Raw genomic sequence first — 53,807 nt, forward strand, 5'->3', positions numbered from 1 at the left:
GCTCCCAATCATACTCAGTCTAGAGCATCTACCTTCGTTTCCCTGTAACCTCTCCCATTTCTTGTCCAAAAAAGTATTCCTATCCTTCATCTTCCCCTTCCCCTCCTTCCATCAGTTTCACCTTCCATGAATTTTCTTCTCAGCAGGCGATTTCGGCGTAATATATGCCCCAACCAAAAGGTCCTTCTCTTTTTTGATTTATCTCGGTAGTTTTATTCCTTCTCCTATTCTCATCAGCACTTCCTCATTTATCCATCCACTTCACCTTAAGCAATATTCTCCATTAAAATATTTCAAAACTTTTCAAGTACTGTTCACCTTTCGTTTTAACCGTCAATATTTCGTTGTTGTAAGAGACCTCATGCCAAACAAAACGTTTAGCAATGCTCTTTCCTAGTTGTGTTGTAATTGTACATTCTGTCGAAATAATTATATATTGAGAGCAAGTATAATATCCGACAGGGCAATCAATGTACTAGTAAGGATGAGATAATTTTGCACCGCTCTGAGAGGACAGAGTGTCCACCAACTTTTTCATCTTTCCCATTTCTAGGCTCGTGAATAACTGCCTACTGACTTTTGTACATGACAGTACACCAAATGAAGGCAGGATAATAACAATATACCATGGCAGACCAATACAGGTGTAGGATAACTAAGAATTCTGTTTGAAAGAATGGACGGAAGATTAAGCTGTACTATATTCAGACTTCAACCCGAATTTCACAGATTTGAACCCTGGGCTCTCTCTTTTCCACGGCTATACGACCTCTGACAACTCCCTTAAAATGCAAAATTGGAATATAAAGTTGCTTGATGACAATAATGAAAGAAATACAAAGGTTACTTGTGCACTCAGTGACGTGGTGGTATCGTGAATAGATCGTTCGGTTGTTGACCTAAGGTTGCGTAGGAATATCGTGAATTTGGGCATCCCCAGAAACACACAAATCTTGGGATTAAATGTGCACCAAAGCTTCCGAAACGGGGAAGGGCAAAAGTTCTGCCATCTCAAATGACTGATTTTTTACATGCAATAGGATTAGGTCTCTGGAGAGGTGCTGGCAGAAATAAAGATTTATTAGATGAGTATTGGGGAAATGTGACGAGAGGGTTAAAGAGAATTGCTATCTTTCGTTAGTTAGGCCTATTTTAGAACATGCTGCTCGTATATCATGGGATACCTCAGTAATTTGGATTATTTGAAGATTAAATCGCGTGCATCGTATCGGAGCAAGATTTGTAAAACGTTGCAATGATAAACGGAGTAGCGTATCTGGATTATTAGAGGAACTAGGCTGGGAATCACTCACGGAGCGAATTTAAAATTACAGATTAAACCTCTTGCATAAATTGGACGGAGGTATCTTTAGTGATGATGTTGAAAATGTATTATTACCCCCATCTTGCTTCGGCAGTGCCTATCTTGAATATGAGGTTAGAGAGATCAAGTGTGAAACCAAAAGATATAAGATTTAATTTTTTACCATGAACGATAACACATAAGAAAAACTGTCAGCGACCCTGTTTGGGGGAAAAATGTAAATTTTTAAATACCAAGTAACCTATATTTGTTTTATCTTACCCATATTTTCAAATTTCCTTTTTACTATCACCTCGTCTTGCATTCATGCAGAAAAACTTTGCAATTTGATATCGTAGTTAATTTTACCGCCATTATTGGAAGTATTTTACATTTTTCTTGATAACTATGGAATATCCAGGAAGCAACTAAATATGAAATTAAATTTGTAATCACCTCCTGCCACAACCCTATTGGTGGCTGGAAGGATACCGTGCATGTGTGGATTAGAATTGCACCGTCGTAAAAAAACTAGCACTTTTGCTTTGGTATTTGGTTTATGTTATAGCATTACCTGAATTATGCTTCGATTCGATTTCCATTTTCCTAGGAATAATTGCATCTAGTTGTCTGTGTAGAAGGAGTTTTGCCGCATTTTTAAAGCGCAATCTCGCCTCACATTCCTCGTAAATAAGAGGTCCGTATCCACCTTGAGGCCTGCTCGTGGTCTTAGCACACTGGCTTCCCATGGACCTGATGTTCGACCGAAAACGACACCGAGTACTGGTGAAAGAAGAACATTTTACACACTATCGGAGCGAATCTGATATATGTTCTTGAATTTGTCTGGTCGTCCAGGACAAAGCTTGGGTTTGCCCCTTCGATACGGAGATCTAGGAGTAGTCTCAACAATGGAAGTAACCCAAGTCACTACCTCCGAAGACGACATGGACGCGGACCGTGATGTGATCTTGATATGTGGTCCTGATCAAGATGAAAATACATGTGTATGTTCTTCGCCAAAGGTTCGCCAAGCTGGAACACCACTAGGAGAAGTCTATCACGCTCCAGGGCTGTGACGTAGGAGTAGAGTTTGCCTCCCCTCCCCCACCCCCTTCCAATCTCTCCCTCTTACCCTCCTCATCTCTTGCCCAAGAATCGGGGCACTTGGTTGCATAAAGCATCGCAGATCTCAGTGTAAATTACGTTTCCTGAATAGCTCAAGTGGTTGAGAGCATCCGCCCGGCAAGTGGAAAGATCCGGTGTTCGAATCCCGGTTTAGGAAATATTTCTACACTCGTGATTTTCCTGATTCCGCCTTCCCCACCTCTACTGTGTTCGTCTTTTATATGTGTTCCTATCCCATTTCCTATTTCTATTTCTATGTGAATGAGTATATATACTGTATATATATATATATATACTGTATATATATATACTCATTCACATAGAAATAGAAATAGGAAATGGGATAGGAACACATATAAAAGACGAACACAGTACTTTATATATATATATATATATATATATATATATATATATATATATATATATATATATATACATATATATTTTGTTTTTTTGAATATGCTGTATTTATATTAATGCGACGTTAACAAATATATTCCCAGTGTATTATTACACTTAAAAAATATATGTGTGTGTATTATATAAATATAAATATATATATATATATATATATATATATATATATATATATATATATATATATATATCTATATATACATACCGATTTATGGGGACGTGGCAGTCGAGTGGGTATAGCACTGAGCTAATGATCAGAGGGCCTGGGTTCGATTCCAGGTGACGCCTCTTGGTACTTTCAGCTTTAAACAAGCTGGGTGATTTTTCGAGTACCAGGTCTTGATGGGGAACTACAGTTAGCACAGGGAATAATGAACTGGCCTCCCTTATTACCCCTATGTCTTAATTTCACTGACAGTGGGCTTAGCACTTGGTTAACTCAACCTTATCAAACCGACCTTCGGATTGATAGCTGTAGTTTTGGTTTTAGCCATTTGGGACAACTTACCCGGGTATGAATCAAACGAAAAGTGTTAGGCATGGTGGGTGAAGAAACACTGCTATTGGGAGAAATCAGAATGAAGCAGGACAAATTGGATGGAGGAGATCATGAGAGAGGCAGTGGGGTTCTGGAGACGGTGATCAATTCTAGGGGAGCGAGATAAAGAGAGGAAAAGAATAGGTATTTTGAATTAAAATTAGGGATTTAGGAAGCATTAAGAGCTAAAAAAATGAACTATTGAAAAATGTAGAGTAAGGTCTAAGGATATTGTATATCATGTAAGTCAAGGATTAGTAGCACAATAGTGTGTTGTGTCAGGGTTCATCGAAAAACCTACCCTAATCCACTAGAATACTGCCAACAATACCTCAATTTTCCGACCACTGCAGTAGACTATTAGGCCCCTTGTTGTGGGATGCCTCTTCCGTTGTTTGAATAGCTATGTAATAATTAAAAAGAGACCGACTTCAATTATCCTGAGATTGAGCATAGTGAATTCATTACTTAAAATAACGTGTGCTGCACTGTTGGAGATGTGCCTACGAGAGGATAAAGAGGAGAGAGAGAGAGAGAGAGAGAGAGAGAGAGAGAGAGACATCCTACTTGATGCAGTATGTTTTACTTTCCTTTTTGTAGGAGCAATAAAATTTTGTATATGAATTTGGTCACTCCCGCGTAATCTCAGAAGTGACCGATCTAGCAAATGGTATTAATGCAAAAATAATAAATTATTCTGTTACTCATCCATCGAATTTTATTTATTTTTAATTTCATAAATTGAATTAATAAGGCCATAACTGAATCAACTCACTTCGTACATTCAACAATTCCGGATATTTTCCTTTCTCCTGCACATTAAATCAGTCAGGCAATAATGGACAACTTTCTCTACGAATGTGCAATTTCAAACGTATATCAGCTTCTTTGAAAATATTTACTTTTTATGAAATTCCGGTATCTAATGCCTCCTTATTGTTACTCTAATAGGCGATGATTATTAGGGACTTTTGTCTTTTGGATAAAATGGCGCCAAAGACTTCTACAGTGAACTTATTTGACTAAGCGGGCGCTTGCTATGTCGAATGCGAGAATTAGCTCTAATTTTCACAACCTGTGGAAAAAATGTTTCTTCAACCATTGAAATGGACCAAAACTACCGACCTCCCCCCACTTTACTAAGCAACTACCCCAGGGGACTGCTTACGGGATTACCACAGGGCCATTTATCCTGGGACAACTCCTTCACTGTTAGGTTCACCGCCTACTTTTCAAACACACCTCCCATAGGTTTTCTTCGAATCAGCTTCGTAGGCTCAGCATCTGCTTCCCACAACAACACCTCCTACCTTCTTCCCAGGCCTTTCTCGCCCCCACCATTGTTACCCTCTCTCGGACGCCATTCCCCTCCCCTGCCACGTAACCCTTTCCCCTCCGTACCCCCCCCCTCCGCTCACGGCTGCCCTCCGCTACCCCTCCATCCCCAACACCGCAATAAGGTAAGCTGCAAGGTCGTTTCTATAGCAGTCCACATCTCTCCGTCGCCAACGAAATGTCGGCCAAAGGAATTCTAATCTCCGCCCTCGTGCTTTGCGCTCTCGGTGAGTCTCTTACTCTTAATCCCCCAACCTGAACTCACTCACACCCTCCCGCACCCGCCCCTCCCAAAGCGCGGTACTTCCGTCGGTCTCCGCTCTCGGTCCCTCTTCTCTCCCTTCCCCGTTGAATGCGAACCCGTTCGGCGGGACCCAGCAGCCGCTGGCGAACTGGCGAGCCATTTTCCCCCCATCGCGGTTTTCGCAAGGAGCCCTATTGGATCCAGACGTGCAGTCGTGTCGCGGACGAAAGTTGGCTCTCGCGATGGATGGGGTTTTGAATGAAAACGCGTTGCGCAAATCCGCTGAAAACTCGATATGCGGCAAGCCGTGGTCCCGAACCTAGTCTGTGGTCTCATTTTATTACCTTTTGCCCGTGGAGTGATTAAGGGGTTTTTCGCTCCGGGCTCACACAGCTCGTGCTCATTTTTGCAGTGAAATTTTAAGGAACTTTTTACCATAATTACTATTTTGTCTCGCAATGCTTAATCAGTGACGGAGTGACATAGTGTTTTTTTAACGAGGGAACATCAGTTGACGTGGATTCAATCCGGCTCCAAATTTCATGCGCGATGCATAAGAGTTGCATTTAAAGATTATTTCTCAATCCACTCTCTCCTTTTACTTGTCTAGTTCACCATAGGGATGAACACAACAAAAATTCGTGCGCTCGACTCCTCTTTCTCCTGAGGGTGAAATCTGCAGAGTAATGATCATTTTCTCCCCAAAGGCGATTCATATATATTTTTTTCAATTCCCATTGCCATCAGGATTTCCCGCCATGTTTGGATGTTCCCTCAACTCAACGGTGTCTTAGTTTTTCGGAGTTGGCACACATAATCAAGACGCTTGGGAAAATTTAATTCAAATTTCACTCAAATCCATTAATATATTTCTCAAAATGCAAACGACGTGTGAGTCTTAAAGGAGAGTCGTGTCTTGAATTGAACTTGATTTAAAGTCGGCAATGTTTCTTGGAAATAATACACAATTCAGAAAATTAAATTGAAAATAACAACCCCGCTGCGCTCCGAATAGTTTGGTCAAACTTTCACTCTTGGATCTCTGAAGCAACGCTTTACTCTGAATGGAGTCAAATGCATTTGGTACTTTCGTGTGTACATAACATTTAAATCGACTTTATTTAAGAAAATATTTTTGTAAAAAATATAACTGCGTGATTGATTTAAAGGAAACGAGCACATTTAGAGAAAAGCTCAAAACATCTTGTTATACATAGTGACGAAATTGTAGGAGGGTCCTGTAGCATTTGGTAATTTCCTTAGAGTATGCCCTATGTTAAATCATCCAGAGATCTTTCGATGGGTCAGATAATCAGGTGCCCAGCAACTGCTGATTGTCGACCCGATCGGGTTGGCACTCATCCTGGTGGTAAAACCTGCGAAACCACGCGAAGAGTGATATAAGCTAAATAATCCACTTTACTGTGCGAAAGTATTATGCCCGATCTTTAGTATGGAACTTTCATTAAAATTGTATACATCAAAGGTATTAGTTCTTATCAATTTTTTTTCAATCAGTATCGATTAATGATATTTTATTTTCAGCATATTTTTTTATATATTTGTGTTCACTTTAAAAAAAAATAGATTTTAATATTTAACGCCTCGTTAAAAGAACATCCTTTAAATAATTGACGAATAATATTTGAAATTCTTTAAAAAAGTGGATCTCAATGTACTGTTTAATTTTAAAATATATGAATCCGGGAATATCTATAATTTTTTTGTGCTTTAATGTCAAAAACTCCAATTTCTTCATAAAAATAGAGGATCATGGCCAAGTTAAAACAAAAAAAAATCCGTCTTAATTGTTATGCATTCATAATCAGAATCTATCATTGACCTTGAGCCAGCTTTCCGTTAGGTTTCTGATCCAAGAATTTCCAATTCCGAGGCGAAAGGACAGATTTAGAACCTTCATATTTTCCCTTCAAGAAATTAAAACACAGTCATAATACTAATAGACTCATATTCATTTGTCGCCTAAGGAAGTATCTTACGTACTTGTACACACAAGTACAATTTTACTATCTACTAATCTATTCATTGTTGTAGTCATTTTGAATGTCGATTACATTTTACGTCCTCAGCTATGTTAATCAATCAACCAACTAAATCATATTCATGGAGTTAAATTTAGTTGAGAAGCATTTTGGGTGTGCTCTAAACGTCGAGGGTTAGCCTCCAATTATTACACGTAAAATATTATTAATAGAATTCCATGACTGCATTTAACTGATAAATGTTTTATTTAATTCAGCAACTAAGCTTTTTAGGTAGGAATGTGAAGTTTTACGTTAACATTACTTGATCACTAAGTTTCAAAGATTGATTTCAACTATGAGTATATATGTAGTAATGGTTACTATAATAATCTGAGAGGTAGCCTAGTATGACCGTGAATATAATAACATGCAAAATAAAGAGTTACTATCAATTAATGAATTGGTGAGTTGGATATTTGACTTATTAATATAAAGTAAGTCTTACTTTGGGTCCAAACTATTACACAAAAACGCTTCGCGATTATTTTTACCAATTCAATTGCAGTTAAGCCGTCACTGTTTAAATACTCGTCAGCGAACGCTATCTTGAATCAACAATATATTTCTTATCTTATCCGGTAATAACGATACATTAAGTTGAAAATATTAAATTGCATGTTAATGCACTTTTAACAAAATATTGTCCTCTTATTTTTCCATATGAATTTTAATAAAATAAAATATTAAATGGGTGTTGCAATCTCACCTTTACTACAAATACGAGGATACTGTCTTTTACAATTAAATTATCATTTAATAGCGCATAATTAAAAGGGCGTATCATTTTTTTCCCTTTAAGTATATATAACCTCTCCATTTGGGCTACAACATTTGACCAATTATGGATAAAGAAAACAGACAAGATTTTAAAATATTCACATGTTATGAAACGTATGATCTTCATTTAAACTCTCTTTTTCTGATGGTATACATTGCTTCACCGAGGACCAGCTGAATGGACATGGCGTATGGGAAGGAATGATGAGGAAAAGTTAAAAATGAAGTGAAATAAGTGCATAGTTTTCAAAATGAGGATCTTAATTTATTATATAACTTAAGTTATTTAACTAATATTTTTGACTTCTTCTATCCCATCGTGTAGTAGGGGTATCTAGGCAACGGTTGTCGCAAGTAACGGTTGCTCTAAGAGCTATCTTCAGGAGATTTCAACGCCTGATCATCACCTAGCAAATTCCTCGCCTCTCTCTACAGATTTTAATTGTATTACTAGGGCTCCTTCGAAGCATACTCAACAATTTCATAAGACGAGTAGCATGTCCCCGTATTTACCTCGATATACCCATTGTACGGTCTGACGATTTAAGGTACTGCTGTTACTTCAAGATCGTACTAGAGCATAGTCAAGTCTTCTCGTAACAAAATCCACAATTCGTTTGTAAAGTCTAATTTTAGGTATCTATGAAGATACTTGTTGAAGCTTAAACGAAAGGGGCTCGAGTTATTTTTTGATCGGTAAAGGCATTCCTCTTGTTGAGCGGAAGACGTTATTTCAGGAAACTGAGATGTGGCCGTGACCGGTGATACAAACCTTAGAAGCGATACAAAGATAAATTGAGGTTGAGAGCCAAACTGAAAGTTGCAAAGGGAGACATCAGTTTTGAAAAATCGCCATGCCGGCGGTGAGCTTTCACTGATATGTATCTTAAGGCTTTTTAAATTCCTTCTCAGCAACCTTCAAACTATGAAATGCGAATGTAGGATGTAGCAAAGCTAAATTCCAGACATTACAAAGGAGAAGAACAGTAGATAAATGAATTTTCACAACTTCGTAACTGTCTCACTTCTGGGATATTAACGAATGCAGTTATTTATAGGTAAATCGGCCAACGAAGGAAATCCGTGTGGTAGATAATCTAAAAAAATAATCTCATCAAGATTGCATCTGATATATTTACTTTGCGGTGAGGAAAGCTAAGAGAATTAAAGAGGTTTTGAGAACGCGTCTTTTCTACTGATAATATTGTTGGTAGTTATGATTCTGGGATAATAATATTTCGGAGTCAACTGAAGCTGCCAAATCGGCTAATATTTAGGTAAATACTAAGTACTTTGGGTACCTTTCTCAGATTCACTATTTTCTTAATGAACTTATTTATCTTAATAAATATGACAATTTTTAACGAGTCTTTTAAATTAAAACTATCATTATTAATGCGTTGGTACTAAATTATAAATTATAGAATTACAATAAATGCTCTGGCTTGAATTAATTTAATGAAATCCACGCAAATTATCTGCATTCAAGGCATTAGCATTACGCAAGGCTTCTTTTTTTAAGTTGCAGTGATACTTTAGATTCTCCGATGGTTCATAAGAATCTATAAAATGATTTTGGTGATATAATAACGATGCATTGCTGTTGATTATCTGTTCCAAAAGTGGTTTCAGCTCGCAAACTTTGCCCTTTATGATTGGGTAACACTGCGTGTAGATAAATTCTTAGAACAAGGAACATGGTAAATATTCCCTGCAAGAAGAATTTCGAAACCAACACGAAAGGGGAAATATTTGCGCACAACCATTGAATTTGTTAATCCTAATATTTTTTAAAGACCCCATTTACCATTACCAATCTTTGATAAATGCAGCCGGAAATAATTGAACTATTCTGGTATTTGATTTAAGATTATAAAAAGTTTAAAATGGAATGCTGTTGAGTTTTTTTTCCAAATCAAAGCGTGGGATGATACTCGGAATCGAACCGGAGTCACTGAAGTACGGCGGAAAACGAAAACACTTTCTCAGACACTGTTTTAGTTTCGCATCCAATCCGCAATAGCGATTTCACCGGATGACCGATATGATTCGCGGGAAAAAAGATAAATTTTCCCGTACGCGGTTTTCCATATCGAGATTCGGCCAGTTAAAAAAAAGAAAAATTCTCTCTCCAAGAGCCTTCTCTGACGTATTATTATAAATGCATCCGTTAACTTTTCCAGATTGTAACTTTACCACAAGGTGAGCTAACGAGCGTGAATAATATATTTTTGATCGTTAAAAATAATAAGTGGGAGGGAATGAAATGGAGACTGGGAACGTTTTTTCATTCGTGAATTATGCATGATTTCGGATTTCGCGAAAAGACCATTCGAGAAATTTCACTTCTCTCACTTCACCTCGCGCATCGCAAAACGGCGACGACCCATCCCCAAAGCAGAAGCAAATCTGCGTCTGACTGCTAACTGGCAAAGGGTGACGGTAGAAATATCGACCCCAAAACGTCTTCCTGAGATGCTTCGTCGACTCCAACCTTCCCCCTCTCCACCCAAATGGCGTCTCCTACCATCGCAGCCGAATGAGGAATGCATCCGTTGTCGGCGTCTCAAGAAGTTCGAAGGAAATGGCAAAGGTCGCGTGAGGGAAGCGGACTGTGGGAAGGCGTCGAACTCGACAGCGTAGGACTGAATTTTCTGTAGAGGATTTGTAATAATTAGATGCTTATCAAGGGTTATAAATCCAAAGATTGTTTTTAACTGTTCTGCCATCAATATCCTATGCTCTGCCAATCTCTCCATTCCCTCAGAGCTCCTTGGACCGAAAGTTTCCATTATATTTTTCTCATAGTTCATTCAAGATCTTCCTCTTTAATCCTTTCCCGCTCTAGGTACTGTTTAAATATGGTCTGCAGTAAGTTACCGTGTCTCAGAATTATGGTCTTAAGCAATTTGAGAGATCGTTGTGGCCTATGCTTTGAGGAATACCATTGTGATGAAAAAGAAATAATCAAATAACTTTTCCATGCAATAGAATTTTTAATACCAACTAATTACTACGTACGTAAGCATTATTTGGTCTAGTTAAAATGATGCGACAGTGCAGCGAAATATCTAGGCAATGAGAATTCTATTCTATGGAAACCCCACGTTATTTCATTCTTCCTTTTTCGTCTTGAGTAAGCTATCGTGCCTCAGGATATGTCTAGTTAGTTTTCCTCTTCTTCTTAGTCTGTGTCCTCGCCAGGCTTATCTCTTCGAAGTACTTCTTCATTTGATACTCTGTATATCCATTGGATTTTTAACATTCTTCTCTAACACCATATTTATATCACCTTCAATCTTCATTTCTTTGATATTCATAGTATCTATATAAGTGTTACATCATTAGGGATAGCGTGTTTTAAAGATGTCGTTAGTTTACCAAAATGATTATTTTTCGACAGCCGATTTTCTGTTCGCTAGGCTCAGAGACTTTGGTCCATAGCACTACCGAAGAATTGTAATAAGCAGACGGATTCACAAGACCACCCCGTAAACATACCTATGTAAAATTTAAGTTGACATCCTATCACTACCAATGAGGGTTGTCAGTGACTGGAACCATAGGTTTTGTAAATAATGCTATCTTTAAATCATGCAAATCAAACATACCTTCGATATTCATCTCGCAAAGAAGTCCAATTTCAAAGATTTTATTAAATGATTGTGAGTTCATTTTTGAATGATTTAATTCGTTGATAATCATATGTATTCTAGAGGAATATTTAAATTGTGCTTATTTTCAAATGTGTCATAGAGATAACAAATTTTTACAAGAATTGATTAATTTAAATGAAAAATCGACATGAATGCATCCAATGAGTTACGCCCACACTCTAATAGCACCCACCTCCCTTGCCGTGTCATCCAAAAATAGACGGGATATGGATCGAACATAAGTTGGTAGAACTTAATCATCTCATAAGTTGGTAGAACTTCAGCGAACTTTTTCACATTATAATATCATGTGAGGCTAATTTATAATTGTGAGAATCAACAAAAATAAGGCAAAGAATCAGAAAAGGTCAGTCTCGGACCTACTCTCTCCTTTAGTTGCGATTGTTATGCTTATCGACGCCTACCAAACTATTTTTTTGTTTTTGTTGCGGAAATTGATTTGTTTCTGACTCTCGTTCATGGTCGTAAATTTCTAGTTTATTCTTTACTTTATATTATGCATTACCGCAAATACGAGTATTCTCGTAACTATTTTTACACCATACCTTAACAGAGTGTGATCAAGCGGTGGAAATGCGTTCATTTTAAAAGTGTTACGATCAGAATTATGCTATGTTGGTTATCTGAAAACGTTTGACAAATCTAAGTTTGCATCTAAGAATATTCATACGTGTTCCTTATAAAATTTGTTAAATATGACCGACGCTTGAAATGTTTCAATTACGTTATTTCTTAGCCTTTGATAACTCAACTAGTAGTTCTCATCATCGCAACGTATCTAATTCGTAAATACATACTGAAGAGTACAATGCAATATTGGAAGTTAGTGATACGTTACAAAACGTTATTGGTAAATTACCAAACGATAAAATAAATTTAATAAATATCATGGAAACCGACAGCTTTCAGTAATCACGTGAGATGGGAGAGGTTTCTGATGGCGGCCAACTACCAATGAAAATACGGCTATCGATTTACTGAAGGCCCCCACTGGACTCAGTTGAATGAGTTTGCGTCACCTATCCGTTTGATGTGCGGTGTGCTTTTGAACTCTTTTTGATTGAATTTTATTGCTTTTGTCTCAAGTGCAGATTTTGCACTCTTCACAAAGTACTCAAGGATATTTAGTTAACACATTTGCTTAATTGAGCATATCGACGGTCGTCGAACACGACCTTCGAAACTCGGGGACCGGAGAAAGTTCTTCTGAATGAAGGGAAGCATTGAGGAAAAGGGAATGTCCGATAGAGACTTCCTGTCCTCGCTCAGCGGAAAACTCCCCGAAAATGGGTAACACTAAATGGCTAATTGGGAGAATGGAATGGTACATGATATATCCATTATTTTTATTTCTTCATAATATCCTCATTATCTTTTAGTTTTTCTTTCCCACAATTTTGGCGATCTGCGTAAATAACCATATGCTTTCACTTTCCTGTCTTGTTTTCCACTTCATTTATTGATCTCCAATTGGTAGTAGTATAATTTGTGATAGAAGAAGATGTTCGACCGGCATTAAACGAAGATTAGCTCAGGTTAATAAGGCGTAAATGAAGAAGATGGAAATAAAATGTTCAAATTACATCTAAGGCTGCATATAAGGAAGCAGTTTGTTAAATGTTCCATATAGAGCAAAGAACTCTACGAATCATAGACATGGAACATTAAAAAAGTGGACCAGCGAAGAGTAGAAGCGTTTGAAATACGGTGATTAAAAGGAGAATTTTAAAGATTAAATTGGCTGACCAAGTGAGGAAAAGAAGGAAGGAAATACGTAGGATATTGAAGAGCAGAAGACGATAGGATCAAATGGAAAACTCGGTGGCTAAGAAAAAGAACTATGTAGATGGATTGGGCACACTTGGTGGGAATAATACGTCATTTAGAAACACAACAGAAGGGAAGGTCCCGTAAAGAAGAACGAAGAGACGACTACACAGGAAACAAATCAAGAAGGATGTAAAACAGAGGAGATATCAATCAGAGGGTGAGAAGGAATCGACACTGAATAGAGATGAATGGAGGGCTGCTGTAAACGAATCTTGGGATTGAAATACTGGTGATCAACATTAATTCATGATTATTCTCTATCTTTTTCTTTTAAATTCTCTGTTTTTTTATACCGGAGTTACTTAATTAAAATTGATTATTCGCAGCGATGGGTTTGTTATAAGATGAGGATTGTTGCTGAGAGATGGTATTAAAATGAACTGGGATTGAATAGACGTTCACTCCGAATAAATGGATTTTTAAATGATTGAAAAATCTTTTAAGAAGGAAGTATACTTTATTTTTGACTTACAATAAAGTGCCGTACATTTTAGAGGAACCACGGAGGTTGAGTGACCCCTGTTTTTATTTGGAAAGAGTAGATCATGCCCTTAAACAACCTTTCCAAAAGTCGATTCACCATCGCTAACGAGTTTATTTTTCCTTCATCCCTCTCATCAAGTGGTGATTGGATGGTAACGGAACCGATTGAAAATTTTTTCTGAGAAGATCATGAAACTTCGATACTTTCACCAATTTAATACTCCCAGTCACAGACATAATACGTCCTGGAAATCCCGAATAGAGTTTTCTCAGAATTTATTTTTTATAGATGGACGCCCAACAAGTATTCACATGTGTTTCCTAAGCCTCTTTAAGTGATTCAGTTGAGCACAGTAGTGATATCTGAGAACAGCACTTTAGTAAAGAGCTTAAAAATTAGGACCACTGAAAATTAACTCAAGATTATTTCCCAAACTTCTTTTGGCGTCGTTAACTACCTCCAGGGGAAAGGAATATATCTCTATCCGCAACTTTAATTGAAGAGAGGATATTTATAGGTGTTTGCTGGTGAGATTTGGTTGAATATTTATTTGATTTTCACGAGGTTTACAGTAAAAATCAATCTTAGTAATAACGGTATAAATCACTAATGTCATCCTGGAAGAAAAAAATAATAACTCTTCTTACGTATACAAACAATAGAAGTCTTAATTTTTCCTTCCATTACTCGTGTGTGCTCTGATAACAGTATAGGTTTTCGGATTGAAAGAAAACGAGAGTTTTGTCAAATGAATAAGAAGTATAATATGAGTAATCTAAAAGAAGAGTTTACTTTTGCATAAGGATTGGTAACCTAAATGTTTCCGGTAATGGTAGTCGTGAGATAACGTCCTGACTTCTCTTTTCAACGGTTTTGATTTCACTCTAAATGGATTGTCCTCCTTACGTCAGTATTTTTAAATAAATTATAGTATGCATTGAAATATTTAATGACTGACGAAAATGTATATTTGTGCAGAAATAAGTTGAATGTAAAATAAGCAATCGAGAGACGAGAGTCGGGTATACAATTTGGAAGTTGATGATTTCATATTAATCCGGATTTGACTCTGCGTTAATCAAGAAAAATTATTAATTACGGATTTAAACTAACCTTAACCACATGATTCCAAAGTATTGACGATATTATCACAGGAAATTAGGCATTTATGTATTTAGATAATGAAAAACTATCAGTTGAATTTACTTTGATGATTATACTACGCATTTTTTTCTTTGAATTCGGTCCTTAATTTGTTAGTAAACAACCGAACTATCGTGCGTGTATGGAATAACGCATGAAATAATGGCGACTACGTATAACGAATGATATACTGAAGTCTGAATCAAATGATGTCCTCAAAACAGTCCTCTAAATGTAATATTATGAAGAGATCAAGCAGTTTTTATGCCTGGTGCTATACAGTAAACACTTTCCTGAATAATTTACCAAAGGCGTAACAAATCCCCGCGAGATTAGTTCGTAGTACTTTTATTACTCTTGAAATGAAATAGAAACCAGACAGAGTGTTCAAGTCGTGTGGTCACTAAGGAGATCGTCGGCGTTGGACCAAATACGTGTGCATATGTGCACATTGCAACTATCGAATGCATATGTTTTATTTAACGTATATAAGACAATATCATCACAGGGAAACAAATTCACATTGAAAAATACAAATGTTTCATGAAAAAAACGAATTTACCGACATATTCATCTGATGGAACACAATAATTTGATTGTAAATAGGATTGAGTACTTTTTTGCAGCTTATAAAGTTAGCGGCAGTATTTTACTGTTGGTTTGGAACAATGTTTTTGGAAGTAAGTTTTTCATATGAACTTTTTCTTTCATTATCCGACTTAAACATTCTATTTTGCCATTAAGTTGGCATTAGGAACAATAACTTTAATTTTACATGATATATTAAAAAAACCATAAAAACAGTAATCCACCCGAAGGTCGGTTTGGTAGGTGATGGTAGTATTAAGCCCGACGGCGTGTGAAATTCACACATCAGGGAAGGGGGGCAAGTTTATCTCCCTGTGTCGGTTGTGGTTTCCCAGGAACATCTGGTACCCGAAAAATCACACATCTTGGGTGGAGCTGCAGGTGTCCAGAGTGCCTTGCCCGGGAATAGAACCCGGTACCCTCCGGTTAGTAGTCCAACGATCTACCCCTGGATTACTGCGACCCACATAAATGGTTTATACTTGTATTCCTACCCAAATTAAAGACAGGATAAATGAAAAACAAACCATTTACAGTGGTAATTTTCGTAAAACTTCGACATTGATACATTTTCATCAATCTTTAATGAGTTAAATAGTTTTTAAACTTTGGATAATTGCATTATTTGATGTAATCTCATATGGTGTGCATACATTCCTTTTGTAATCGCTCTATCACTTTTACATACAAGTATCTTCATAATTTAGGAATTCCATGCAACAGATGCACATCCCAGTTCACCTTCCACAAAGCGAGTTTTAAATTTTGTCCGAAGTTCTTGTTTCGAAAAGTATATCTTGATTTATATTAAAACGAATCCTAATACTCATTGAGCGTGAAGAACTTTAGGTATCTAAAACGCTTGGAACAAAATATCATCAGTCGAATCGAACTTTACGCCTGAAACTTTGAAAAACTGAATAATCTCGAACAGCTGCATTCGATCAAAAATAAAAAAGCTCGCCTTCGGAGAGAATACGACTGTAAGGTCTTGTTTTTGTGAAGGAAAGAGGCATTGACCTTCTAAGACGAAGAAAACACCACTCCTTTTGAATGGTGAGAGAAAGAACAGTTCGGTGAACCCAAATTAGAAAAGACATCTCGTCCATTGGGTAAAACTGTTCATTAATAGGCCAACGCTTCCTCCTGATCATCAGCATCGCCGTTAGATATGTTTATTCATGCCGGACAATGGACAGGAAAGGAAAGGGGATGCACGAATGAAGGGAGCGTGATCCAGGGTTTCCAAATGAATATCGTATACCTGCTTGGTCACGGTGGGCGGAGCGACCAAAATACTTCTGAAAACATGTTAAAAAATTAGTTGTCATGTTTGGAAAGTTTTTCAGGTTAATAGTACAGGCTGCTAGGCTACTACAGGCTACATGTAACATGTTGGATGTTGACCCGGAATCGTGAACTTTCCTCAATCAGCTATTTGTTGTCAAATGAAATCAGTCCCTTCATTTTTTGAGATTGTGACTTAAACGGTTAACGTAGACAACTGGAGAGGAATAATGGCGTAGATGACCGGATTTATTGCTGTAATAAGTTCGCGTTCTCAGTGAAACCTATCTATGGGACCAAAATTTGGCGTCCCGTCGAATAACACTGGATTATTCGGTTGAAACGACAAGGACAATCGAATAACACTCTGTTTTGGATCAGATTACTGTTATAAACCCATCATCGTGTATAATCAAGTCCTAGTATGCAAGATTTGATATTTTACCGACGCACGATTCTTTTGAAGTCCTCCTGGGTTTTCCACTGCGTCAGAGCTTCACCCGGATTTAGAGTAAAACGCAGGTTAAACGACAGGTTACACGGGATTTAATAGCAAAGGAGATGATTTAGTCTCGGATATAACGAGAAATCAGCCATTGAGGAGCACAGCCTCACCCAGGACCATAGGATTCTCTTAGACAACGCTAAACTAATGAGCAGGGCAAATGGCTCCTGGGACCTCCTAGCAAAGGAGGCAATGTAGTTTGTAATTCCCTTCCTAATACTTCTTCATTTGATTTTGTTGAGAGAGTACTGTTGGGAGGAATCCAAAGAAGGTAGGAAAGGTGAACGTAGAGCGTTTCCATTGGCAATGGAATGCTGAAGATTGTGATAGAGGGGAGGAGGTTAGGCAAGTGAAGTGACGGTAGGAAAAGGATAAGAATGTCGGCAAGATTGAAGGGGGTTGACGTTGTCCTAGAATATCTGTGAACGTTGTATCATGTTGTGTTGCATGGATGGAGTTGGGGCAGCATTTTATATGCATGCAATTGTTTCATATTTTTTTTACAACTTATGAACATGCCATCTTTTCAGATATGCTATTCAAAGACTTGCGGCTTCAGCTACATAATATCATGGTTGTTACAGCTAGGGTTTTTTTTACATACATTCACAATATACGACTTCTCGACACTAGACGAAAAAGAGTTGATACTTACGCTAGTAAGGAAATATTATCTGAAAATTGCACTTTGGCTTTCAGGGATCTAAGTTTCATCTAAGATTTGATTTTAATAGACAGTTGAACTATTTAAACGCTTTAATTTCTCATTTTAAAAGCATTCCTCTCATTTCACGGTTCATAATCATGCCTACCACGCCTAATAGCCTTACCATTATCCCTTCCTACTCTTCCCCGGGCCTGTTAATTTTTTGCCTTTTCTCCTCTTCCTCTAAATATCTTTAAACATCCTCCAATCGTTTTCTCTTTCTCCCTTCTTCTCTACTCCCGTCTTCATTACTGCTCCCTCAATAGTCATTGCTAGGACTGATTTTCTTCTTAACATAAACCTAAAGCAATGCTCTTTCCTCTTCAAAATAGTGTTCACAAGTGTTAAGCCTCATTTTGTGCATCCACTTCCTCAATTCTTTCCAATCTCCTCCACGTCTCAAAAGCATCGATCCTCTACCCCTCTCTCACTTCTCCAAGGTTCACGCTTTGAACCCGTATATTAGAACACTTCACGCATTGCATTTAGCTAATATCTTCCTCTGCTCTAGTCTCAGATTGGTGTATAATAAATAATTATAATTACTAAGGGACGCCATTGCCATGGCCACTCTCGTTGCTAACTCAATCTCACTCTTTCGATTGTTTCCTCGATATTTCATAGCTATCAGAATATAATTTTTTAACATCCAAGGGTATATCAAAAATAAAAAATGACTTATATATCTACACCTACATAAATACCCCGCAATCCACCAAAAAGGTGTATGGCAGTGGGTGCACGCATCAGATGAGATGGGTAAGGGATGAGGGAGAGGTGTTTTAATGGTTAGGAAAAGGGAAAAATCATGAACTGAAAAACTCCGAAAAAACGCAACAATTCATATGAATGGTGGCTTGAAAACTTTGGAATGAAAACTTAGTTCCAAGTTAATTTTACTCACTAAATAAGCTCTTTGGTGCACGAAAAAAGAGAGAATAACAATGAATCACTACCACTTAAGACGATAGACCCCCACAACACGCAGACAGTTCGTGCAGAACTTGAAAGCAAGAAGTGGAAAGTTCTAATGGTCATGAAACTTATAGTTCACTTGATTCACGTCGTCAATTTCAAGAACTAATTTTGTCTTAATCCTGGTGGTTTCCATGATTTTACTCCTTTACTCCCACCCACTCATTAAAAACAATGCACGAAATGGCTTTTCTCCGTTATAAACCTCTAAACTTGTTTCTTTTTCAATATTGCCATACTCTTTTCTTCTTGATGGAAACGCTCAGGAATAAATTATGCACTCCATATCGTGCACAATTCTTTCAGTTGCAAGAAATATCTTTCCCTAAGCCTCCTTAAAATTGTTCACGAAACTCCCTCCTTTCTATTGACGTAAACTCTCCAAGCGTACACATCCTCCTATAGTATTAATAGTAGTTTTAGAGGAGGCGACCGACAGCTGAGGCCATTTGCGCCATTAAGGGGTGAGTGGGTAAGGATTAAGGATGGAGAGAAACCCAGCGTCGGCATTAGCCTACTATTGACAAAAGGCGCCAAGGGGTACGCAGTTTAACGTCCTAACGACGGACGGCGTGCTCACTCAAAAGTGCCTGTCACAAAGCACCTCAAGTAGGTATCGGGATACCACCGAAAACTTTCTACCGTCTCCAGGATTCGAACCCTGGCAATCTCGGTGGTAAGCCAGTGCGTTAGCCACCGCACCATTCTGATTACCCCACATCCTCTTATCCTGATGATTAGGAGATAGCGTGTAGAGCTTGCCTTTTACTAAGTCCTCGTATACTGTGAGTAAAATTCAAACATCAACAGGATAATACTAGGGACCAGTTTCCTTCCCTGTGCCACTATATGGTTCCCCAGGAAGATCTGGTGCCCGGAATATATCATACAGCTTGGGGAAAGCCGATGTTGACCAGAGACGCCACCCAGAATCGATCCCGGGCCCTCCGGTCAGAATCCCAGCGCCCAACAGGCTGGAGTGCCACGTTTCCCGTGACGTAGTAATGGACACAAAAAAGGAGTAACAAATGCAAAAAAGTAGTAATAATGCAAAAATATTCTTACAAACAAATTAAATTTATATAATTAAAAGGGACGCTAAAGACAAAAACAACCGCCTTGGTGTAGGACGGTGATTGGTCCACAAAATTCCCCGGTCATTCTCTCCAGCTTTCGGCACGAGTAACCCCTTCGATGACCACTTCTTTAAGAAGGCAGAATAGAGCGAAACAATTTTACTTTCGTCCCCCGCGAGGGATCGGAATTTTGTTTTCTTATATTTATTTTTTCTTTAACCCCCCCGTGTCATGTCCTAGCGGGCGAACGGCCTAACGGCGGCGATCCATTCACAACCCTCGCACGCACGAACGCTTCCCCGGAGAGATTGGATTGAGGGTGGGATGGGGGTGGGATGAGGGCGCGCTTGTGTGCAAGTGTGTGTTCGTTTGGGAGGAGGGGGAGGCGGGAGAGAGGAAGGAGGAGGAGGAGGAGAGAAAGCTGGTAGACATCCCCCCTCCCCTCGTCCCTTCCATCTCATCACGATCATCTTTTCCCCTTCCCCACCCCCGCCACCCCCTGGGGGAACCGAAAGGCGTGAGACTTTCTAAAAGAAAAAAAAAATATACGCTCTCCTCCACGACGAACGGTAAAGGATAAAAAAAAGAAAGGACGACCGGAGAATCTCTCACAATCGAAGGGGTGGAGGGGGGATGAGAGAAAGGAAGATGGGGGAGGGGGTGGTGAAGGGAGGGGGCGAGTATTCGGAGTCAACCCGTGTCGTCCACGTCTCTCCCTCACATTCCACGAAGATTCCGCCGCCGTGGGGCGGTTCGGTGCGTGTGGCGTCGTCCGCTCTTTCTCTCCCCCATTCACTCCCCCGCCCCCTCCATCGAACACTCCTCCCGCCGCCGCCGCCACCATCGTAGAGATACGCCCACCCATTGTTCCTCCTCCCGCACCCCGCGATCCTCGCGTCTCTTGTTCCAAGACGGAGAGAGATGCATCCAAGTCGAGCAAGTGATAATCAAGTGCACTTACCACTGTACGGTCCTCAGGCCAAAATTAATACTCGTAAAATATAATATATAATATGGTGCGTACACATAACATAGAAAAGAACCGAAATGGATGGGTTGGAAAATCAAGAATATTCCACGTTTATTTGCAAATCCAGGGGCGTGATAGTTCAGTGGGGAGAATACCTGGCTACCGGTTTGGACTATATATACTATATTTCAAGTGGCGCCCCTGGGAATTCTCAGTTTCACCAAATCTCTGAGATATTTTTCGGTCATCACAGAACTTTCCTGGTAACCTCCATCCAAATGCGGAAATTTCAAAGTGTAAAAATCATTTGACTTTACCGGGACTCGAACCCGGATCCCTCGATAGCCGGCCGAGTACTATAGCCAGTCAAGCTACCGAGATATCCTATCTCACTCCGAAGAACCGGAGTTTGGCAAAATTTCTGCATTTTAATGCACAATTATCAGATTACTCCGTAGACGTTATTGCCACGGCATCTCCGCAGTTGTTTGAATTGGGTAACCCCAGGCGACACAGGATAAGGAATTGATTCTCATGTGTGAATTTCACTAGATGTTGAACTCATTACTCGGTCAGCTCTACCCTCATCTATTATAACTGCCCTTTTACCGTGTTATGTTTTAAAGATTTTTTTCTCGAGGGATTAAGCATTTCTTGGGTGGGCGCTTATATTGTGCTCTGTGTGAGTGGTTTCAGGTTTTATTTCGTTCGGAAATGTAAAAAAAATTATCGTTTCTCAGCCAATCTCTCCATTCAAAAGCTATCTTAGACGGTAATACTAATAATTTAAAGAAATAAAATTTCTGTGCTGTAGATTTTTTTTCTAGAAGTGGCATAATTCCACTTTAGAGCGACTGTACGTCTTAATAACTAATAACATATTTATATCCTTTAGTTTGTGGTATTCCGCTGGATTATTTTTTTCTGTTTGAGAAAGGTAAACGGGGAAAGAAACAATGTCTTGCTTATTAGTATATGTTGAGCGTGTCTCAGAAAATTACTTTTTTATTAACATTTCCACCTCGCACATAATTATCCCTGAACGTTTCTTTAATCTCATGACGAATGTTGGAAAAGCATGGCATTAGCACACTAGAAAGTTATATGGTGGTACGTGGATTGTAATGAAAAGGTAGAAATATTATCTGGTTTAAGGTTGCAAAAGCAACCGTGCATAAAAACTTGTGCATAATGTTTTGAGGGGGAAGAAGGGGCAGGCCTGAAATTTCATGAGTGAACGAAGGGATTATACCAAGAAAAGAATATTTTGAAGTCCTAAAAATACGTATGAAATACGTATGCATTCACTTTTTTATGAAATTGATAGAAACAAAAAGGGATATTCAGGGGTAGAGCAGTATGGGAGGTATTTGTGAAAAAAGATTTAAAATTTCTATGTTGATTGGTGAAACCCTTACAAAATTGGCTTTTTTGTTCCTTTGCCTACTACATGAAAGGGAACACCGTGATGGGATTACGTACGAGCGTAAACTTCGTGAAAATTAAATCGCCAACTGAGTGGATGTCGATTCTCGCTTCATTCAGTTTTCAATCAGGTGATTGGCAACCTGGAGTGTTCATATTCTGCCCACCCCCATTCGTAGTCGATGCATGTTCACCATTCAACCTTTCTCACATAACCCCCTCATATTTTTTCTTTCAGTGATCTTCCTCATGTGACTTTCTTAACCCTCCTACATTCATCCCGACCACAATGCCTCTCACGTATTTATTTATTGATTCTCACAAAGTGTTTTCTATGAATCCGTTTCTTCGTTTTCTGTCGCATACCGCGCGTGGAATAATTTTAAATTTCGGGTCGGGAGATGGCAATTGGAATTGATTTTGTTTCATCCCGCGGCGCGCACTTCTTTTTTCTTTTGATTTATCGTCGTTCATCTGTTTGTTACGACGATGGAAACTATACGTCGATCGTGATCGTCATGAAAATTTCTTCTGTATTTCATTTCTCTTGGATAATGAAATAATCATTAACCCATTGTCATGGTAAAGAAAAGGCGGTCATGAAACTTTTATCAGCGTCATCTGAAAATGGCTTTCTACCGTATCCCACGCCGATTTTGATCAGTGATAAAAGATGGCGAGAAGATATTTTCGTGAAAAAAATATCGAGTAAAATTGATTTTCCGTTAATTTGTTTTTTGTTTAATCATTAGTTTTCCTTTAGCTTTCGAATTGAATTAAAAATAAGCGTCAAGTAACAACACCACATATTTCATGAGTGAACGTATTTAAGAATTTTATGCAGTACTTACTAAGTATCTTCGTATCCGTTTGTTATTGAGCGAGGTTCATTCACATCAAATTTCTCTCTTAAAAATACATTTATTTTGCGAATTCATTTAGCGATAAGACATCAGTGAATTAAAATAAGTCCAAATAAAAGGCCTCCTTGATAAATTGATTTCCGTGACGATGCAAACTATCTTTACGATTTAAATTTCCAGAAAATATCACGAACCGGAAGCTCGGTTATGCAATTGGTAATCAATGCAAAGTCATTCTTTTTGGCGATAGTATTTCCCTCTTTCATCTCAACACACATTTTGCGTACCCTACAAAGTAATTTTTAAAATTGACGAATCAAGTGAAATTTAAATAACATGTGTCTTAAGCAAAATGACAGCGCATCTTCACTTCACTATTACAAATCATATTTCTTTATTCCATCCTTAAGCATGGTAGAAGTTGAAGTAGTGTAATGGCACTGACAGAGCCAAAATTATTTTCATTAACAGCCGCATTATGGTTAAGGTAGGATTTGGGTGGACCCACAAACTAACTCTAACCCGATATATTTCTTCGCCTTAACAGGACAACACTTGACACACTACGCTACAATAAACCCTTCTTAAAATACTTTCCTTGAATATACTTTCCTCCTCCATGTGAATGCTTCTTTGCCAAACGCCATTCTTCTTCTTATGTCCCTACTACTTTGACCATCTTGGTCTAACACACTTTCGAGATAGGTTAACTGTTCAACCTGTTTTGAACATGGATACAAACATACACAATTTAGTCCTGTTTCAATTCCTTATACTTCTACCTCTCTTTATTCGGCCCAATATGCGTATTCCAACCCTCCCCAAATGCCTAACATTAGGGGAAGTAGAAGGAAGGATAAGTACATAATATCTCCATAACCCTCTACATAATGGTATTCTTCAATCATTCTATCGCCGAGTAAAATAGCTCTGATTTATTTTATTTTTCTCCATTGAAGTTCTTCCAATTCTTGCAAACCACCCTTCTCCACCACTATGCCTTAGGAGGACTTCTTTGGTCTTCATTTCCGTGCATTTTACTTATTTAGATCTTCCCTGCAGCCACGTTTAAAAAACTAACGCTCACCCTATTATCACAGCGGCCAATTTTCCGAGCCAAAAAATACTGCGCACAAATGAAGGCTTTTTCCACATCTGAAAAAAAGAATTAATTTTTGATCCTCTTTGTTTGGTGCGTGATCAACCCCTCCCCCCCGTCACACACCCTGGTGATGACTTGCTGGGTACCATGTAAATAGATGGGTGGATCTACTGGGGGAGGGGGTGAACGAGACATCCGTCCGCAGAAAATGATTATTGAAGTCCGCACTCTTCCCTTCCCAGTGAAACGTGAACCGCCACGTTCGCCTCTTGACGTATCCATCACGACTCGGCAGAGGAGAGGCGTTCCCGGAGTCAGTGAGTTATGACGTAGAGATTTTTTCCCTCGCACGCCTCAACTGTCGTGGATGATGCAAAAGCCAACGGATCCTTCGTTTAAAACAGAGATAATGCCAGTTAGAGTGGGCGATGGAATAAATTAATCTTCCTCGTGCATCCTGATTCTTCAATGAATTTTTATGCCGACTTGTTTAAAAATTGCGCAAACCTGATAAGAATCTGGGTAGCTACTCGATTAGCACATGCTTTTGTCGACCTCTGACGAATATCAATCATCCGCGTGGACTCTATTAACGCAATTTAACGTTTTTTCATGCCATACTTTTTAATATTTTTCACCCTGCGACCCTCGTCTCTCTTGAAGGGAATGCTTATTCCCTTCATTCCTCTTCCCTGTTATATGGGTTACGTTATTCTCCCTCTTAAATCAATCTTCAGGATTCCACCCCTTCTCACCATAAAATAAATAGGAAACTTTATCAATCATATAATCGAAAGGATGGGCAGTTTCAAATAATAATATTACCCACAAAGTTTTATGTAGTAGTCATGTGTAGTCATATGGTTAGGGGCGTAGGGTTAGGCAATTCAACGAGACTGTGGCAGTCGATAAAACGTATGCAGAAATGCTTAGCAATCGGCCTCACAGGGCAATGGTACACAAACGGCCGTACATCTTTGCTTTTTATTCGCACAGCGTTCTAAGATTTTGACTTCTTAAAAAAAACGATATTTGAGAATTCATATTAAAATATCTTTTTATTGGCTCTATTGAAAGAATGAGAAATTTTATTTTATGTTGAATTGGATGAAATATCTGTTTCTTAATTATTTCATATGCCCACTAATGTAATAAAATAATTCAAATACATTAAGTAATTTCTACATTTACTACAGTTTACGTAATGTGTGAGGGATTTTGATCGTGACTGCACACGAGTCAATTTATCACCTTAGTTCATGTATTAATTATGAGCGTTTAAATTAATGTAACACCCATTCCTGAATATACGGTTTTTTAGGAATCTTTAGAGACTATTTAAAGATGCGATCTTTCAACTTTATTTTTGGTGAGTTCTGAGGTGCTGTAAACTTGGAACTGTGCGATTTCGGCCGTTTTTTCTCATAAATTAATTTATATTGTTTAAATAAAGTTAGTTAGTTGATATTTACGTTTTAGAGCTATTTGAACTCTTAAGTCAGTTCTTTGGTGAGAAGGACATTAATTTGAGCACCATTACAACTCAATTTTTCTTGTGGTAGTCCCCCAGCTACCATAAGAATATGTATAATTTCTTGTATTTTATATTTCAACTTCAATTGAAACTGGTAGATTCAGACAGTATTATCATCGTGATTTTATGGCGTAGATCTCAATACTAAAAAAACGGGAAATTATATCAAAAGCGAAGACTTTGCATCATAGCATCATGGAAATGGATCCGTCAAAGGATACAGGAAACTGGCCCAACTCTTGAATCACCCACAGTGTAATGTACTGAATGAAATCTTGAAGACATAAAACAAAAGAATGATTACGAATAATTTCGTAGAATCGTGCTTCTCTTTTTTTATACAGATGCTACTCAATTCATTGCGGTCGAGTACGTAATTACGAAAATTTGCATTTGAACGCGGAGAAAGGTGGGTAGGAGGAGTTTCCGAGAAAATCCCAGACACTCTCACTCCTACGGCAATTGACATCTTGGCACCGTTTCTCTCGCTATCCGGGGGGGGGGGGGTGCGGGCGCCAACACGCTCAATTGTGTATGCACAGTGATTCGTGTTTCCTATCCTCAATATTAATGCGCTGCACTGTGAATCCATAGTTACCTCCAGGGGCTCGGCTATTTCTGGACGACTATGCACTGATCACATTGGAGTATATAATGAAAGAATGTGACGTTCTTCCTTCATTTCGGCGAAAAACTATAAATGAGACCGCTTAAGTATTGAGAATTCAATTTACACTTTACTGTTACGTTTATTATGGTTAGTTTACCGTTTAAGTTAGGTTTTGGATGAACACTGACTATTTATCGCTAAACTCCAAAGCTCTACCCAAAAAACACACGACCTGACACCCCACACTAATTAAACCCTTCTTTAATTCCGAATAATTTCTAATTCCCTTAATTCTGTCCAATATGCCATTCTTTTCTACCCATTCCTTGCTTGCCTAACGTCCTACCCTTTATTACAATCGTCAACATTCCATGGCCAGTCGAAATTCTCTGCATCCATTTTTTCTTCATCCCTTAGATTTCTCCCAGCAATCCCCGCTCCTCCCAAGTCACCATGCCTAGTACTTCATCGTTCGTTTTCCTTTTCGTCCATTTCACTTTCTTCATCCCTTCTGCCATCCCAAGTAATTACCAGGACTTATGTTGAGTGGGACAATCGACTTTAATTTTGAAAATCAACGTAATGGTCAGTATATAAATATGAAGGTAGGAAAATATCCCAGCGTGGAAAAGAACTTTTTTCACACCTCAGGGTGATTATCAGTTTGTAACTTTGATCTTTGTACTATTAAGTTGATCTTGCTTATTTCCGAATTATTGAAACGGTCTGCTTCCCTTTTATTTCTCATTCTTCCTTCCTCCTTTCATTCCGCCCAAAATCTCTATACTATTCATTCCCCTTCCTCGTTTTCCGAACATTCTTCAGTCTTCTCCACGCTTCATCTTATTCTTTCGTTTTCCTTTATGTTCATCATACCCCTTCAATTCTTCTTCACACTCCTCAAATCTTAAACGTCTCCAATATAACATCTCCTAACTCTCAAATGTCTCTCATTATGCTTCAGAAAACAAATTTCTGAGCTGTGCAATACCAAAATCGGTATCAAAGTTTTAACGAGTAACCTATTTTCTTAGTCTAATTACTTAAAATCTCTGCCATAAATTCCTTTCTTCTTGAAATCCTTCGTGAAATCTTCTTTGCCTGACACGATTCTTCTTCTCATGCCCCTACTACTGGAACCAATTTTAATCACACTGATTTTCTAATACTCTCAAAAAGAGTGTTAACAAAAATTGTTTAAGCAACAAAAGTAAATTTAGTGGAATACAATGTGAAATGAACTTTTTATACATCTGGTCAAATAAAAAAATGACGTGTACGTAAATTGCAACAACATTTCTGAGAGCTTTAGGGCAAAAGTACGCTTTTAATACAGAGAACAAATATTTGGAATGTTTTTTAGGAATTTCTTATGTGGATTTGATACGTTCTTTACAAAGTTCATGAGACTAAATTTTTAATACGATTACAATAACCCATCAAAGTGAAAACATTAAAATTTTTTCTTTAAATCGAACCAAATTCTTATAATTACCGATCATCATAAAACATTGTGAACATTATAAGACGCGGATGGTATCTGGCGCAAAGTGACATCCACGCCTACCAAATTGAAGTCGATATTTTCTACACTGAGGTTCGTGAATGACATTCCCTCTATGAGTTGATATACATGTACGTGTATTCATTTTACAATGGAGAAATTTGGTTACTCTAAAAGTTATTTACGTTCTAATAAATAGTGAAACCGGTTAGCACTGTATTGAATAATGAAAAGTAATTCTGGCCTCATACTTCGGCTCATATAGCACATAACGTATATTTGTATACGTAGGATTGAAAGAGAAAATTTCGACTGCGACAAAATGTAAATTTTATTTCTTTTCAGTAAGCATATTGTAGTATTTGTCTGTATTGCCGTCTTCTTGAATGAAAGAATATGTCCGGGGTTAATTGGTGGCAGGAATGTTTGCTTCTTCAGTTATATTGGTTTTAATATGCGTGTACTGACGATTTCACACTCTTTAAAGTGCAGGAAGGGAAAGTTTTGATTTGTATTTGTCATCGAGGCCCAGGTAAAACCCACTCAACCAGGTAAAACCCACCAATTTAAGTGTATTTACCCAATTCGCGTAGCTGTTGTCTCCATATTTTCAAATAGAAATCGTAACGACGGAGAAATAATATCGAACCGAATAGAAATCGTTTGCTTCCGATGCGATATTCGTGATCCAATGATAACGGAAATTGACCAAATGGTGAAAATGCTTGACAATATTCGTGATCAATGGTCACGAGTATCGTAACCATTCGAGAACATTGCGTCACGAATATCATGGACGGTCATACAGTTATCATAGAAATGTACTCAAATTTATAGACACTGAATTTACCAGAAAAAAAGCTTTTCATTGAAATAATAGATATTTGCTATCGTGGTTAGAGTTGCGAATGGAGTTTAGTGAATATTTTTGGACTGTTTCTCCTCATACACGAGCTTTCGTCATGAACGTCTATTAAACTAGTTATAAAAGGGAAGGAGTATGTTCAGGTACTTTTTCGACTCTATTGATGATTTTAATGCGATGTTTGATCAATAAATGTTGCCTTCAGCAAGATTCTCAAGGTGCCATTTACCAAAAGTCAACCGTGAGTTGGTAGCTGTTGTGTCGTGGATTTTGCCGTACGGCAAATAAGTAATTAAATAAATGGGGCGTCACCAATCATTGCCAAATTGAACTTCTTTTCCTCAACTGATTTCTCTGATGAATTTTAACGGAAGGTTTTCATTTTCTTCCTTTTCGTCATACCATAAGGGCCCTGTATACACTATATACCTAGATTTTCAAGAAATATGAACGTTGCGCGCACCGCGTTAATTGGCCTGAAGCTTATCACTATTAAAATTGTTAAATCGGTTAAGTTTGTAAACCTGATTGCTAGCAAAGTGATTCCAATCATGGAAATTGACTTGCCGGACTGATTTCAGAGCAAATCCAGGCGAAATTATATTTAAAGTGAGCCACTGTTAGGTCAACTGTGACGTCTGCGCTAATTTGACCATAGTTTTTAATATATTTGACCATAATTTGGGTTATGTAATTGTCAAATTGTTATAAAATTGTTCAAAGTCCGATGTAAAGACCGAAGTGCTGTTTTTGGACAAATGCAAAATAAATAAGTCGACAAGAGCTGTGGCGTATGGATGGATGCTCAATATTCCACCTGAGTACTACTCCTTTCGGGCTCTCTGCCGTAACACAATGGCAGCGTTACCGTATATGATAATACCGTGCATCAATCTATGTGCATTGAATATGTGACACTGGTTATCATAAGTAAAAAATATTTACCGTAAAGCGATAAGTTAATTTATCAAAAAAATATCAAAACATTGTACTATGCGTTGATATCCCAAAGAGCCTAGCGAAGCCTGGAAGAGGAATGAAGAAGTTTCCTGCATTGATTACTCAGAGTAATCTTCCGTCTACTCATGCCAATAATCTACACAGACAATGTTTGTGTATTTAGGTGGTATTGATGTAACGCTATCGTGTGACCACTAAGGTGGGATTATGTGAGTTTATTGAAACTTGTGTTTTAACGATAAAATAAATAACAATCGCTCTCTCTCTCTCTCTTGCATTTTCAGTGGCGCTAGCAACGTCAGCCCCTCAGAAACCATCCACCAAGAGACTCCCTTCGTCAAACCGGAGGCCCCAACCGCAGCAGCAGAGGAGGCCCGAACCGGAACCGGAGGAAACGGATGAGGAGTTCTCGGACGAATGTCCCGAACCAAACGGTTACTTCGCGGATGCCACGCAGTGCGACAAGTACTACGCTTGCACCAACGGGCAGGTGGAGGAACGACTGTGCCCAGACGGCATGGTGTTCAACGACTTCAGCCCCGTACATGAGAAGTGCGACCTTCCGTTCAACATCGACTGCTCCAAGAGACCGGGACTCCGTGAGTACCATCACCTCCGACGGCACAAGACCCCGAATCCGCCCGCCCAGCCGGACGGACACGTCCCGCCGTAATTTTATTTTATTTTCTCCTTTCGACGCCCCTGGGAGGGGTCTGAGGGCTGGGTCAAAAATTCCTCGGTGCTCTGAGGTCAACGTCTTCAGATTTCCTGTCTTGTATTCCGATTCCATCCTTGGAAATTGTCCATTATGCAGTTGCATGATCCAGGAGACTAAATTTTGTCCCTTAACGACTTCCTGTCTTGCATTCTGATTATATCTTTGGAAAACCTCCAATATGCCACTGAGAGATTCATTAAACTCCATTTTGTCCTTTATGAGTTGCTTGAGAAAAAAAGGGTAGTAGAAATAGTAATTTATCCCATAGTCTTCTTCACTAGGGTCAATTATTTGTTGTCTTTGGCGTAACTTAATGGAATTTGCATTACATATTGGAATGAAATTATTGACTTTGTATTTCCACACGCTTATTTAAAAACACTACTCAGGTTTCGACGTCATCGTCACCATCGTGATGGCGTCCATCGTCGAAACCTGCAGAATCAGGTGATGACGTTCAATGCCGAAACCTGGGTCGTGCTTTTAAATAAAGTGGGTGGAATTAAAAAGTCAATAATTTCATTTTAATTGCCATTAATGTTTAAGAACGAAATTTTGGAGAAATAGATGATGGTAAAAATGTGATTGAACTAATCTGATTATTTAATTAGATGAAAATGAATACATTAAGAAAACATGAAGGGAAGTCAGTTTAGAAAGGTACAGATACAATGATTTGACGCAATATTAAATGATGTTGAAACGTTGATGTAGAGTAGAATGCTATAAATCTGATAAATGTTGGCAATTAAATTTGAATTAAATACATTTGTTCACATTTTCTAATTTTTATTAGCGACACACAAACAGCAGATGCAATCCCTACCCTATCGTAGTACCTTACAATATTTCGTGGTAAATTTTTGCCCTGGCAAGTGAGAAACTTTTACAATGCATTAGAACCGGAATTAATGTTTTACTCTTGAGATCGCTTTTGATGACTTGAATATGTCATTAGTTTCATGCTCCCTTTAGAGAATTCATTATTTATGCTTAAACTTTGTGCAGCTGATTTTTGTAATGGAATCATATTTTTCTTCTCTCAATACTTTCTTCTTCGTATTAATCAATCTCGTGCTCAATATTAAATCATATCAGAAACCAACACTGAAAGGTTTTATGCATAAAATTAATATTAATAAATTAACGTTAATTCATCAAGCAACACCTAAAACCAGATTTCATAAAATTCATTTAGAGTAAATATTATGACAATTTGGATCATTTTGCATGGAATGTTACCCAAAATGCCTAGTATAATTCAAAATTAGCTCAGTATCACTTAATAAGGTTTGCCAAAAGTAAATTAACAATTAAAAAAGTAAAAGGCATCTCATGAAAAAGCCTGCATTGAACTAAACCGTCATAAGGGAAGCGGTTCCAGCACTTCAGGATTCCCTTAGCGACCACTTTAAACACTTATCATCTCTTTTTATCTCCTCCATTTCCTTAAAGAGCCGCCTAAGCCTTCCAAGAACTGCCCTCGTCAAAATGGCTACTTCTCCCACGAGGACCAGTCCGTGTGCGACAAATTCTATTACTGCGTGGACGGCAAATTCAACGCTATAACGTGCCCAGATGGCCTTGTGTACAACGAGAAGACCGGGATCTGCACGTGGCCGGACGAGGCCAAGAAGGAGGGCTGCTCTTCCAAAGGTGAGAGAGGGGAAGTTGTGGAGAGGGAGGGGCAGAGAGAGAGAGAGAAATATTGACCGCTTGCCTTCCAAGGCCGAGGTTCTCTGGATCGCCCTCCGATGTTAAAATGGTATAAGGAAACCCATTTAATGGGCACTGTGGATAGCGACAATTTTCGCTCAACAACCCCATCCCCTCCTCCCTGAAGGAGGAAAATGCCTACATTCCAGATATATCCCTCTTAGATTGTGTGATATGACGATACAGGAACAGCATTCTGATAGTTTTTCCCAAGTCCATAGAGTCATTTTTACAAATAGGCCTGATGGTTATCTCCAATATTAGGAATTGGATGATATTTTCAATGTGACGATCTTTTCTATATGATTTCATTGTCGATATGGATAATATGGAATATGTCGTCAATTTAAAATAGGTTCAATATTGTTCGATGCGTTGAATACTGATCGACGTACTATTAACTATTGCCTAATGAAAAACCTTCTTTACCTATGCACTTGCTGTGTATTAACGGTCTACCTGTATAATGAATAACGTTAACGCACGGTCATATGCATTTCTCCCTGAACACGTCTACCGTTTTCAGTTTTTTCTTTCGCCGTTGGCGCCTTTTCATATTTACAGTCGCTTGCTGTCTTATGGAATGCGTATTATTAGTTAAAAGCGCAATATTTTGGGAAAATTACATCATTGTAGCCGGTGTCCGAAAAGGTAAGGTGTCTAGGTGGGAGGAAATGGTTGTTGGGAGGTGATACGGTAGGCCGCCACAGTTTCGTCCATCTGGCCGCAAATGTCTCGATTCTTCGCAGAAATGTCTATACTATTTCCGATTCAATAGACAACTCCGGCGGTGCAAATGCATTATTATATGTCCCGCGGAAGATTTTGTAAAAATATACTTCTATATATCAAGGATTTCTCTGAGAATTCATTCTCCTTGTCAATTTGGGCACTAGGGATATAAATATTTTCCGTGATTTGAAGACGATGAAGATTTTATTTAAATTTTTTAAAGTAAAAATTTATTTTATACCCTCTAAATTACATAGTTTTTTTATAATTTCTCCTTGAAGTTTCTCTATTATCAAAAATTTTTGTAATTTTGATTCAGGGCCGAATTAATATTGTGCAAGTGTTGTAATGATTTCGAAAAATGGAAGACAATATGTTATGAATATTTTAGAGGCCATACCACTAGTCACTGAAGTCAATTTCTTATTCCTTACAAGTGAAAGTAAGTATTACTTTTGATGTCAAATGAGTGTTTTTTTTGATTATTCGGATCTCCATAACACACACTAGATCCAGCAGTACGAGATAATAAATCATATAAGTAATAGAAGAAAAATTTGAATCCAACTTCGAGAGCCAATGGTTTCAACTAAAAAGTGTTGAGAAGCATGAATGGACTATGAAATGAGTCAAGACAAACGACCAACCTCCAATTACAGCCTTAAATACATATAATTTGTCATTTTGTTTTGGTGAGCCTTTGGATCCACAAACTACTGAATTTGTTAGCTCTAATCAACATGATAGAAAATTTCCTTCAACACCATACTACAAAATATGTTGATTAGATTTTAGTTCTGCATAATTTCTTCCTCCTTTAATTTCAGCTAAAATGCCTGATATTTTTATTCCCCTACATATCTTTCCCAGCATTCTCCCCTCTATTATCGACTCCAGAAACCATTTGCCACTCACAATATCCAACGTCTACTAGTTCTGCCGAATTCGAATTTCTTCTAACAGCCGTCTTTTTCCTTTCCGTACCGTGCCCAGAACTTCATCGCTCGTTTTTTTTCCGTCCATTTTAGTTTTTAACTTTTCCTCCACACTCAAGGACCTCTTACCTATGATTATCTTCTAGCCTCAATGGCCAAGTTTTTGAGCAATATAAAATTATGATCCACATTAGAGTTTTGACTAGTCTTTTCCTTCAATATATATTTAATTCAATTACCTGCCATTCTCTTGCATTTGCGCGTCTCGTAAACGGTTCTTTACCTAACGCAATTCTTTTTTAAATATTTCCACTAAGAATTTCGTCCTCAGAAGAACACTTCTCAAATAGATGAACAGATTTATATTTTTCCCCAACTTTTATAATAAGATTAGCCTTCCCATGCCTTGAGAATCCGATTCATTTCGTATTATTGTGATTAAATGTTATTCCACATTTATCACATTGATTCTGCAATGCACTGAGTAACGATGATCCAAATAGTCTAGGGTTACATTTTCAAAGCATTATAGTATCCCTCCAGTGTAATTTCATCGTTCGTGGTCATATTCAATCTTACCTGATGGAAATGCTACCAAGTATAGAGCAATGGGCGAGGGCATATCATGAAAGTCATTCTTGTATTGAATTTTCGCTCAACACACGTGTTTTGTTATGCATCGTGTTTCTTATTCTAGTTGAAAATTGAGAGAAAGCACGCACAGCAGAAAAAAATAAAGGGCTGATGTTCTCCTTCATTCCAAATTCCGAAATGATTTTTTTCGAGCAAATAGCATTAATCTTTTATAAATTCTTAGGTTAATAATATAGAAATAATATCAATAAAACCTTTTACCTTGGTTCAAGAAAATTTACGATGATGGTAAAAATAAAGAGGTGATAGAAGAGGGTATATGGAATATGGAGATGGTAAATAAGACGGTTTTTTAAATGGTTTGGAAAGAATATCTTTAAAATAATTCTGTTATCCCTTCATTCCTATTCCCTTATCGTTCGTGTGAAAAATAATATTTACTCCGTATTTTCTAAATGTCATGATTTCTCCTACCGTTGCATGATGGGAGTAATAATGCATTTTGAACACTATCGCTATAGAAACCTGTTTCCAATTTATGCAAGTGATTTAATATGAAATTTAAAGTTATCTCTCCTATCTCTGGCCTATAAAGGGTTGCGAACCACAAGCGAACATTTGTAATTTTATGAATGCGTACAAGTACTGCTTCCTTATTTTCATGAGCAAATAATATTTTATGTAAAACCCAAACATTTTTCTATGTACATTGAATTAACATAGTTTATTGTTTAGAATTAATTTTTTTTCCCTACACATTTTCGAGTAACCTTGGGCAAGTTTGATTGCAATTGCACTACGTAAGAGTATAATTGTCGACTATCTTATAACGGTTCCTGACGCAAGATTTCTTTTTTCCTCTCTCTCTCTCTTCTCTCCCACAACCCCCTTCGTTCCCACCCTCCCCAACTGCCATCATCCCATTGCAGAAGTGTTCCAGTTCGACTGCCCCCACAACCCGTCCACTTCGGGAGTCCTCCACCCCCGCTATGCCGATCCTGGTGACTGCCAATACTTCTACGTGTGCATCAACGGCGAGGTGCCCAGGAGGAACGGATGCTCCCTCGGCAAGGTGTTCAACGAGCAGACCAAGTCCTGTGACGCTCCGAAGAATGTGCCCGAGTGGTAAGTGAAGGCGGCTAGCGTTGTAGCCGACGCTGTAAATCGAGGGTTGTGGACGGAGGAATAGATCGTTCCATGATATTGATCATTACAAATTAATGGCAGGAATCTACCGATGAAGATGGTTTTAATCGGCCAAGAGACTTTATTTTTTTCCAGGGAATTTATTCGAATAGACTTCTTATGGGAGAAATTTACTGTAAGGTATTACCTCAGGGTTTCTCTGCACTACCTTTTACCTTGCTTGACATACAGGTCAAAAAGTCGTGGAGTGGATCATGGATGCAAGCTTTCTTGGAGGGTATCTACTGACAAAACCCATACCAATATTTTGGATTGTCTTATTGGGAATAAAAGTCCTATTCGTGAAATCAGGAATAATTCTGTAATGTACTCTAATTGAATATCTAACAGAGGCAGCAGTCAAAAGTCTAGGTACAGATATCTAATTACACAAAAATGACCAACACCTTTGCTTGGGAAATCGCCTTTATAGGGAAGACAAACATTGAAATTTTTGAAGTTAAGATGAAAGAATTGAAGAAAAAACAGTCTTTCCCCTACTACCATGTCTTTGAGCAGAATACAACGGTATGTCAAAAATAATTATTTTTTCACATAAATACAGGTTGCGGCAATATAAATTCCTTTTTTGAAATGCTTTCTTATTTGGAAAAAGGAAGTTTTGCTGTCGCACCCTGCATTATTGGAAAATATTTTGCCGAGAGAATCAATTTTATTTAATGGAGCAGCCAATAACTAACTCTGTCATGTGTAGGAAATAAAAAAGGTATCGAAAATGTGGTTTCTGAAACCATCTTTTTTAAATGGGTTGCATTAAAAGTTATCACTGCTGTGGATAACGCTATGAAAAACGTAAAAAAAAGATTTAATTTCGCAGAAAAAGCTCTAAAGATCTCACAGAAACGAAATATTGGAAGAATCTATTGATTGGAAACCCAATTTTTTTATTTCTTGGGTAAGATAGCCTAAAATCTTCATTGTTTTCAGATCCTTAAGGCCTCTTAATCCATGCTCCTCCTTTTGCCTCAAAAACCAGGCTTGATATGATCTCGGATGGTCCTGACTGAAAAATCCTCATCTAATTTACACCAAAACTTAATTATCACCTATTTTTTAAATACTAAAGAAAAATACGCGGTTACCCAGAAAAGTTCCTACAAAATAAAATCCACCGCTTCACCCGAGCACACACCACATAAAAACAAGCCCACATCTGACGCAGGACTCAACCTTTGTACCACCTATTTCCCCGGATCACACAGACTGAAAACCTATCTTTAAGAACTGTTTCCTTTTTTACATGACAATGACGCGACCTCTTCCTTACTCCCCAATGCCCTTCTCTCGCATACAGACGACCCGCCAATCTAAAAAACCTTCTGAGATCCACCAACCCTTTGGCGCCCCCCCGTGACAAATTTCCTAATATTTCCCCTACTTGCAACCGCCTCTGATGTAAAACTTGTCTACTTATCAGATCTGCTCCCCTCTCCCCACATCCCCTCATTGCCCCCTCACCTCGTTCCCACGCTAATTGCCTCTCAAAAAACATTATTTATCTTTTGTCATGCAAGCATTGCACTTCATTCTACATAGGCGAATGCACTCCCTCCCTCCTTATTCATCCGAATGAACAATCACCGGTACTCCTGCAATTCTGCCTCACTCTCTTCTCTTCCTACCCCTTCACAAGCAAATTCCCACAACCTTTTATTCGATCAGTGTTTTGCTCTTAGCGTCCTAGAATCCCTACCCGATTCAGCCACCAATATAGAGGTGAGAACTCGTGAATCAGCGTATATACTAGCTTTCCGATCTTTTAAAATTCCAACCCTTAACCGCCACCTTTAATTTCCCTCCCAGCATTCCCTACACCTCCCCTTCCATCCCCCCAGACCCCTAACGTCTCTCGAAAAATTTTCAGTCCTACTTGAAGAAGGCCTCTGAGCAGGCCGAAAGCTCAAACAATCTACTATGTGAGTGTCCTTTTAAGTGTTATCTATTTTATTAGTGTTCTATTGTGTCATAAAATATATATATATATATATATATATATATATATATATATATATATATATATAGCGCCGACCCTGGTGGCGGCGGGGTAACGTCCTCGTCTGCCATTCCAAGGGTCGCGGGTTCGATTCCCGCCTGGGTGAGTTTTCCTCCACCTAGGGCTTGGGTGTTTGTAAATGTGATCGTTGTTAATAGTTCGATGTAAAGGCCAGAATGCGCTGTTTTCGGACTTATACTGAATAAATAAAATAAATAAATAAAATAAATATATACGAGTATATATGTACACACACACACACATATTCATACACAATTAACACAGGTTTTGACGGTTGTATCTGAATTAGTATACAATTGCTACCTAACAAAATAAGTTTATTTTTTAATGACTTCTCCTTATTATAATTTGCAAAACTGACTTTTAAAAATTCCTAAATGGAAAACCGTCTATAATGAGTACTTGATGGCCAACGTGGACAAATTGGTTTATTCAGACATAGTAAATGGAGTTGGCCGGCATATAAGAATCCTACATCCAAGTCCTGCCACAAAGAGTCTGGAATGGGAAAAGCGACACTAAACAGGACTAAATTATAGACAATTTCTACATAAAACAAATAGTGTCCGCTTTCCGGTCAATACCTATGTTTTTCTTCCTATCGGCTAATTTAACCATAATCAATGATGGTCTCCGTTAACAGTTAAGAGGCAATGACTTGGAAACCTCAATTTGTAGGTTCTTTCACCCAAGCAGATCATGAATGCGCACTTAGGAGGAGATTCAGGCTCTTGCTCAAGGAAATACTGAGAGGTTTCGATGCTGATGTAGTTCAGGTGAAATGTGGTGAAAGGGGAGGGTGACGAGTAAGCAAGTGGAAAGAGAATGTGACCTCAATCAGATATGACGACGCATGACGCTGAGAGAATTGACACGTGAGATGTCTCCATCGAGGAAGAGTTACTAAACTTTACTCGAGTTGTACCGGTCTTACTGAGTGGAGGTAATCTCTTTATAACCAATCGATGGCACTTGCACTGAGGAAAGCGGTGAAGAAGAGATTGGTAAATAATTTGATCTGGAGGGAAGTGATATATATATATATATATATATATATATATATATATATATATATATATATATATATATATAAATGAATGAAACTGGAGAACGTCTAAGAAGCGTCAAAAAAGAACGCTCTTCAGTGACGCACAAATATATAAAAACATTGATTAAGGCAAATTCCAAAGAAACTGCGGGAGATGCCGCAACAGTAACTTTTAACGGAGTCATCCGCTAATGTGCATTTCAATGCAACAATTTCAGAGTGTAAAAATCATTCGCCTTGACTGGGATCCCAGTCAAGGCGAATGATTTTTACACTCTGAAATTGTTGCATTGATTAAGAGAGTTAAATACAGAAACACAAAGAAAGGGCACTCACATATGACGTTTCGTGTTGACGATTATGATGTCGAACGTCAACACTACATATTCGAGTGTCCTTTCTTTGTGTTTCTGTGCTTAAATATCTCAATAAATGTGTGTGTATAATACATATTTATATAAATATATAAATATAAATAAATAGATATACTATATATGTGTATATATATTTTTTAATATATATATATAAATAAATAGATATATATGTGTTTATATATATATATATATATAAATAGATATATATGTGTTTATATATATATATATATAAAAATAGATATATATGTGTTTATATATATATATATAGTGGTTGTGCCACCGAACATTTCGGAATACATTTGCGTATGTGTTCTTTTAAATGTTACTATCTATATTATAAACTAATTTTCAATCCGTCTTACAGCCGCGACTGGTACAAGGATCAGCTGACGGACGAGGAGATCGAACACCTCAACAGGCCAAAGCCCAAGCCCAAGCCGCTCTCTTCAGCCAACATCCACTCTAGGACAAGGGGCAGCACGGCGGGAAGGAGGGGTGGCGGCGGTCAGCCCGCCCCCGTCCAGGAGCGAGTCGACGAGTAAACCCTCCCCACTGCCCCCCCCTTCCCCATTCCCGAAATCGCCGCCGCGCGACGGTTGCGAGGATTCGACCTCTAGGCGGCCGAGCGCCCACACGACCCACCGGCTCAACACGGCGTCGAGGACCCAACTGTCCCCAGATTGGTTGCCACAGAGTGACGGAGAGTGAAGTTCAGCGGCATCCAAAAGACGTTATTTGTTTTCCTCTCATTTTATAATTTTTTTTCAATTTTCGACCGAGTGTTCTTTTCTAATTTTGCCTCACCTGATGGAGGAATCTCATGCAAGCCGTTTGCGAATTTGAGAATGACTCAGCAGGAGTTATTTAAGAGGTTCCCCTTTATTTTCTGTTTGATTCGTGGAATATCACTTTTTTAAAATCCATCCGTTGATTCCGTTCCAATTTTTTGTGTTAATGATTAAGAACGGATATCCTCATGTGCATAGTGCATGGGCATATATTTCTTTAAAGCAAAACATTTCTGTCTATTTTAATTTACATTTTGAAAAATTTAGTTCGCAATTTTATTTGAAGTGCAATATATTCATGTTTCAATAGCAATGGTCCAATTTAATGCCATGAAAACATAAATAAAACCGTGCTATTTATTCGAAGTATTGTAAACTTTCAACACTTACCTTCTCTAGTTAGAAGTGTGTTCTTAAGCATTTTTTGACGAAAAAACTATTACCAATATATTGGCAATGTGATTTTTGTCTCCGTACTCCAATGCTGTTTTAAGTCAAGTTTAAAAAAAAGACGGAAATAAGAAAATATTAAAATTCTGAGAATTTTAAAAAATTTAACTGTCTTGTGTAAAAATATTTTTTGTGTGTGTGTGTGAAAACATGCCAAAGTTAAATAAATTATTTGAACTGGCAAAAGGTTTGTATTTTTTGTATTATTGATACCTCTCCAATCAGGTTACTTCTAAGTAGTAAGCCACACTCATGCATAACGCCAAGGAAAATAATTTGAATGACTTCTTAAAGGATTAAACGTGGGAAATGATATTTTACAAAATTTATTTTTTATCTTAGACCTCCATTTAAACGTTATTTTCGGCATGGAACAGTTGAATGTCAATTTAGAAAAAATAATAATTGCTAAATTCATGCGACGAATTTATTCCCTCCCATTAGTGATTAGCCCCGAGTTTGTTTATCCTAACCGCTCTTCAATAAAAAACTTTCTGCTGCCATGTACTATCGTAATGTTTAACTAATTTACAAAGAAACTCGAAGAGAAAAATATTCAACTCTAGAGCTATCTACTACTGAGTATTCATTGCAACTATTAGTATAAAACGAATACGCATTTATTAAAACACTTTTGTATCCATCTAAGCATTTAGGTAAACCTTCATATTCCAAATTGCTGAAATGTTTGAAGTTATGTCTAGTTAACTGAGATGCGTAGCCAAAACATTGGAAATAAAAAGCCCTGCACAAATTTCAGCAAAGTGACTGTTCCAAAGCACTTTTTTAGGCATTCTAACACAAATTAACAAACAAAATAGTAATTACACACAACAAAATCAATAAAAATCAGTTTTATTTTATAGATTGTTTTGTTACGACAGTAATTTCCTCGAGATTCCCAGCATGAGGACAACTATAACGGTCAGTATACCTTCAAATCTTTATTTACATTTAACATTTTAAATTGGCAACAAGAAAGTGACTTTAATCTCAATTTTCGTATAATCAGAGGGTTAAATATGATTGCTGATAAGAAAATAAACAATATTCTAGATATATCTGTGAAACATAATAACTACGAGGACAATTTTCGTTGTTTTTAGCTCAAAAGTGGACTTGTACGCAATTTCACGATATACTTATGGGTGGAAATGAGTTTCCCATGAGTTATACTTCGATACTTTGAAAATCCTTTTAATTATTGAAAAATGCTGCCAACACACAAAAGTGATTGCAAAAATAATTCTCCATGACATACGTCAAAACACATCGTTTTATCATGCAGAATTTATCGTGAAAGCAAACACTAAAACGTTAAATGGCTAAATATAAAATTGAAATTATAAAAAATAGAAAAATGTACCATTTCTGTTCAATTTAATTACACTAGCGAACAACAATTAATAAATGTTTTGCAGTAGTTATGAGATCATGTGTATGTAGAGGATTTTTGACTGTGGACTATGATTGTAGAAACTACATTTGCAGTTCACATTTAACGACGTCTGGATCATAAAACGTTAATACTTGAATGGTGGTAGTCGGTAGATTGTAAAGGCTCAAACTACTGATAAAAGGAGTATCCTTACCTCGGGAAAAACTTGATCCTTACATCGTTGGCCACTTGTTTAATATGCGCTGTCCCGTCTCTACCATCTTGAGGTAAACATAAGTTTTTCCTTTATCAATTCTAAGATCAAAATGGGATTTCCTGGAATATTCAGTACTTGCAGAGAAATAAAGAAAGACGATATCCATGGATAAGAAAGCTTTTGCCTTCAATTAGAATTCCAATAGAGCTGGGAGGGAGTATTGCCAAATGTTTTGCCTGGAATTTAGGTTTCTTACAGCAGTTTCTTAACCTTGACGATCAAAAAGAAAGATGAAAATAACGTGGACAGCTTTGAAGCGTGGCCGAGGAGAAGAATTCTTAAGGTATCGTGAACTTGGACTGACAGACTGAGGAATGAGGAAGCGCTGAGGATAAGAATAGAAGAGGGAAGAAAACTGTTGAGAGAGATCAAAAAGAGAAAGACATCTTGGTTGGGACATAATAGACATAAACTCCTTCTTGAGAAAAGTGGTCACGGGGTGGGGGGATTGAGAAATTGAAGGAAAGAAAGGAAGGGGAGGAAAAAGGATTGGAATACTTTATGTGGCTATAAATGGCAGAAGTTACAGAAAAAGGAAAGAAGATGTTCAGGACCGAGTGTGATAGTGGACGTCATGTAGACCCTCCCCTGTCGAGTGGAGACAGTTTCACTTAAGTGAGAGAGACTCATTTTGATTCGATTTCTATCGTTGGAAAAATAATGAATTTGAGGCCCTAGTCCTCTACGCCGATAGCCCATGGCCTCACTGTGAAATGGAGTCAAAACTTTGAGCCCAACATTCTTCATGCAGTAGATCGTGAACAATTAATGAATGAAATATAATGATGACATATTATGAGTCGATTCAACCGTGGCAAGTGTGCAGAATTAGGATCAGGCCAGTAATGGAGCAAAGTTATTGATATACCTGGAGGCTCATCGCATGCCTCACTCCCACTCTATTCTAAATATGTCGCTCTTGGAGTTTCGCCAGATTTCTCTGCGGAGGAGAACGTTTGCGTGAAAATTAAAGTCCGGGGAGGGATTCGAACTCGTGAACTTTGGGGTTGCACACCAACCAATCTGGAGGGTATCGTGCAAAGCAAAACTCAGAGCAAAAATGCATAGAATGTATTTTCAAAAATCATTCTATAGGGCCTGACTAATTTTGAACGAAAACTAATAGGGTGAAACCTTTCGCAGTATTCGAGCACGACTTCAGAAGTCACTAATTTTGTGGTGTCACGGACGTACGTATTTTCGGAGTACCGTTAGGGAGATGTGAAACGAAGGCGAACATTTTCACACCTCAAAACCCTTGAGTGTGCATCTGGTACTTGCGAACATTAGTCTACGCGAATATCCAAAATAGCACATGGTTTTGCTGCATCTACCAGAATTGGTTAATTCAACCCTCGTCCTTCAAAGATGATCGGATACTAGAAAAGTGGAATAGATCACATAACCTCCCAAATTATCAAACTGCAGGAGAAAATTTACCCATACTCACGACCTTAATTGCGTAATGTAATGCGAACTTACGTGGAGTGCATTGGTATTATTGCATTAGTAACATATTAGTACATACTACATTAGTACATAATACATTAGTACACTAATAAATTAGTACGTATTCCTTTTATATTTAATCATCCAAGGTATTCTACCAATAAATTAGATTTTGACCGTTCCTAACGCCCATTGCCTTCTACATATAGTGAGTACTACCACTTGTTTGCCATATGTTAGGAGTATTTCCTTCTTCATCTATTCGCATAATATTTAATCAGTCAAAAAAAGTTATTCTCTTCCTTCTTCCAACCATTTTTCCGACACTTTTTCTTCCATTTTCTTTCGAATTTCCCCCGGTAACTTCCTCTCTTCCGCGATCCTGATCTAAACCTCAGTGGCTTTCATCTCTCTATCAAAGTATACGAATACTCTCTCCTCAAAGACGAGCTTTCTCATCTTCACGCTACATATTAAGTTTTATTAATAGGTGCAGAAAAAAAAGAAAGAAATATTTGTCAAAATTGTATTCATAAATGTGCTTCAGAGCTTACATGGGGTTACTTTTCCCAGAGTTATTATAGAACTCAATCCTGGTATGTTAGTTGATTTACTGATACACGTAGGGCTATTTAGGTGTCATGTAGTGGTGAAGAAAATGCTTCCACAACTTCGATGCAAATGGGGCCCGGCAAAAGTGTTGACGCCGTTTCATACACCTTTGAGCTCCTAGTTAGATACTCAATGAGTCATCGAAGCGGTTCCTTAACTAGATGAATTCAAAATTTGTTCCAGAGGACAAGATGGTGAGCGGCGCGTGCGCATGGTTTGCGGAGACGGGGTAGAGAGAACCGCGGCCAAGACCGAGATGAGGAGCCTCGTTCTGCTTTCTTCCAACTTTCAAATAATTTCTCTTTTTGAATACTTAGATCTCTTCCTAAGAGTGTGTATACTCGAATAAAACAGTTGCGCCCCATTAACTGACTAAATTTTTCTGGGGAATTGGTTTGTTGAGGAAACGGCCGAAGCAATATTACAACCCACTGATTACCGTGACTAGCCAGATGCAACTGATGATTCAAAATGAATTTTTCACTGCGTGCATCATAATTCTAAACTTCTGGTAATTAACTGCTGGGGAACTGATGTTGGGCCATGTTTTCCGCATGCGCTCAGTGAAATTTTCACCAACAACAATTGTTTAAATGAAAGTAAACTATTCCTTAACGGCCCAAGAAGAATTCTATCCCAAATATGGTGAGGTTAAGTGGAATGAAGGGAGTTTCAAACATATTTTTCTGTATCTCTTCTTATGTGTATATATATGTATATAACAAACTTGGACAGCAACAAACAATATAAGAACATATAAAAAGATCACTCTCGCGTTATTTCTTGAACATTTCGACGGAATTCAGCTCCGTCTTCATCGGAAGAAATATGTATATATATATATATATATATATATATATATATATATATATATATATATATATATTTTTTTTTTTTTTTCATTTTAAAATTTATAAAATTTGCAGATTATTTCTTCAGTAATAATGTTACTCGATGGAAATGCCGTCTATATAATTGCACCGCCATCTTTCATACACAGTTCACACAATTACATTCCATTTTAATTTGGAAATTTTGTGATCGATGGAGAACGAATGGCGTTCAAAGGCCATACTGAATTAAGTTGTTTGCAGATTGTAAAACGAAGAATGTTAAATCTCGTAACACGAAGTATATTACACAATTAATTGATAAATCTTAATGCGAAAAATACTTAAATATTGTTTGTCTAAAATAATGATTAGGTAAAAGAATTTTATTTGTAATGCCGTGTAGTCTTGAAGTCGACGTTTAATTAAGAAATATACAGGTGTGTGTGTATATATATATATATATATATATATATATATATATATATATATATATATATATATATATATTTATATTTATATTTATACAGGCCTGTATGTCAAGCTAAATACAAAGCTTTTGTTTTCATTTATGTGACGAAAGTCACGAAAAACATCGCGTTAAGCTCATTTGGGATATTTTAGCGTATGTTTTATCTGGAAGAAAGTTGACTGTCTTTGAAAAAGGAATGCGATATATGACTCATTCCATTTCATGAGTATGGGCACGCCCATTTTGTTAGTGAGAGGTGCGCATATTCCGGTTCAAGAGGAGGGGGGTGGAAATTTAATTTCTTACCCTTGTTCCTCAAGCTCTCGTGCAAATCTCATGTGCGTCATGACCACGCCATCGTCGGTACAAATTTTAACATTCGTTTCTGTCGTTAGCTATGTCAAGTTAGGAATGAAAGTGAAATAGATCGGCCGATTACTTTAAGTACCATGTGTTCTCCATATTAACATTATCTAGGTAAGGGCAATAATTTGTATGACGGGTTGTAGTTAGTTACACTCAATGAAGAGGTGTAATTAAATACATTCTCTAAATCTGCTACTGCAGAAAAAAGCAACGGCAAATGAAGGCAACATTACGCTCTATTGCAGAATATGGAAGAAGAGACTGAAGATTTACCTTGAGTTTTGTTGTGAGATTGAAATTAGGGAAAGGGAACGTACTTGTATTTATTACATTATCATTGAGTGGGATGCCACCAAGGCTCAGCCTATAATCCAAGGCGCAACGTGGCGTTCAGTTTGTAGTCTCCTAATATATCACTCGCCTTAATACCGACGCCACAGAATTTCTTCCTTGAGCAGAATTAATCTTTTCCGCGTGCTTGGCATTGCATTGCGGTTTTAAGATATTCCTCACCGAGCTTCCTTAAATCGTTTTGTTTTACATATCGATATTGATAGCTCTGGAAAGTGGCTGATGTGAATCCTTGCAAAAGTGGTTTAGGAAAGATGTATTAACCTATTTTTTATCCTCCTAACCTTGTGTTTTTCCTATTGCGGAGGCCTCTAATGCTGCGTCGCGTTTTAGAAGGAATATAATTCATTGAACTTAGGTAGGACATATAAAAAAGTATGCCAATAAAAATTGTGTACCTATTGATATTAAAAACAATTTCTAATTTTTGTAAAATATATATTTAAAAAGGCGAAAAATAATCTCGTTGGGGAAATGTCAAGCTTAAGTTCCCATTACGCTTTATATCCTTGAGAAGACAAATGTTTTCAAAAGGTTTACTGATAACGTTATACTAAATGATTTCGCCTGCGTTTTCTCCCTTGGACGTGTCAAACCGAACAAAGTTCGTGGAGTGTTCCGTCACGTGCTTTCTCACTATCCTACTCATGCCCTTAATCTTTTTAGAATCGCTCCCACTAGGAGCTGAAGCGTGGCGAGCTTGGTGGCTTGAGCGAGATGTGGGGCGCCAACCGTCCTGAATCCTCGATGGCCACTGAAGCGCGAGGATAACAAAGAAAATACTGATGGTAAAGTCATGGACACTTAACGAACCCGTAACACGCGATACAACTGCGAATTGAGAAAAATGAGATATCTTTTCTCACGATCATCTCATCGCCAGATAAATTTTGAGGCGTTGAAGTCTCCAATCTCGTCGGAGACTTCAACGCCCGAGGTTCATTAAACGATTGCCATGCTTAAAATGCTTGCTTACGTGGACAAATTGAACGGTAGGCAATACATTAGGGGCTTTAATGAACTTGGAAGTTTGGGAACCTTATTAGACCATGAAATAAGCCTACGTCTTCAATTACATTACCTTTTTGGGGTCGTGTCATTGAAATCTCTGTACCGTTACCTAGTGCATACGATCAATTTTTTCAATTAATATCATTTTAAATGAGATCAATAGGCACACTAATCATGACGTGATATCAAATTAGGCAAAAGTAAAGTCAATTTAATAGTTTAATTACGTTGACCCATGTAGGAGTGGGCCAGAATAGTATCCGCTGGTTAGGATATACTCCCCGAAATAATATTTTTTGAAATATTTCAGAGAAGGGTTAATCAATATATATTTTCATATTTAAAAGCAAATAATATTTGGGTAAGCATAACTCTTACCTAGATCATTAATTTTTATATATTATTAAAGTTAAACTTACTGTCACAGTAATTTTAAATATTTATACTAAACATTGACCTCTTCGTGATAAATCACCGTTCACATACATTATGTTATCTTTTTGTGATCAAATATGAAGTTTGATCACTGTTATTTGTAATAACAACGATTAGAAATAAATTTGTCTTAAAAATCCTGCGTTATAGTTGATTTGATGCCATTAGTACCACAATATCTTGCTTCTTTACATATTTTTACTAATTATTAGTTTTATTACATTATTTTTCCGAACCTAAATTACGCCACAACTTAAGTTATAATAAATAAAAATTGTTTAAAAACCTACTTGCTTCATTTCGTAAAATGTTTTTTTCATTTAATTTGACTTAAGTAAATGTTCAGATTTAAAAAAATAACGTTTGGACGGAAATATGTGTTTCAACTTCGAGCTTATGCATCCTTTGTTAAAAATTTAACCACGTACTAGATATATCTCCCTTATTAATTACCAAAAAATCAAAATTCCGAACCAAAAGATATTTCAGGACATCGTTTTTTGCCGCTTTCAGTGCCCACTGGTAAGGAGTGTGCGCTAGAAGAAGGAAATATTCCACCGATGGAGCCTTATTATGATGTCGTGGTTGTTGCATTGGCTGCATGCAACGTGGGTGACATCTGAGCCCCTTTCTGGACGGCCACGAGAGGGCAGCACTTGGGACTCTCCTGCGGCCGACCTCCCTTCCTCCCCTCACTCCAGAGCCTTCCCGGAATCCATCAACTCCGACGGTGGCGCTTATCCCTCCGCCACGTAAGCGAGAACACTATATGCGTACTTCCGCTAGAATTCCTCGGTAAGCTTAAGGATACCGGGTCGCTGCAGATAGCCACTGCCTATAATTTGATACGGTGATCAAGTGGGAGGAATGCTGATGACGCACTAATATATGCCTCCTATCCTCTTGCTACTGATGTTTTGAAAACTTAAATTCGCACTGGAGAATTGAAATGTAGGCCTTCCAGCAAACGGAATCATCGAAATTGAAATTTAAGAAAATATAAAGACGACGTAATCAAATTTCTTGTATCAGCCGGGAATAAGATTTACCGGATTTGTTTTTTTCACTCGAAGATGGGGGCTTTGTATTATTTTGAGGAATAGTGGTCAAAGATTTTTCAAATTAAAACAATCAGGTTCCTAGAAATATGTGTAAATGTGGTCTTGACTATTCCCGTTTTCAAAACAGAGGAATCGATACAATTATATCAACATTTTTGCTAAAACATCTTTTTCCTTAGAATTTGATGAGAAATTTCCAATTCAATGAATGGATGAATTATCTGCTTGAATAAAAGATACACTAGCGTTTAACTTTGTTGTATGCAAGGATGAGTTGACAATCATTACTTCGTTATACACGAAATAAGTTTTACTCTATGATTGCTAAACGAAAACACACACTCTCACATTCCTTACTAATACTCATAATATAAAGTGAAGAAACCCTTATACACTTCTACATCTATCCTTGGATTTTACTGTCCTGAAAATGAACATAGTTTTAGCCATCGGAAAAAATATAAAGGTTTAGATTCTTTAAGTTTTAGCATTAGCCTCCAAATGCGTGCGTGGGGATATCAAGGCAACAAGATGATGCGGACGAGGCGTTTTTAGTGATTGACTGAATCTGGGAGTGAGTAACGAAGGAGAGCTATAAAAATACAATTTGTTTAAATTTTGAGGAATGATGGACCGAGGAGGCATTTTGTCTTCAATGGAATGAACACGTTTAGGTGGACGTTTGAAAGAGGAGATTAGAAAAGAGTTGCCAGTTGTGGTGAGGAGGAGGATGGAGAGAACGGTTAAGGGGAGTTAAGGGGAGAGGGAACTTGGGGAAGGTCGACTGCTCGGGCGGTGCTCCGAGTCGCCCTCAAAAGCGAAAGTCCCTCCGTCGCTTTCGACTTCGCCTTGGAGAGAGAGAAAGAGAACCGTTACCTAGAATTTGCGCGCGAGATTCAATTCCAAGACATCTTTATTCCTCCACACAAGCATAATCGCTTCGTACTTCTGAGAACATATTTTGTCTCACCTTTTGCACCGTTGTTAGTTAAAGCAGCTAGTTTAAACCGGCGTTTAATTTGCTGTTGTAATTAAAAAATATTTGAGCACCTTCAGCAACTTGTGATCACACTGCATTGAGTGGATTAATTGGGCTTAAAATATATATAATTAATAACATATGCTACATGAACGATATGGCATGAATGATGAAGGAATAAGCGTTATTAATAAGCAGCATATCTTTAGAGAATCGAAGACAAACAAAAGTTGACTAAAATAATAAAAATTACTAGAAAATTCCTCACTGAGCAGATGAATTCATATTTATATTTTATGTTGTACAATACATGAAATATAAATCAATTAATCCTAAATTTAAAGTCATTATTCTATGGCATATTACGTGTAAAAATGTTTTTAAAAACCTTTTACTGGTAAAGTCATCCACCACAACTAACCAGGCATGATGGAAACCAGTAGCGTAAGCAGACTTAAGGAGCTTCATCCTTCATTTCCAAGTTTCCAACAATTTAATATACGACTTGTAAGGTGCTGCTCAGCACATAGAATTTCTGACTAAACGTTGACATCCCATTTTCTTTTGCGTTAGATCATACATTTTTCCCTGAAATTTTAACTTTTTTTGGGGTTTATATCACCCTGTATTACGTCAAGATTACCTCAATCACACGCAAACAATGCAAAAATAAAAAAATAAAAGGAAACACTCACAACCACTCGACCTCTAGGGTGTGCTCAGAAATAAAAGTGACTCTCATGAATCGCATTCGCACACAAACACTCAGGGTTGGCAAGGACATCTCCTATCCCAGGGACCCGTCAGTCTCACATGTTTGTGCGTGATTGAGGTACACGAGGGTCACTGTTTTCCAAATTCACCGAGTTATCGAGTGTGTGATTTTCATTTTTCCTCTAAATTGTCACCTTGTTTTCACCTAGCCCCTTAAAGAAACCAAGTGCCAATCAAGTTTTTAGACCCAGGCTGTTTTGTTTTTACATGATTTTCTTGATTTAAGAAAATTAAACTAGCTTAGGAAGAATTCTTATTCTAGATAAATATTGGCCGAGTAAGAATTCTTTATATGCGTGAGAAAACATTTCCAATTTATAAAAAGATTTCGTCTTTGATTAGAGATGAATGAATCGTCCGTTTGATTGAACGTTCTTCTCGTCCCGCACCGTGTGAACATATTTTTTCATGCGTTATTTTTTAAGAGAGCGACATCATAGGTTTTCATGTTGCACTGGACGTGTGACCAAATGAACCTTCAAGGCAAACGGAGACCATTAAAATTCTGTTTTATTTAGCCAGCTGAAAACATTTAAAAACCTGGATTTTGATCGTTATGTCGCAATCAGAATGGTAGAGCCCCGAAATATTTCATCAAAGGGGCAAGTTTTGAGATACAAGAGGACTTTATTCACATATAGATTCATATTTCAAAGTTTTCCGAAAGTGTTGTCGTTTTTTTTAATCCTTTTCCCGGTACACATATCTTACGTGAGGCTGCAAATCATTTTCGGAAACTTGCAAATTAATCAATTAATCCCAATCATACCCTCTTAATGTATCCATGTCAAGCCTCCTTTATTGGTGCGCTGTCAATGATTCCGAAAATCGTCGCCGGGTTTTGAAAATTCTTTTTGTCTACGGCGATATCGGGGCCAAGGCCCCTGCCACCTCCGGCCCCGGGCGTCTCTCCCAACCCCAAAGCCTCACCCTCCTTCCCCTTTTAAGCTGCAATCGCCACTGTTCTTGGGTCTGCTCCATTTCTCGAGGTAATGTCGCGGCCAAAAGAGCGGGAACTTTCAAATAGTGAAAAAGTGACAAACGGCCCTTGGCGTTTGCACTTGGACGCTTCCTTGGCCACCAAAAGAGCAATCCACTTTCGAAGTTTTGTGTTTCGGCCAAAATGAAAGGCACTCTCTTTCTGCTGTATCTTCCCATTGGCTCATTAATTCTGTCGACGTGGAAAAAGCGTAGCAGTGAATACCTACCTTTTGTGATTGAAGACAATTAAGATGTTAAACAAAGCAATTTTTTCAGACTTTCACCAATCGGAATTCATCGCCTCATGAGGAAAAAAAACCGTTAAGGAAGTGATTTTGATGTTTAAGAATTTGTCCTTGCTTTTAAAGACGATACATTGGTTTAAGAAAATGAGACAAACTTTAAAGAAACATATAAACCATGAAATGCAGGAAACACATAAAATGACAGGTACGTAAACCGTGATACCATGTCATTTTACATGATAAAAATAAGAAAGATTTGGTGTTTACAATTTTCGGAATGGCTCTGGAAAAATACAGTGAAAGCTACTGGCAATAACAGAGTTGAAACAAGATTTTAAACATCACTCAACTGGCAATGGTAAAAACATGAACAAGACAAAAAGACTCCAAGAATATAACATAAGATAAGGATTGTCATTCTTCAAGAGCGTTTAACTTGAATTGCTTAATGAATCATTGGCCTAAATTTAATACTTGTAGATGCCGTAATAATATTTTCTTCCATGACCCATAAATAAAGTTCTAAACAGAAGGAAATTCATGGGTTTTTTGAGAGTAGAAGGAATTTTTTCCGTCGTTATATTTATTTTGGTCGATTTCAGTTCATTTTTATTTCTAGGAGTGAATATGGTTTCAAATTTAACACAAAATCGATTACTTTCCAATTCTTTCCTCACCCTTAAACATATTCATGTTGTTGGCAATCGCATTCCATTCGTTTGCTCACAAGTGTTAAAGGTCACTTGCCGCTTGACTTATAAAATTAAAAAAGTGGGAAAGCGTTTAAAAATAAATGCTCTTATCATACCTTTCATTTTTAATAAAAGCCAAAGTTTTTTAACGGCATGCTGGAAATAATATTCAAGGATTTCATTACAGATAAACGAATATCTACAAATAAAACTATCTGCGGTATATAAGTAAATAAATATATATATGTGTGTGTATACATATGTATGTATGCATGTGCGCATATATACAATGTCTCTGTGTGTGTGTGCATATATATATATATATATATATATATACACACATATATATACACATATATACACATATATATACATTTACATATATATATAATTATATACACACACGCATATTTAAATAGACATGTATACACACAAGAAAATACACTCAACATGGTAGTTCAATCTTAGAGGCGGATATCATTCGATCAAATTGCGAATCAGTAGATGATGGAAGTCACATTTTTCGTGATTAACTGTGACAATCTCTCCTAAACGCTACTAATTGATCATATGTTCAGCTACAATCAACAATTCTAACTTTCCTATCCCATCAATTATCAGTTGTAAGGTTTTTTAATTGCAAAGTAACTTCAAGTTTTAAGATTTCCTAATTTTACTCTGAAAAACTACATACTTCCGAAGGTTGAAACCTCTGATGATTCTCCACATTATCTCCTTGAGTACAGACGTAATTTTTATAGCATCGACGCCATGATTCTATTGGTTCGGAGAACGCTTATGTATTCGTTCCACTTTAGCTCACTCGAAAATTGCTAATGACCTGTGGCCTTCTTGGGTTCCTTGTCATAAGGTTTGCGATCATCTTCGAAGTGTCGCACTCACGAACACCTGAAAGCGACATCTTAAATCTACTCACAGTCCAGACAAAACAAATAAACAGGGAAAACTTAGAACGTGAAAAAGCATCTAAAAGACTACAATTATTCTCTAAATGGAAGTCGTTGCATATCGCGATTACAATTAAGCTCTGCCCGCACCCCCACCCCACGGAAAAGACATAATTGAGGTTCAGTCAAATTGATACAAATTGTGTCACGGTTTTAACACGGTGCGCCACTGTGATAAAAGTTTCTCTCGTTTATCCTTCGTACGATTACGATTAGAACGTCAAAACCCAAGGTGTTCCTTGCATCAGCCAATTGGGAACCATCTGATTAACCGAATCGTATCCATTAACGCTGTTATGTGACGTAATGATCGCCCTTCCCTTAAGGAATAAATGTACTTGGGACGCGAAGCAACCGAAACAATAGCAATGGATCATCCATTAAGTGCCAAGAATCCACTATGTTGGCCATGGTAATATGTAAATTACCATGGATGAAGTCGCTAATGTATGCTGATTTA

The 53,807-nt window shown here is 37.7% G+C and overlaps 1 protein-coding gene across 1 annotated transcript; it reads left to right on the top strand.

The window, feature by feature from the left end:
* The first annotated feature begins 4,836 nt into the window (after nt 1–4,836).
* On the top strand, nt 4,837–40,641 carry LOC139700540 (protein obstructor-E-like). The gene is made up of 5 exons (XM_071599085.1): nt 4,837–4,948; nt 30,176–30,490; nt 32,065–32,265; nt 35,516–35,711; nt 39,593–40,641. The coding sequence occupies exons 1-5, from the start codon at nt 4,900–4,902 to the stop codon at nt 39,768–39,770; spliced, it is 939 nt and encodes a 312-aa protein (XP_071455186.1). The 5' UTR covers nt 4,837–4,899; the 3' UTR covers nt 39,771–40,641.
* Nucleotides 40,642–53,807: the final 13,166 nt, after the last annotated feature.

The sequence above is a fragment of the Hetaerina americana genome, unplaced genomic scaffold, assembly GCF_022747635.1.
Source record: "Hetaerina americana unplaced genomic scaffold, ioHetAmer1.1.p SCAF_1, whole genome shotgun sequence".
Taxonomy (NCBI): domain Eukaryota; kingdom Metazoa; phylum Arthropoda; class Insecta; order Odonata; family Calopterygidae; genus Hetaerina; species Hetaerina americana.

Bases quoted from the DNA above. Each gene is read 5' to 3' on its own strand.
- LOC139700540 (XM_071599085.1), top strand. From the start codon at position 4,900: ATGTCGGCCAAAGGAATTCTAATCTCCGCCCTCGTGCTTTGCGCTCTC. The intron at 4,949-30,175 runs GTGAGTCTCTTA...TTGCATTTTCAG, and splicing joins CCTCGTGCTTTGCGCTCTCG to TGGCGCTAGCAACGTCAGCC. The intron at 35,712-39,592 runs GTAAGTGAAGGC...TCCGTCTTACAG, and splicing joins CCGAAGAATGTGCCCGAGTG to CCGCGACTGGTACAAGGATC.